Source organism: Odocoileus virginianus, chromosome 10 (assembly GCF_023699985.2).
Source record: "Odocoileus virginianus isolate 20LAN1187 ecotype Illinois chromosome 10, Ovbor_1.2, whole genome shotgun sequence".
NCBI classification, from domain to species: Eukaryota; Metazoa; Chordata; class Mammalia; order Artiodactyla; family Cervidae; genus Odocoileus; species Odocoileus virginianus.
In genome coordinates this window covers 28,108,176-28,168,012 of record NC_069683.1, presented here as the reverse complement: position 1 = coordinate 28,168,012, position 59,837 = coordinate 28,108,176, and the positions used below count along the sequence as shown (strand labels likewise).

Sequence of the window (59,837 nt, the reverse complement as noted above, 5' to 3'; positions counted from 1 at the left end):
GCCCAATTCACAAAGTCTACTTCTCATGAAGACCTTAGGTCTCTTTGGGCAAGAACTTATCCTAAAAAAAGCAAGGAGTTAGGCAATTGAGTCCAGCAACAGAATCGTCAGAATCAAACAGAAGTGAGTCAAAGTTCAATCTGTACTAGGTTGATCACTCACATTTGCTTCCTGGCCTCACTGCAGCCCTGTCCCTACCCATTGGTTCATGCTTAGTAATTTATGAAGGGGGATGGTGGTGAGGAGTAATCAGCAAATTATAGAAGAGCTGCTTCGCTAAAAACTCTGCAAGTCAAAAAGGCATGCATGCTTAGTTGCTCAGTCATGTCTGACTCTTTGTGACCCATGGATTGCAGCCCACCAGGCTCCTCTGTCTGTGGGATTTCCCAGGAAACCCATTCCCTTCTCCAGGGGATCTTCCCAACCCAGGGATCAAACCTGGGTCTCCTGTAATGCAAGCAGACTCTTTACCAGCTAAAACACCAGGGAAGCCCCTTCAAAAGGCATTAAGAGTACCTACTGAAAACTCATGTAGCACAATGTTGGGAGAGAAGTGTTCTCTCCTCTGCACAATTCATATAATGGATTCTGTAGACTGGGGACTCAGGAAGAGTTAGCATCACCTGGCATCTCACAACCCAGTGAGTGAGAATCACTCTTTGGGCCTCCTAGAAATTAAAAGATGCATTTCTCAAGGAGCTAGGGTCCTTTATTAACAAGTGGAGGCAATAGCTTGCAAAACTACATACAAACTTGAATTATAGATTATCAGAACTGAAAGGGACTGTGGATATCACTTAATCTGCTGGTTCTCCAACTGTGACCCAAAGACATACTCAAGGACCCAGGGGGAGGAGTGCTACAGACAAAATATAAGTGTACGGTAGCCTCTTAGAGGTTAACTTGATGCAAGAGGGTTTTCAATAAGAATAAGAGGATTGTTGTTGTTGTTCAGTAGCCAAGTCGTGTCCTACTCTGTGACCCCATGAACTACAGCACACCAGGCTTCCCTGTCCTTCACTCTGCAGATGAATGAATCAGTCTAGGTCCAGAAGCTAATAGAAGAAGAGCTAACATGAGAATCGTGCATTCCTGGCCTCCTATGTGCTTTCACCAGGGACTATAACTGATATTTTGTGATGTGGAAGCTGTGAGCAAATTACCCAGAATGGAAAGAATTCAGGGGTCATGGTGTATGTTTTTTCTCTATATTCGTACTCCTGGGAGAGAGGCAGAATGGATCTGCCTTTTGGATGCAATTAGGTGACTCTAAATAAATATGTTCTTTTTAGAGTCTGGTTTTCATTATTTTTATATCCTCAGGCTCACAAGTCAGCTGAGGCAGAGATGTGGACAGAAAGGCCTAATGGAAGGAATATGTTTACTTCTAATTTAGAATAAGAACAACCACACCCCCAAGATCAAAATCCATGGAAACTTCCACTGCCCTGCAGCAATGTATAAGAAAACATTCTAAGAGATATTTAGCATGCTCCTGAGAAAGTATTCCATACCCATACAGTGGCTATGGGTGGTGGGAGGATGTTCCATTTTATATCTTTGTCATGGAGATTCATGTCGCTCATAGAAAAGTCTTGAAGAGCTCTGCAAAAGATGTCTCCTTACCCTTAACCAGTGTTTTGCAGACTTGCTTGTGGATGGAAACTTTTATTCACGGAGTATCTATTATTACTGTACAGAGAACACTTGGGAAATGCTGAGGTGAAGACTACTCACTGGGAAGAGAGGAGGTCTGGATTGTGGTCCTGGCTCCGCTGTTAACTTGCATTTTTCATCTTCTTTGGACTTTAGTTTCCTCAGCTGCAAAAGGAGAGTGTTGCAATCAATAATCTAGAGAGTAAAAAGGACTACCATGTATTGCACATGTACTCTGTGCCAGGCACTGACATGCCACCAGGGTCCTTAGAGGGGCCTCATGCTTGGTAAAATCTGCTATCATCATCTTGAAATTCTTTCTTCATTCATTTATCCGTTTATTTGGCTACATCAGGTCTTAGTTGTGGCATGTTCATTAAATCATGCGGAAGCTTTTGCTGCAGTGCAGGCTCTCTGGTTGTGTCACATGGGCTCAGCAGTTGCAGCGCACAAGCTCCAGAGCACACGGGCTTCAGGAGTTGCAGCATGTAGGGCCAGCTGCTCCTCTACATGTGGGGTCCCAGTTCCCTGACCAGGGATCAAACCTGCATCCCCTGCATTGGGAGGCAGACTCTTAACCTTGGACCACCAGGAAGTCCTTTGAAATTCTAAATTTTTAAACAAGGGGTTTTGCATTTTCATTTTGCACTGGCTCTCATTAAAAATGTAGCAAATTTTGTAGCTTGTTCTGTGTGCATGTATATATGTGTATGAGACAGATTATATCTCTCATCTTTACATCAGTCTAATATATGTGTATTAGTATTTGTCATATACAGATATGGAAACTGAGAATGAATGAGGTGAAATAAATTGCTCAAGATCACATAGGGAGTGAAGAGCAGCACTAGGATTCCAAGCAAGTCCACTGGGCTCTAAAGATTTTTCTCTTCTCACAAGACCAGCTATCAGGGCAGATATTCTATAATTCTAAGATTCTTTTGTTCTTCAAGCTACTACTAGATCTATCTTACTGTTCAAATAACAGAATAACCATATTGATACCACTCACTGTCTAAGTGACTATCTGGCTAAATGAATTAGTGAGAAATGGACTAGATGTCTGTGAATGCTTGGCTAGATGATGGGGAATGTGTGACTATAGAAGCTAGATAGAAGCGGAGTCCAGCAAACCTGATTCTGCCATTTACTAACCATGTGACCTGGGGTTGACCCAGTTAAGTTTTCTTGGTTTCAGCCTACCTCATCGGTATAGTGTGAGGGTTAAATGTAATATCAGGGGTCCTCCAGGATTTAATGCCTAATAAGCTGAGGTGGAGGTGATATAATAATAATAGAAACAAAGTGGATAATAAATGTAATGCAGTTGAATCATCCTGAAACCACCCCCACCACCTTGATCTGTTAAAAAATTGTCTTCCACGAAACCAGTTCCTGGTGCCAAAAAGGTTGGGGACTGCTGTGCAACAATGCATTGCCTAACACACAATAGTCTCTCCAAACATTATTCCTATTCTTTTATTAACCTACCCAGGCTAGATTTACTATTGTGATATCAGAGCTCCATGATATGTGGGAGACCAGGGTTCGATCCCTGGGTTGGGAAGATCCCCTGGAGAAGGAAATACCCACTCCAGTATTCTTGCCTGGAGAATCCCATGGACAGAGGAGCCTGGTGGGCTATTGTCCATGAGGTCACAAAGAGTTGGACATGACTGTGTGACCAACACACATTAAAGTTCCAAATATTGGAACCTATTTAACTTGTTCAATAGCAAATGCAAAGACATTAGATGTAGTTACTTTCTTTCTGAATTGAATTAAATTTTACTTTTTGTAATTCAAATCAAATTTAACTTCAGCCTCACCTACCAGGTTGGTGGGACATTCAGTATCAGAACTTTTATGGGGATTAAAAAAAAAAACAAACACCCGCAGGGCTTACCCAATCTAGAAAACCTGGGGAACTATCTTCGGTCCATTGAAGTTGTGGCTCATTTTTCCAAGTCAGATGTATCTCGCCCAGTTGCTCGAAGCATCTGATTGTTCTGTTCTAAACCAAGTCACCAAGAACTCCTGTATGGCTCCCAAAGCCATGGCTTAGTGTTCATTCCCCAGGTGTGCTTGTAGTCACCTCTGCCAGAGACACTGGAAGAGAGCCAGGTTCATGTCCCCTCCATCCTCCTGCCTGTGTAGACCCCAAGCTTGCTCCCCTTTAATCTTCAGAGCTTTCCTCCACCCAGACAACCCAGCTGTGTCCCTTTAAGAATGTATATGTTGGAAACTAGTGAATCAAGCAAACGAGAAGCAGACTCACAGATTTAGAGAGCAAACTCGTGGCTACCAGCGGGGAGAAGGAAGGGGGAAGGGTAATATAGGAGTCAGGGGAAAAAGTTTTTATGAGATTACGTGAAATTATGTGTGTGGAACTTGTGGAAATTGTAAAAAGCACTACAGACTTTAAATAATTTATTCAATTAAAAAAAGAACACATTAAAAAAATGTATATATTGGAAATAGAGACCTCTAAATAGAGACCCTCCCTCCCCATTCCTCAGAGAAAGCCTCCCAGCCTACAAAGGACTAACTGTCCTTCCATAAGGGATATAGAGAAAAAATTTTTAAATCTTTTCACTAAGTCCACACAGGAAAAAAAAAATCATTGATTTAATTAACTAATCATTAATTCATGCACAATGTTCTCAAACTTTTTCATGTTCTGTGAAGACTCCCGTGACACCTTTCTCCCTTGGCCACTATGATTCATGTGTAATCCTGTGTGTCTTTACTGTAAACTGAGGAAGCAGGATGGGGAAGGGGGTGTGACAGGACTAGACAGGTTATGTTGCTGATTCTCTCCATTTCTGGATAAGTACTACAACAGTCAACTGTTTGGAATTCCATATTTCTGAACTTTGGAACCCCATGGGAACAATGAGAGCAGTGGGTGGGAAAAACATAGGTTTTGGAAGCTTTGATTTATGGGAACATATTTATATGTAATGGTATAGATGGTGACAGGGTATTGGAACAGGCTAGGACACTGATGTGCATGGCATAGATAAAAGAGAAGGAAGCATTGGACTAGCAGTTTCCCCCCTAGTGTAGACAGTTAGGTGGTGTCTGCTAAGTCAAGGGCAAAATTAGAATTTTGCTCTATAGTAGTAAGCCATTTAGCAGCAGCAGCAGCAGTAGCAGAGCTATAGAAGTGTAGTGCTGGGCCCTCTAGTGGCCAGTTCTTATTCAGGGACCTTAACTTGCCTTTTCCTACACTGCCAGTCTCTTACCAACTGCTTTGTCTTCAATTTGGATTTGCTAGAACCACTAACTGTCTCCATCTATATTCTATCATCTCAGTTCTTTGGAACAGGCTCAGTGCCAGGGAAGAGTTCTTGAGGGAGAGATCAATTCCCTGGGAAATAGACTAAGGTGGAGAGTGGCTTGCAGGTCTTTTGGAGAGTGCTCTTGGGAGACACATCAATGAGGAAGTGAGGAAGCCAGAGTGGGCAGAAGGAGAAGATAACCCATATCGTGGTTGCAACTGAAACCTCAGCTGATCCTCTTTGGAGTTCTGAAGCTGAGTTGGCTCCTCAGAGTTGTCCCAAACTGATACAGTGGAACCAGATCTTTGTATCCTTGCATCAGCCTGTCACTGGTCATGAGTTGCTCCCCAGGAGGGGTCATAGCCTTGGATGAAATAGTTCCCTGTGCCAAGGAAAATGCACAGTGAGGGCTGCAGCTGTGAGCTGTCAGGAGCCCATGTTCTCAGCAGCTGGATGATGGGTGCATTGGCCCCAAAGATCTGGGCAGAGCACCACTATCTCCACTCCTGGGAGTTTGCAATTTAGGGGGTTCCTGAGTACTGTGTCTGTTTCTTTCTTTTGTCAGTGACCCCTGATGAGGGAGGAGAAGTTCAGAAACAGATGTCATGAGACACAGATTCTAGCACAGTCTCCTGCTGCATGACCTTAAGTATGTTACCTAAAGTATCCTGGCCTCAGGGCTAGTCATATTCAATATGGTTCACAACAATCCTTACCATTCATATTTTAGAAGGTGTTCTCACATCCATGGAATCCACCAGACCAAACTCTCTAAACCAAATGAAAGAATGGAGATGGAAATGTCTTGAAAGTTTGGATGCATCATACACATACACATGTGTGAGATGTAGCACAATACTCATAATCATGATGATTCTTTTCACTAATATTTATGGAGAACACACTTTGTGCCAAGCCTTAGCCTAGTTGATGAGGGTAGAAAGATGCATTAGACCTGGTCCCTGCTTTCACCTTTGCAGTGTTTCTGGGTGGGGAAAAGACATGCCTGGAGAGTATAATGTGGTAAAAATTATCAAAGAATTGTAAGCAGGGCCATAACATGAGTGGAAGAAGCCTTGACCTGTGCAGAGGAAGGGAGTTCAAAGTAGAACTTAATAGAAACAGAAGAGTTTTATAGATAGAAAACCTGAAGTGGGTAAGCTAATCCTTGCCCACAAAGAGTCTGTGCCTTTCACATTTGCTGTATTCTTTTGCCAAACACATTGCCTAACATCTTGGTACTTAATATATTTCCTGAATGAATGAATGATAAACCAAGAGCAGAAGTAAGCCTGTAGCTGTCCAATAGAGATCTTTTGAAATGTACTTAAATAATCTCATCCTCTCTCCAACTGAGGGAGGGTCACCAATGATTCACGTTAGACCTTTTCATGAGATTTAACCTCCAAGCAGATTCTGTGGCTGGTCTCTTCTCTTGTCCCCAGTGTTGAGTCAGCGCTGGAGGGACTGAAGGACTCTCACCCAAAAGCTGTCCCAGTTGGCTTATTAATCCCCATAAGCACTCTGACAGTGCCCTCTTTGTACTTTGAATCATCTTGCTTGGATGTAGAAGGAGTTAGGTGAGGACAAGATCCTGGCTGCTCTCTACTAGAGCCAGGAAGGGGAGCAGAGAGGCCAGCCACAGAATCTGCTGGGAGATTAGGAATGTTTATTCTAAAAATCCTATGGGCAGAGGAGCCTGGCAGGCTATAGTCCACGGGGTCGCAAGAGTCAGACACAACTAAGCAGCTAAATCACCACCACAAGTCTCAAGAAAAGATCTAATGTCACTTTCAAAGGGACCAGCTATAGTGGGGAAAACATGGGCTTTGAATTCAGGCAGGTCTGTGTTAAAATCTAGACAGCACTACATAACAATTAGGTGAATAGTAAACAAGCTATTTCACCTCTGAACTTCTGTTACTTAATCTATAAAATGGGTTAAAAAAATAATCACCTCGAGAGTTTCCCAGCACAGTGCCTGGCAGATATAGGCTGCTCATCAAATATTAGTTTTTCTTTCCATTTTCTTTCCTGTTGCCTAAATTTCTCTCTTTCCTGCTCCCAGACCTGGTTCTCTGTCACAGTTTAATCACAGATAGGTTCTCTGATTTCATCCAGGCAGATCATGTTCTTGGTTTCTTAGTGGCACCTGAAAGAGGATTCTTTATCCTACACAAAGCTGGCTGAAAGCCTTACTTTTTCTATTTCCCCTTTGCCTAAACAAATATCTTGGTTATTACCACTCCAATGCCAGTAGAGACCAGACTCACCAATGCAAAAGTCACACTCCCAGGACATGCTTAGTTAGACCTACAAGGCTCCCACCTGGGCCCCTCAGAAAACATGATCGAATCAGAGTAAACAACATTTCTTCCTTCTTGGCAGGACTGAACGTTTTCTTTCTTTTTTCCTTCTACACGGCATGTGGAACTTCCTGGGCCAGGGATTGAACCCATGCCCCCTGAAGTGGGAGCACAGTCTTAACTCTTCAACTATCAGGGAAGTCCAGGACTATACCTTTTTTGATCATGACCTGTCCTGGGGAAAGTGAGGAGGATGGAGTAAAGAACACTAGCTGTCCACAAAATCCATTCTTTCTTCCACAGTAATTGAGGTTTGACTGGGACGTGACTGCCCAGACAGGAACATCACTTGCCAGCTCCCCTTGCAGCCAGTTTTGTCTATGTTACCGAACCCTTGTCAAGAGATGTGAGCAGATGGGATACGGGCAGCTTTGGCCTTGCTGGCTTAAGAGTAAATCTCTGGCCCTTGAATTCTGTTCTTTCTCTCTCCTCACTAACTGTAAGTGCTTCTACAGAGTAAACTTGGAAGCTACATGCTGAGAATGGCAGGCATCATCCCAAGTCCCTAAATGACCGTAGTGAGGACAGCCATCCACCTACTTGGAATGCTGCCTTGGACCATACACACTAGAGCTTCTAATCAAATCCTGTCTCCAGGAAACCTCTCATGAATATGTCTCTCTCCCTCTTCTTGATCATCACATTTAATATCTTTTCCCTACATTTTCTGATACTTAACTCTATTGTTTCCCACTTGGTTCTTTTTGGTGTTATCCTGTTTTGTTCTTCATTCAGTGCGTGCTTCTTGGCTGTTAAACCAGAAGGAGATCCCAAGATGCCACTGTCTGCTTCTGCTTCCATTTCCCCACCAACACAGCTGCTGTGGATGCTGACGGAACCCCCATGCAGCGCCAGCTGCCATGAGTGTTGGCTGCCATCAGCTCAGAGCTGCCCTTTCTCCAGGGTTTGGGTCTCAGACAGATGTAAGCACCTGTGGGAGGTTACATGCCCCCTCTATCATCCAGCAGTCAATGACGAGTGACATGGGGTAGAAACAGTCACAAAAGATGAGACTGATCCTGTGATGAAAATTAAGCTTTGCACCTTCCTGAGGAACTAGGCTGTTGCAAATCTCCAACCAAGCCAACTGCTCTAGGCTGCAATTGCTCACAGGTACCACTCTTCTCCAGAGACCTGATCTCAGCTGATGGAACCTCCTTGTAACCCTCCTCTCATCCCCCTCCCCACCAGGGTGGCTCACAGCCAGTGACTGACTGACATGAGGCATAACACCCCGCCCCTCTTGCCTCAAGTGGGTGTAATTCTGCCATGTGGTTTATGCTCCAGTTCCTGTGGATCAGGCCCGGGCTAGATGTGACCTGACACACACTGTGTTTGTCTTGTTCCCTTTCTTTTCTACTTCACTCTTTCCATTGCCTGTTTACCCCCAAAAGTGCTTCCGCAGAAAATCCTTGTCTCAGACTCTGCTTCTAGGGAACCCAACTTTAGTCTACTGGTGTCAATATTCTGCTGTCATCTTCCCAAAGCATTTTCCCATTCATCTCTGAGGACTGTTCAGACCCATGCTCTGGGCTGGGTATGCTATGGTGCTGAAAATGGGCTGAGGGGCTGAATGAACAAATGGGCTCTATTGAAGTAGCTGTAATACCTACTATATAGGGATGTTCTGCATGCTGAGTCGCTAAATCATGACCAAATCTTTGTGATCCCATAGACTGTAGCCCACCAGGCTCCTCTGAACATGGGATTCTCCTGGCAAGAATACTGGAGTGGGTTGCCATTTCCCCTCCTCCAGGGGATCTTCCTGACTCACGGATCGAACCCATGTTTCTTGCATCTCCTGCATTGGCAGGCAGATTCTTCACCACTGTGCCACCTGGGAAGCCCCACAAATATTATGAAGGTTTTAACAGCTAAATGAGTTAATGTCTTTAAAATGTTTAGGCCACAGTCAGTATCCTAAGTCCTAAGTTCTCTTAAGTATTAGGGCAGGGATTTCTTTGATCTTCGTTTCCTTATGTATTTCAAGTGTGCCTAGATGAGTCCATGGCACATAGTAGCCACTATGTGATTATCCAAGTTTTGCTTTGAAGGCTGGAGGTGATGTGCTGGGATCTGGCCAGCAGGGAGCAGAACGAGTACAGTCAAAAAGACCACATGGGCTGAAGGAGGTAGTGGGATAGCTAGTGAGAGAGAGCTGTGGGGAGGGCCAGGGTGTACCTACATCATAAAATATTAGAATGCTTAAATTATACCTCAAAGTCCTAGATTTCTAGGTTTACTCCAATCGTGGGTGTGCACAGTGAGGTTTATTGAGCTCCTACTTTGTAAATCCACACAATTAAGTAGTTCCAGGCCCCAAGATCCCTGGAATTGCCCTAGTGTCTATAGCTTCTCTTTTGAACTGGTGACTACCTCATATTCCTCTCAGTAAATCCTCTATTGTGCTTATGCTAATGCACATTGGATTTATGTAACTTGCATTCAAAAGCATTTGTATTAGTTTATTATTAAGCCCTGTGAGTTATAAGGACTGTGTGAAGGGGCATGTGTATGTGCTCAGTTGTGTCCAACTCTTTGCAACCCAATGGACTCAGCCTGTCAAGCTCCTCTGTCCATGGGATTTTCCAGGCAAGAGTACCAGAGTGGGTTGCCATTTCCTTCTCCAGGGGTGTGAAGGGGAGTCTCCCCCATCGATGGGGACACTGAACTCCCAAGGCAGCCACTCTGGGCTGCTTCCTGCTCCATCCAACATCCATCTGACCTTGCTCTTTTCAGGGGGGTGGTCTCGCCACATTTCTGCCTCCAAGCTTCCTTGTTTTGTTCCTTTCATTCACTCTGTTCACTGAGATCTGTCCTGTTTCAAAGTCCAGTTCAAATCCTACCTTTCTGTGGCTCCTCTGCTGCTGCTGCTAAGTCGCTTCAGTCGTGTCTGACTCTGTGTGACCCCATAGACGGCAGCCCACCAGGCTCCCCTGTCCCTGGGATTCTCCAGGCAAGAACACTGGAGTGGGTTGCCATTTCCTTCTCCAATGCATGAAAGTGAAAAGTGAAAGTGAAGTTGCTCAGTCGTATCTGACTCTTTGCGACCCCATGGACTGCAGCCCACCAGGCTCCTCCATCCATGGGATTTTCCAGGCAAGAGTACTGGAGTGGGGTGCCATCGCCTTCTCCATGTGGCTCTTCTACATCTACTCAATCTCATTTGCCAAAATCCATGATGGATCTAGATAGCATCCACCACTTGATTTTCATTCTCATACTTAATGGGATTCTGTATGTTATTTGGGCGTTTGGACTGGATGGTCACCAAAGTCCCATCCAGCTGTAGACTTCCAAGTCTGTTGTACACTCTTACATCACATCTTCTTAATCAGGTCTCCACCTTCTCCCTCGAGAAGATATGAGGAAAGGCTTGAGCACATGAATTCGCACGGAATCAACATAACTAACTGCTCAAGGGAGCAGAGATGTTCTGTGATCCTCCATTCAAGGAACACATAGGTATTTATTTTTTCAAAGTGGAAGTAGCTCCCTCCCCCACCCCTGACCTTATCATATAAGAAACATACTTATGGTCAAATAAATCAAATATTACATAAAATTTTAAAGTAGAAAGGGAAAATCATCCATAATCCTCCTCTTCAGTGATAAATGCTATTAAAATATTCTTTCAAAGTGTTTGCTATACACAAATATGTATGCTTTGACAGGGCTTTCTGGAGACCCCATAGAGATCCCTTAAAAACAGAAATGAAACAGAAGAGTGGAAGGTTCCAGTCTGGGATTTGTAGCTTGCCACATTTGATGTATTCAGCTGAACCACGTGAAACTACTAATATTCAGCTGTTTTTTTTTTTATCTACAAGCACAGCAGTTTTATATGGTTCAAATCAATGTACATGAAACCTAGAATGTCAGATCTGATCGAGCTCTTAGAGACTTTCAACTATTTCAATTTTCCTTCTATTTCACGGTTCTGAAGAAGGACAAGAGTCAGAAAAGTATCTAGCCAGATCATATACCACACTGGTAGCAGAATCAGGGCTGGTTCTCTTTCCACTGAATCAGGTACCTGCTTCTTTTAGTATGATATCTTCCAGGTATAATAATAATTTTCTAGAAGCAAGATTTCAACTTGGTATCAGAAAATTTCCCACAGAATTCAACCAAAATGTTAGAAGCTGCCTTAGAGGTAGTGAAGTCCCCAGGACTGGCGATGGGACTGGGAAGGACAGGGGGACATGGCTGGAAGGGTACATGAACCATGGAGCTAATGAGGCTTGACATTTAGGGTTCTGTACTCGCATGGCTCCTTCTTAAGGTCTTAGGAGAGGACCTAACAATGTATTAATATGCCAATATGTTTTTGGAATATTTGCAAAAATAAGATATTTGAAAATTATTTTTCTTAAGGAGGACCCCCTAGAATTATGTAAATTTCAGGCCTAGATCCACTCTTAGGTAGCACAGAGTTTTGCAAAGCACTAGGCGAAGAGACCAGAGATCCTGGGTTCCAGTCATGGCACCACTCTGGCCCAAATGGGCAGAAGAACATTTGCTCTGCTTCCCTCACAGGGGGGTAACATCACAAATGTTGAATGGGCTGAAAAACATAAAATGTGAACAACTATGAAAAAGCAGCATAATTTAGATTTCCTATCTGTGATATGGGATAATATCACCGCCTCTCATGGCTGTTGAAGATAATACATCAAAAAACTGTGTCCTCGGGGTATTTTCCTATCTCATTTCCCTTTGCTATGACTTCCTCTTCTCCTTCCTCGAGCCCCTAGCCCCCAACACTCTGGCCACTAGGCCACTCATTTTTTTTTTTTCCATTTATTTTTATTAGTTGGAGGCTAATTACTTTACATCATTGCAGTGGTTTTTGTCATACATTGAAATGAATTAGCCATGGATTTACATGTATTCCCCATCCCGGTCCCCCCTCCCACCTCCCTCTCCACCCGATCCCTCTGGGTCTTCCCAGTGCACCAGGCCCGAGCACTTGTCTCATGCACCCAACCTGGGCTGGTGATCTGTTTCACCCTAGATAATATACATGTTTCGATGCTGTTCTCTTGAAACATCCCACCCTCACCTTCTCCCAGAGTCCACAAGTCTGTTCTATACATCTGAGTCTCTTTTTCTGTTTTGCATATAGTGTTATCGTTACCATCTGCTATGTCTATGTATTTGTTCACATGGCTCCCACTGGCTAGAACGGCTATCTTTGCTGGGAAAAGTCCTTTATCCACAAGGCCCAGGTCTGCCAGATCTCCTCCCACCCTGACAATGAACTCCTTTAGCACTGTTTCTTGTTAACCTTACAGATAAGGACACAGAGGCTGGATATGGCCCACAGCTGAGTTCTGGAGTCCCCAGAAGATAATCCTCAGGTATCTTGATCTTCTGCCATCCCTGGCTTCTTAGCATCAGAGCATAGACACACGGTTCTTGATGTACACGTGATAGGGGTCACTGCGCTTGTCCACTTTGCGGGAGCGGGTGTATCCGAGGATGAGACTGCCCACAGTGGCAGCAAAGAGGAACATGACGAAGAGGATGTACATGTAGGAGTTATCATTGCGGCCAGGCGGGCTGGCCCGCTTCTCCTCAGTCAGGTTGTCTGGCCCTGGCCGGCAGAGCAAGTTGCTGTGAAGAGTGGCATTTAAAGCCTTCAGCACAGCGTGCAGGCTCTCATACCAGGTCTCAGTCCCATTGATGGTCTCCATAGCAACAGGGATTGAGGTGGAGGAAGAATCGGAGAATGCTCTGGCAGTGACAGAAAAGAGAGAAGATGGTTTCTGTTACTTAAAGCCTGAGTGACCCTACCATTTCTTCAGACCCCAGCTAAAATCCCTGCCTCACAGTTTATTCTAACTACTTGTTTACCTATCTTCTCCACTAGACTGCAAGCCCGAGGAAGTTAGGGACTGTGTCTGTTTGGTTTTTTTATTGTTTAAAAATAAATTATTTATTTGATTCTGCTGGGCCTTCGTTGTGGCATGTGGGATCTTTAGTTGTGGCATGTGAACTCATAGTTGCAGCTTGTGGGATCTAGTTCCCTAGATTGAACCCACGCCCCTTGCATTGGGAGCATGGACTCTTAGCCACTGGACCACCAGGGAAGTCCCGCTGTGTCTGTTTTATCCACTGCTATATATGAGCACTCGTGACAGCACTCAGTAGGTGCTCAATAAATACCTGCGGAAGGAAGTTTTCCTTGAGCATTATAACCATGCTGATCTATCCTTTTCTGGGGATTCTACAAGTCACTGAGCTTTAGGCCAGAAGGACCTTAGGAATTATTTAACGTTATAATTCTTTCCATTTTACACACAAGGAACCTGAGGCCCAGAGAGACCAGGTGGCTTGTCCATGATCACAGAGAATATTGGAGGTAGAGCCGAGGCAGAGCCCTGCCCTTTGATGACCAGCTCAGAGCTCCTCTAGGCTCCATGCCAGCTCTGGGCAGGACCACGTAGCACAGTGAGAAGACATGCCTCAGAACTCTACCACAGCTCCGTTCTTTTTTATGCTCCACAGACACCATGCAGAAGATGTTTGGGGATGGTTTAGATTTCCCCCTACCTCGAGAAGCAGACACTGGGTCTTTTGACCGCTAAAGCATCCTAGGTCCCACTCTAGGTATTCATAGCTACTGAGCAGAAATTCTGTCAGAAAAGAGGTGGCTGGGGAAGCAGGGAGGGGCTGAAACCATTGCAGACACTGGGCCTGAGGGGAGTGGAGTGAAAGGAGCACTCAGTCTGGTTTGGGGTTTTACCTATCTCAGAGAAAAAAGACATTGGCCACCTCCACTACTCTGCCTTCCAAAACAAGATCACTGTGTGTGTACATGGCACATAATGGGTGATAATAGATGTTCCTTTTCCTTATTCTCAGATATCTTTAGTTTACAGCTTAGAAAAACTGCCAAAGACAGCCTTGCATTCTAGTCTCTGGAAAAACACATGTCATTCCTTTTAAACAAGGCTCCACACTCACTTCCTTCAGGAAGCCTTTGTGCACTCCCACCATAATCCACAAGCTTTATCATCACAGCCTTCCCTTTGCCCTAGCACATACATATGAGGCAATGAGAGGCTGTCCTCTTGTTACTGACAAGGGTTATCAGCAGCCACATGCTCCTGGTCAGCAAGGCTATGGTCTCTCCCACCATAGTTGAGTCCAGTTGAGAGGACTACCTTAGCTCTCCTTCCCTTGGTGGTCTTCAGTAAAAATGGCCACTTTGGAATTTTCACATGCCAAGCATTCAGGGTTCACCGAACTGAGTGAACCAATCAAAGTTAACACACTTGAATATTAACCATAAGGTCTTTTCCCCAGAAAAGTTGACAGTTAGCTATGTTCATAATAAATATTCGTGAACAATGCTATGAATGTAGACGTTGGGAGGAAGAATCTAAGTAGTACAGCAATAACCCAGGACTGGCCCACACTTGGTGCAAGGCGTTTGGGGCCCTCTGCCATCTAGAACTTGGACAAACTTGTCTGGATGGAGGAGGGGAAGAGTTAAGATCTGGGAGGCATAGGTTCTTATGTACTATCCCACTTATCAGGCAAGAAATTTGTGCCTTCCTCTTTCTTCATATGGGCTAATGGAAAGCAGAAGCAGCACAATGAAATCAATGGCTCAATGAATCATCTGGCCAGTCATCACTAAAGGGGCTCACTATTGGGAGCCTCATCCTGGGATCTCCAGGAGGCCAGTCCCTATACTCCGGGCACATCGCCAGTTCTTAATGTGGGAGACAACCTAGGAGCTACTGGGGCTTAAAGGAAGAAGGGGTGAATTCTGATCAGTGCTTGGAGAGTGTTCACAGCAATGGAAGAATTTGAGCTGGACCTTGAAGAATATTTTGGAAGTAGAGGAGGCAAGGGGAAGAATGAGAGGGATAGAGGCATGATAACAAGAAAGCATGTTTTGAAGAAAGGAAAGTAGCAAAAAGAGTGTAATATGCCTGGAAGGATAAGATATGGGATGGAGATGCTGGTCCAAACCAGATCAGTGAGGGCCTTGAGTACCAGACTGCAGAGTTGGAACTATATCGTGTAAGTGGAGAAGAACCACAGAATGACATTTTAAAGGTGGGGTTAAATGATCAGATCTGTACTTGGAAAGGACTCTCTGGCTGCCATGTGGAGTGCGGGAGTGAAAGGGGCAAGAATGGAGGCAAGGAGCCATGTGACAAGTGAAATAATCTAGGTTCAAGATGCTGAGACCTGAGCTGAGTTGGAGGGGATGACAAGGTGGGGGCAGGGACAGATGGAGGATGTGAGGGGCACTTGAGGGAGGGGATAGCTAGTGTAATGGTTGCAGGAAGAAGGGGCCTCAGATAGTTTTATAGGCAGACAGCAGACAGATGGCATAAATGCTAGAAGAATTCACTTTGAGTAAAATAAGTTTCTTGCCCTGTTTGCGCTGCAGTTTCCTCATCTATCAAAAAAGATTATCACCAGGAATTGTGGTTCAATGGGTAGAGTTTCAGTTTTGCAAGATGAAAAGATCTAGAGATCTGTTGCAAAACAATGAATGCTACTGAGATGTGCCATTAAAAATGGTTGAGATGCTAACACTTACATTGCTTTTTTTAAAACCATATTAAAAATTTCATTAATTAGAAAGAAGAAGAAGATTATTATCTCTTCTCTGCCCCCTCTTCAAGCTTGCTTGAGCATATACATTTATTATGGTGAAGAGGATTTTTAAAACACATTTTAGTTAAAAAAAAAGACTATGGCTTTCATTAAAATGAAAATCTACTTGTTGTTTTTATGAAGTAAATACGTATACATGATGAAAAACAGAAGCAGTATGCACAATGAAAATGCAGTCTCTCTGTTCCCAGTGGCCCAGGTTTCCTTCCCAGAGCAGATACTGTCACCACTTCTCTTAGATATCCTTGTGAGGGGGTTTGGACAGGGCAGGTGGAGGGCCACCTCCCCCGGGAAGGCTCACGGAACAGCAAGCAAATTCACTGGCTCCTTGTCAGCTCCAGGAATCTCCCTGTGGGTGTCCCAAGGCTCCTTAGCTGCTCAGCCTCTTCAGGACATCCCTGGACACATCTGAGGTCTCAGCGTGTGTAAGGGGCAGCACACTGACTGGAACCGCCCACCCTGGCCAGGCACCATAGTAACCATTTGCATGAGTTGTTTTAGGACAGGAGATCCTGGTAAGGAACACGGAACTAACAAGCCTCCACCAACGGGAAGAGTTCAGGAAAGGTCAAAAGAAGACACCACCTGTCCGACCACCTCCCAGAATCCTTCTCTCTGGCATCCATGTTGGCTGAACAAGACATGCACCACCAGGAAGGGTTCTGAGTCAGAATGATTGGCTAAGGACAACCCGGAAACTAATCCCATCACCATAAAACCCAAGACTGCGAGCCATGTGACAGAGCTGTTCTCCTGGGTTCCCTGACCCTCCAGGTGCCCTTTCCCAATAAAATCTCTTGCTTTGTCAGCAGATGTATCTCCTCGGACAATTCATTTCTGAGTGTTAGACAAGAGCCCAGTTTCGGGTCCTGGAAGGGGTCCCCTTTCCTGCAACACATGGACTTTGGAAGCTGGTAAGGCCCAGACCTGGTGGGGCTGGGAGACAGAAAAGGAAGGAACTAGACACACAGGAAAAAAAACCCTCAGAACCAGGGTGGATCGCCTAAGGCCAAGCCCCAAGAATTGTGCAGTAACTTTACTGTGGATGATAACTCCCTCCCACTTCCCCTCCCCTTCCTGCAGCAGCAGGATCAGGCCAGCCTAGGATTGTAGTTAAGGGAACTGTGCCATGGCCAAGGGACCCCCGATTGCTGTCCCCCAACACCAGGTTCACAATGTCTCAACTGGGTGACTTCATGAGAAACCTCAGTTCAATACGAGCTGCTGCTCAGGGATCAGCTAAGAGTGCAGTCTAAAACATCCCCTTATGGGACTTCCCTGGTCCAGTGTTTAAAAATCCACCCTGCAATGCAAGGGATGTGGGTTTGATCCCTGGTTAGGGAACTAAGATCCCACATGCCTCAGAGCAGCTAAGCCCACTTGATGCGACAACTGAGCCTGTGTGCCACAACTAGAGCGTCCAGGTGCCACAGTGAAAGAGCCTCTATGACACAAAAGAGATCCCTAGTGCCACAGTGAAGACCTGATGCAGTCTAATAAATAAATCAAAACATTCCCTTTCCCCCAGAGTACTGACACCTCGTCAGGAGTGTTTAAAAGGCTGAAAGCGCCTGAGACCCAAGGAAATGATGTGAGTGGCAGAATGGCAGCCAGAATTGGGTTGCTGTTTTACATAGGAAAAAATCATGTTACCAATCTGCCTAAGTGGATAGACTGGATATAAACACAGGCATGACATCAACACTGTAGGATAGCTTTGTTGTGAAGATTAAAGGAGAAAATGAGGGAGTGCATGGCACTAGACACTCCACAGATGTGGTGGTGGTTTTATTTGTGCAGAGCAGAGGCTGGCAGGGCCTTCAGAGTCCATCTAGTCTAACCTTCTTCATTTTACAGTGAAAGAAATGAAAATCAAAGAGCTGTCTTGGTTCAGCTGCTACCTGTATGACTTTGGGTATGTGACTTCCCTTTTCTGGGCCCCAGCTCCTGTGTGTATCTGTAAAATGAAGGGATTTTACTGTGTGATCCTGTAAGGTCTCAGTCAGCTTTAACATCCCATGACGATACCATAAAACCACACTGTGAGATTTGGGAGACTGGGTAGGCTGGTGGGAGAGAATTTAGGGGGTTCTCTAGAGTCCCGCAGATGACAAGATAGAGAAGACTGCAGACTTCTTCCTCCAAGATTAAGATTCTTCAGAGTCCCAGGACTGTTACATTTAATATTCCAGCCCAGATAAACTGAAGGCCAAATCTGTTGACTTGTTCATTTTTCCTCTTTATAGCTCACCTGCCAGTGAGATCTAGCCTGAGAAAGACAGACTCTGTGTTAGAAAGTGGGGTTAGGGGGAAAGCATGGAGGACAGGGTGGGCTCTGAGGTGGGGTTCAGTGAAGAAAGTAAAGGTTCACAAAACCATTCATTCCTCAGACTTTCTTCCAGCTTCTCTCTGGACAAACTGGTTGGATATTTGTGGTTCTGATGGAGGGCACAAAAGAGTCATAGTTGCCTGTCTTTAGAAGCTAAGTTGAAGTGGGAGGGAGGGCCTGTGTGCAAGGGCATCCTGTGGCTTCAGGAGAGGCAGAGAGCTCTTAAAGGGACAGCTTGGTTCTCTGTGACCTGCCTCCGGGTCCCAAGGCAGGGATTGGCAACTGGCAACATGGGGCATTCCGTTCCCCTCTCTGAGCTCCTTGGCTCCCCTCTTCAAAATAATCTCTGATTATGAAGCTGTTCAGACAGAGCTTCTGCCCTGAAAGTCCTTGACTGAAGCAGGAAATAATCAAGAAGGAAGATGAACAGTGACTGAAAAGAGATTCTAAAGACCATTTAGAATCTAGATCCTCAGTCAGTCCTTCCATTTTGTAGCTGAGAAAACTAAAGGTCAGACAGGGGAAGTGACTTGTCCAAAATGACATGGTTGGTAAATGGCAGAGCTCGGATGAGAACCCACATCTTTGGGGGTGCTGTGTAGGTGCTCTTTCCACTACAAATGGCAATGTCTTCTGGCATCTGAGTTGTATTTCCCACCAAACACAGGCTCCTCGTGTCCTGGGGCATCATATCCTATAAGTCCACCACTACTGCTTTTTCCTGCATTACAGACTCTCATGAGTCTTTTCTTTTTGGTCATACCACCTGGCATGTGGGATCTTAGTAACCCTACTGGGGATAGAACCTGCACCCCCTGCAATAAAGCGTGGAGTCTTAACCACTGGACCACAAGAGAAGTCCCTCTCACCAGTCGTAACTGAGGGTCCAATCAAGGCAGAAGTTGGTGACTTTGGGAGAAGTTAACCCTCTCTGGCGGCCCAGATGGTAAAGAATCTGTCTGCAACGGAGGAGACCAAGGTTCGATCCCTGGGTCGGAAAGATCCCCTGGAGAAGGGAATAACTACCCACCCCAGTATTCTTGCCTGGAGAATTCCATGGACAGAGGAGCCTGGCGGGCTTCAGTCCATGAGGTCACAAAGAGTCAGACACGACTGAGCGACTAACACTTAATCTTCCTTTACAGTCTTTCCCATGGTCCTTTCTGCTCCAGATGTACTTCTGCTCCCCCATACAAACCAAGTGCACCCTCTTCCTCCACACCCTGGTGCTACTCTTTCCTGCACATTAACAGGTTTACCCAAAGCTGACCTCTTTCTTGGGAGTGAGGCAAAAAGCTGTGACCTGAAGGATAAACTGGGTATCTTAGTGAGGTTTTCTTTCAGGTTTCTCTGGGCAGAAGTAAAACTCCACTGTTGGTTTTTTGGTTTCCCTACTGCTCTGTTTCAGCTACCCTTCAAGAATGTCTGAAGTGCTTGGAAGTGTGGTAGAAAGGCAGGAGAAAGGGGTCACATAAAGCAGGTAGGGAATCCAAGGATAACTCCCGGGACTGCAAATTTTGCCTCTGGCCCGCCTGGTGGTCTTGTCACCACCATGGGCTGGCGTGAAAGGAAGCTTAACATATAGTTAGACGGAAACAAAGAAATAGAATCTGAGCTGGAAGGGAACTTAACAATCATGTCACTGGTATAACCCCCTCATTCAACCAGTGGGAAAAACCATATACTCTCCCCCAAACCCCCGCCCCCGAGAGGAAGTCACTTGCTCAAGGTCTCACAGCCTAGGAACTGGGACCAAAAACAGTTATTGCCGTATCTTTTCACTATAAATTCTGTTACCATAAGACAGTTTAACCTCTGCTGATTATCATTCAAGCTCCTTTAGATATGACCCTGCCTCCAGCCTCATCTCACCATGTCTCTCCCTATTGCCCATGCCCCATGATACTGAGCTACAGGCCATTCTCCAAACATTCCTTGCATTTTGCCCTCTCTTGCTTTTGCTCATGCTGCTTGCTGAGGCAGAAATGCCCATCCTCTTTTTATCTGCCTGGCGAACTCCTACACATCCTTCAAGACCCAGCTCCAATGTCACCTTGGTAGACCCTCTCCTGAGACATCCTCTTCTCCACTCCCTAGCCAGTTAAGTCTCTTCCTCTTGTCTGTTCCTGAAGGGCTTTGCATAAAATCCTAATAGAGCACTATACTGTACTGACATTGGGTGTGTATATCTATATAAATATAAACAGATAGAGATACATATGCTAAACTGTGAGCTGGGAGGGGTGAGAGGAGGGACCTGTGCATCAAAGTTTCTTTATAGTAGGCACTCAAGAACAGAGGGATAAATATCTCTTCTTATTAGACTAGTCCCTCCTGCACACACAAATACGCATTCATGAAAGCACTTACAAAGCAACTTCAAGGGCAGGCCGAAACAGATTCCTTTTGGTCATGGGCAGGGGAAGCTCAAAGAAAAGACACCATTTTGGTCAGGTGGGGAAGTGAGGTCGGGGAGGAAGCATTCTCAGCCACCTTTGGAAGCACAGATTTCCCTGCACCTGAACCCTATTCAATCCAAAGGGCAAACATTATTGGCCTGGAACACCAGCAGCGGCTTTGCAACCCTCTTCCCTGTGTACCTACCCGGGGTGTGGCTACACACACCCACCTGCTGCACACACACAGTCCAAATCCCAGTCTCCCAGCCTCTAATCTTGCCTTTCAAGTGTGCCTTTCATGGTTCCAATCCCGGCTGACCTTGAGCACTGCATTTATTTCCTCTGAATCTCATCTATGAGATGGGTATAGTTACCCACCCCCCAACTTGCCTCACATGGCAATTTGGAGAGACACCATGGGGGGAAAGCTTTTTAGAAACTGCAGGGACTTCCCTGGTGGTCCGGTGGCTAAGACTAAATACTTTCAATGCCGGTGGCCCCAGATGGATACCTGATAGGGGAACTGGATCCCATATGTCAAAACTAAGAGTTCCCACTTGCTGCAACTAAGACCTGGTACAGTCAAATAAATAAATATTTAGAAAACAAAAAAAGAAATTGCAACATATCATATAAACATTAGAATTACTGGGCAGCCGGTCACTGTTTCCTTTTCTGTTTCTCTATCTACCTCCCCCACCCTGCCCCCCAGTATTACCAAGAACAGCCAACTCTATGTCTCCTCTCCCCTCCCTTCCTCCTCTTACCCTCAGAGGAAGCCAGGAGGTTCTTTATTATTCTTGATTCCCAGATACACTTACCTCTTTCAGAAATAAAGAGTAACTTTCTTGTTTCTCATCCTTTCTGATCAGCCCTGTAATCTCTCTCCATTTAGGGGTACTATTCTGTAGTCCTGCTGGTGATAGAGAACACAATGGAATTGAAGTCAAGAGACCTGTCCTGTTTTGCAGGTGTGTCTAGCCGTGTGTCTTGGTTAAGTCATTTCTTCACTCTGGACCTCATTCTCCCCATCAGTAAGATGGGCTTTCTTGTCTTGCTACCCTCTTAGTAGGAATTTGGAGCGTTCACCTATTCAGTTTATAGGTAAAATGTGTTTTGCAAAGTGTGGAGTGAGAAAGGAATGAAGGTTGTTTGTTATTATCTCAAGGAATCAAGAAAATCTGAAAGCAGTTTCCTTGCCTCCAGTATGGCTCTCCCCCACTTAGAGCCAACAACTGGTTGGATACCAGAAGATAAGGAGCAGCTGACACATCTACAATGCAGCTTGTAGCTGAAGGGGCTTCCCTGGTGACTCAGTGGTAAAGAGCCTGGCTGGCACTGCAGGAGACACAGGTTCAATCCCTGCTTAGGGAAGATTCCCCTGGAGAAGGATATTCTTCACTCCAGTATTCTTGCCCGGAAAATCCCACTCAGAGGAGCCTGGCAGGCTCCAGTCCAAGAGGTCGCAAAAAAGTTGGACACGACTTAGTGACTGAACAACAGCAACAACTTGCTGAAGTGGAGTCAGCCCTGAGCTAGGAGTGAGGAGAATTGAGTTCTACTTCTGTCTGTGACCCTGGGCAAGCCATCTCCTCTTGGACCTCAATTTTCTCATAGGCAAACTGTTGATAAGTGGGAAGAGGGGATATCAGGCGATACTGCTCCATGAATCCTCACACAAGGGTCTAAACTCCTGTACTTTCTACACCAGAGACTCCCGGGTCCAGTCCCTCTTCCCCACAGGCCAAGTGGAGTACATGGGCAACGGGACCGGGCGGCTCACCTTACAGGTGGTGACCCAAGAAGAGAAGGCACAAAGCATAGAGCAGGTAGGTGGGAGATGGGCACAGCTTCACACGACCCGTAAACTAGAAGGCAAGTCTCCAGACTCCCAGCCTAGACCTATGTTACTAGCGGTAGAATATGGCTAAGGGGGCCCCCAAGGCTTTTCCCGGGACTGGGGCACCTAGGACGAGAGACACAATGAAGTGGCGAGCTGGCAAGTCCACCCGTAGAGCAAGCGGCTCCCGCCGGGCGAGAAGACGCGCGTGTGCGCTCGCGGCGGAGCCGCAGGTGTTCGCTCGCACATCTGTGGATGTGGAAGGAGCTTTGGTGCCGCCCTCCCCGGGCCTGTGGGTGCTGACCCCAAACCCCAGGTTTCCGGGCAAGGCGTGCCAGGGGCCCAGCCTCGCCACGTGCGCCCCGGGATCCCTGTGGCTGGGTCCTAGAGAGGAGGGGTCTGTACCCGAGCCGCCCCCAAGGTCGGGTCGCCGGCCTCCAGGGAGGCGGTCGGATCGCTCATTTCTATCCCTGGCGTCTGCTGGGCCTTCCCGACCTGGCGAGAGCGTCTTACCTGCCCATCTGTAAGGCTCCCAGGAGCGCAGTCTGTTGGACTCTACGCCCTGGGCTCGCGGGTGCCCCGCACTGCGCCCCAAGGCACTCCTCCAGCCCCTCGGCTCGCAGTCCGCGCCGAGCACTGCCTGCGCCCCCTCGGCTTCGCGCTCCGACCCGCGCTCTGCTGCCTTTTCCCTTCCCCCGGGCGTCCCCACCCCCAGCCCCGCCCGGCCCCTAACCCACCCACTTCTCCTCCCCAAGCTGGCTTTGGGCACCTCCGCCCAGCTGCTTGGCCTCACAGCTCTGTGGGTTCCGACCCTTCCGTCCCCTGCAGCGCCTGCTTCCTGGACCAGAGACCGACTGTTTTCTTGCTTCACGTCAGCTTGCCGGGTCTGAGGAGGCAGAGAGCCCGGTGGTGGTGGAATCCGACTTTACTCCTCCGTGATTGTGTGGCGGTGGACAAGTCACTGCTCCTCACTGAGCCGCGACTTCCTCGGAGTAAAATGGGTACAATTCTTGCATGCATTCTTCACAGGGTGATGGTTAGCATCAGAGATCTAAGAATCCAAAATACTAAACCCAGATGGTCACTGGAGAATCATCTGATTCTAACACAAACCCTCTTTTCCAGACAGGATACAGTTTGGGGAAGGGGTCCAGCTTAGGAAAGGGTGAGCCCAGGCTCACCAAGGAAGTCGCTGGTGGAGCTCAGACTCAAGATGCACTAGGCCACTCTCTCCCCTTAACCAGTGTCTCCAAGTCTCAGCAGTCCCTCACATACGCAGACAACTGGTGTCCAGACACATCTCACTGCTACCTGTCCCACACACCATATGCTTTCTGGCCATTAGACCCTCACTCAAGCTATTGCTTCCTTACTGCAGACACTGCAGGTTCCAAAGAAATGAAGCAGCCAGGGGCAATTGGGAAATGAGAGCCAGGAGGCCAAGGCCATGGAGTGGATGGTGGGAGCAGACTCTCAGGGACTCTGTGGGGAGTCCGCATCAGAGACCTCTTTGCCAGCCTATGGCCTTGGGATAGCTATTAACAAACTGAGGTCAGCTCTGACTCCTGTGCAAAGAAAACTCTGTCCTAGGACATCTGAGGCATATACCCTCAATCACAGAACCTCAGATTCTATCTAAGAAGTGCTATCATTCAAAAAAGGCCTATCCCATGGAGGGAATGTTGTAGAAAATTGTACAAAATATACATCAAAACACCATACTTCTGTAGTTTCATATTTTGACCCAGATACTTCTTTTTCTCAGTCTGTATATCATCTCTCGGAGAAATCCCTTAGCAGGCAGTCTCAGATTTCAGCCTACTTAAGAATCACCCCGGCCCTTATTTTAAGTGAAGTAGACTTTTGGGTTCCACTTCAGAGTTTCTGATTCAGGAGATCTGGAATAGAGCCCAGAAATTAGTTGTTTTTCTTTTTCTTTTTTTTAAGAAAGCTTCCGGAAAGATTGTGATGCAAGTGGTTCTTGAGACCAGCCTTGAGGAAACAAGCCCTGCCTCAGTAAGCCTTCCTTCCCACATCCTGCCAAGGCCTTGCATCTAATCTATAGGACTATTTATTACAGTTATCAAAAGTAACTATTTGTCTACCTCATCTACTAGGCTGTGAGTTCTTTGAAAACAGGGACTGTTTCTTGTCCTAATAAAATTTTGGAATCACAGCCTTAGAATCATCCTATGTGTTTTTTTAGCTGGGGAGCACATACAGAATCCCTGTGAATCACACATACATATTAAAACCTTCCTGGTAAACCTACACCAATAGTTTCCCCTATGAATGATTTTTTTAAAAGTAAGTATATACTACAGTTCAGCATTTGAGAGACTTCTGTATCTATTATTACAAAGGTACTAAGAAATACATTTGTTTTTTTCTTCTGGTTCTCTAAAACTTTTAATGTATTTGTTTGTTTGTTTTGGCTGCACTGGGTCTTGTTGATGTCGCAGGCTTTCTCTAGTTGCAATGTGAGGGTTTCTCATTGTGGTGGCTACTCTTGTTGCAGAGCATGGGCTCTAGGCACATGGGCTTCAGTAGTTGCCTTGTGTGGGCCCTGTAGGTATGGTGCATGGGCTTTGTTGCTCTGAGGTATGTGGGAATCTTCCCAGACCGGGGATCAGACCCACCTCCCCTGCATTGGCAGGTGGATTCTTAATCAGTGGACCACAAGGGAAGTCCCTGAGAAATACATTTGGATACTTGAAAAGAAGCAAGACTGGAAATGTAGTTTTATGTTACAAAATTTAGAAGACCTCAGTTACCAAACAACTAAAAATACACAACAGATAAATAGGAATTTCTTAACATCATGGTCTCTAACAATGCAAAAATTAGGTATTAAGGCATCTTTTACTCCCATCTATCTGCAGCAAAGAGAAATATTTTAAATAGGAACCAGCACTTCTATTCAAATACTTTCCGATGCATTTGGCAGATTTGTTTTTATATTCTCCTGTTCAACATTCCATTGAAAGTTCTCATAATTGAACATTGTGACCCAAACCAAGAGAAAAGTATCAATATAAACAAACTCATTTATTAAAAAGGAGCAGTTTGCCCTTGAAAAGAAAAAGGAACTACAAAGAGAATATTATGTATAAAGTACAAATACTAGTGTTTAAATTTCTCTGAAGCAATTTATGCTTCAGTAATTAAGAGAAAGAAGTGATAAAGACTTTATTAAGATGAGGAGCCTATTAATATGCATCATGCTGTGGGCTAATTGTTCACTCATTATTCTGTTCCACTGGGATGAGAGTTTGAAAAGAGCTTTATATTTCTCTAGAAAAAATTACATCCACTAGACTAAGATCACATAAGTTAACACTGATTATTATTCCCTATATCTGTCATTTACAAAGCTCAAATGGCTTCATAAAGTATACAATCAGTAACATTTTTACCTTTTATTAAGGCAAGTTTGTGAAAATAATTTAATACAACCAGATAGCCACGTGACTTTCAGCTTAAAACATTTTTAATGTGAGAAATAGACCAACAAAATCTGTTTTCTAAAAAGACACTTCAGTCCTAGAAAAGAGTAACAAAAGATTTTGAAAGCAGTTTATTTTTTAAAGGATACTCTTCCCATGTCTCAAATTCCAAGTGCCGTTCATCATCTGCAGAGCCAGTTTTGTTTGACTCAGTTCAGTTCAGTTCAGTCACTCAGTCGTGTTCAGCAATTTGTGACCCCATGAACTGCAGCTCGCCTGGCCTCCCTGTCCATCACCAGCTCCCAGAGCTTACTCAAACTCATGTCCATTGAGTCGGTGATGCCATCCAATCATCTCATCCTCTGTCGTCCCCTTCTCCTCCCACCTTCAATCTTTCCCAGCATCAGGGTCTTTTCCAAGGAGTCAGTTCTTCCCTTCAGGTGGCCAAAGTATTGGAATTTCAGCTTTAGCATCAGTCCTTCCAATGAATATTCAGGACTGATTTCCCTTAGGATGGACTGGTTGGATCTCCTTGCTGTCCAAGGGACTCTCAAGAGTCTTCTCCAACACCACAGTTCAAAAGCATCATTTCTTCTGTGCTCAGCTTTCTTTATAGTCCAACTCTCACATCCATACATGACTACTGGGAAAACCATAGCTTTGACTAGACAGACCTTTGTTGGCAAAATAATGTCTCTGCTTTTTCATATGCTGTCTAGGTTGGTCATAACTTTTCTTCCTATATCAATCCAATTCCATCCTTGAGGAAGTTCTCCTTCATAGTTTGTTTTATCTGCTAACTTATGTTTCTGGAATTCTGTTTTTTATTCACTATTTTTTTTTTAAATTGAGGTATACTTGATTTATAATGTTGTGCTAATTTCAGCTGTATACCAAAGTGACTTAGTTATGCACATATGTATATTCTTTTTTATATTCTTTTCCATTATAGTTTATCCCAAGAGATTGGATGCAGTTCCCTCTGGGCTTTTGAAAGTCGTTCTTTTCTTTATCTTTTTTCCTCACTTGATGGGCTGTGTTAGGATTTTCAACCAAGATGTTATTGCTTTTGGATGTGGTAGAATTAATGGGGAAGGTGATTCTCCATAAACTGCTCTTTATTATTGTTGGTGTATTCAAACATGTAGTTCACGGTGGTCCTGAGATTAACATTCACTGCTTCCTGTAACTTGGCTGATAAATTCTGCTTTATACCTGATGATATGGTATTAAAAGATGCGTTCATAAATATGACTGGAGGTGTTTGAGGATTTGTTTTGTCCAATAAACCTCTGTGAAAAAGGCTTTGGAATCACCATTTTCTACTATCCTGTACTGAAATGAAACTGAACTTAATTCCTGGAAACTTTTCATCTCCTTCATAAATAGCACATGGTGCCTCCAATTCCATCTCCTGGTCTTTCCTGGCACTCAGCATGCTGGTTGCAGGGTACCTCCCTTGGACTACATTCAAGACAACAAGAGAAAATGAGGGCAGTGGCTCCGAGGCTCTTAGCTGTGGGAGGCACACCCTTCACTGGGCAGAGAGTCACGCACATGCCCCCAGCCCTTGGGGTGTGTGAAACTGGTGGCTGGGGAATGGGCCAGACTTAATTTTTGACAACAGATTGATCAGCTTCTCTTGCACACCTCTAGTGACTAGGAGCTCATTGCCTCCAAGGGACCTGAGCTCTGAGTGTTAGGATATTTTCACATTTTAACAAATACTGCCTTCTAAGGACCCTTCGGTCCTTGTGCCCAATGGAGACATCAAGTACATGCTTTGTTCCTTTTTTCAGTTCTTCAAAACTTTAGGTCTATCTTCCACTTCCTTTGGAGTGAGGATGGGGCAGGAACCCTGTAAGGGAAAGCAGCTGGCCAAAGGGCCAATGGAAAGTGGGCTAGACTACCTCATTTCCCCATCTGTGACTTTCAGTCTTACGATGAGGCTTGGATGACCCAATGTGTAACATGCCAACAGTATGATGCCCATGCTTAATAAATGGCAGCTTCCATTATTATTAGATGAGAAAAGGAAGAATGAAACAGAAGTCCTATTCTGGACAAATCTGAGGACTTTCAGGGAACTCTCTAATCCAGAGAGGTTGGGGACAAGGCCTGGACCTTAAAACAGGGAGGGTGAGGGAGTGGAGTGGGCCACCTGAAGACTCATCTAGAGATACACCTCCTTCAAGTCTTTGTTTAAATACCACCTTCCTAGCAAGGCCTTCCCTGACCACCTATTTACAAATTCTAGTCCCTCTTTCCTGCCTTGCTTTCTAATAACACCTAACATCATCTCATCTATCAACACTTAACTTTAAAAAATAGGGATTTTCGTGGTGGTCCAGTGGTTAAGAAGCCATGCTTCCACTGCAGGGGGCACAGGTTTGATCCTGCATGTGGCCAAAAAATAAAAAATTTATATATATACATACATACACACACACACACAAACACATATATATTTATATGTATGTTGTTGTTCAGTCACTAAGTCATGTCCAATGCTTTGTGACCCCATGGATTGCAGCATATCAGGCTTCCCTGTCCTTCACCATCTTCTGAAATCTTCTAAAACTCATGTCCATAGACTCGGTGATGCCAGCCAACCATCTCATCCTCTGTTGTCCCCCTCTCCTTCTGCCCTCAGTCTTTCCCAGCATCAGGGTATTTTCCAATGAGTTGGCTCTTCGTATCAGGTAGCCAAAATACCAGACCTTCTGCTTTAGCATCGGTCCTTCCAATGAATATTCGGGGTTTATTTCCTTTAGGATTGACTGGTTTGATCTTCTGACAGTTCAAGAGACTCTCAAGAGTCTTCTCCAACACCACAATTTGAAAGCATCAATTCGTTGGCGTTCAGCCTTCATGGTCCAGCTCTCACATCCATACATGACTACTGGAAAAACTATAGCTTTGACTACACGGACCTCTGTCAGGCAAAGTGATGTCTCTGCTTTTTAACACGCTGTCTAGGTCTGTCATAGCTTTTCTTTCAAGGAGCAAGCGTCTTTTAATTTCATGGCTGCAGTCACTGTCTGCAGTGACTTTGGAGCCCCAGAAAATAAAGTCTGTCACTGTTTCCACTTTTCCCCTATCTATTTGCCATAAAGTGATGGGATATATATGGCTACTGTTGTTCTTGCTGCATCCCTCAAGTGAAGGTCACAGCTCCTGTCAGTCAGTCCTATCTCAGTATTCTTTTCTTCTCTGAATTCCTGTTATCACCTCCTTCCTGCTCCCCTTCAGGCCTTGAGTGGTAGTGATGTCCAAATGTTTCAAGATCCAGGGTACTTCAAAACATTTTGTGGTTTCCCTACTCCCTGCCCACCTGTTTGAATAGGACCTCCTCAAATTACTGACACAAAAAGGCCATCTGCTTCCTGCCGGACCTGGCTCATGTAGAAGGCCATTCTCCTACAGCCCCCTGCACTTCCCTTGAACACAGCACTTATAATTGCCTACTTTATTACTGACTCCACACATAGAGTATAAGCTCCTCAAGGGTACTAAGCTAACACGGAGTCTGCACAGAGTAGACCTTACTGAGAACTTGTTGATAAATGAATGAATAAAAGTAATGAAGAGAAAGATCACTCAGAGTTATGTTATCAGGGAAAGCTTCCAGGAAGGGATAGAACCTGAGAGGAGCTGATGCTCTTTCAACCTCTTGACCAGACCTCTCTCCTCTGAATGCTAGACTCTTATATGTAACTACCTACTTGAAGTCTCTGTTTGGATAACATTTTGGGACTGGAACTTGTGACTTCTTCCTTGGCTCCCTTGAGTCTTCTATCTCTTGGTCAATGGAACCATCATCCATGCAGTGCCCTGTTTGTTTTGTTCATAGGACTCAACCCAGTTTTCTATTTATCTATGTACCGATTTGACTTCACTGATGGCTCAGACAGTAAATAATCTGCCTGCAGTGCTGGAGACCTGGGTTCAATCCCTGGATCAGGAAGATCCCCTGGAGAAGGAAATGGCAACCCACCCTAGTATTCTTGCCTGAGAATCCCATGGACAGAGGAGCCTGGGGGACTATAGTCCATGGGGTCGCAAAGAGTCAAACACAACTGAGTGACTTCATCATTTTCACTTTTGTGTACTGATTTGGGGTCTGCCTTTCCTGCTAGATTGTAGCAGGATTGTAAGCACTTACAATGTAAGTGCTTAGATTGTAAGCACTGTAAGAACACAGACCAGGTATGTCTTTTTCACCATGGAATACCCAGGATATAACTCAGTGTCTATCTAGGAGGTGGGGGACAAGCATTGGGAAGGAGGATGAACATGGACAATATCCGTCAACAGTCTCAGAAGCCTGGGTTACCAAGGAAAATACAGCATGAATCACAGAGGAAGTTTAACCGTCACATCAAGTTATTTTATTCCATTACTCATCAGGAGCCTGTGTCTGTGCTTCCGCAATCTTGTCTCACCTTGGCCTGTCAGTTTAACCTGCAGAACACTTGTCTTCTCATTCTTTTTCTCTTCCCCTATATATATATATAGCTGCACCAGGTCTTAGATTCAGCAAGCAGGATCTTTAGTTGCAGTGTGTTGGATCTAGTTCCCTGACCAGGGGTTGAACCTGGGCCCCCTGCTTTGGGACTGTGGAGTCTTAGCCATTAGACCACCAGGGAAGTCCCTGTCTTCTCCTTCTGAGCTTAACCATTCTCCTGCCTCTGCAGGCAGCAAAAAGCAGTGAAAAGAGCTCTGGAGGAGGTGGAGCAAGGTGCGGTGTCAGGAGACTGAACATCTCAGTGGCCTCTTCTCTTCACTTCACCCTCACACAAGCTAGGTCCTGGACAGCAAGGTAGAACAGTGGTGAAGAACACAGCTTCTGGGGTCCAGTGGAGCTGGGTTTGAATCCTAGCCTTGCCAGTTTTTAATCAGCTGTAAGGGTACCCTCTGAGTCTTAGTTTCCCTAATCTGTAGAATGGGTATAAAAACAACTGCATCTTACAGTTGTGTGGATTACAGTAAGGTATTATATTTAAAGCACTTCACCTGGTACCTGGCACATAGAAAGTGTTTCATTAAGAATAACTATTGGGAATTTCCTGGCAGTCCAGTGGTTAGGAATCCTTGCTCTCATTGCCAAAGGCATAGGATCAATCCCTGGTCAAGGAACTAAGATCCTGCAAGTCATGCAACATGGGCAAAATTTTTTTAAAAAATTAAAAGAGCACGTGTGCTCATGGTTGTGTAAATATGGACTTTTGAATGGTTTAAACAATAAGGGCTATGTGAATGCAGAAGAATGTGGGTTCAGTGAGGACCAAAGTTTATAGAGGAGGTAGGTGTATCAATTAGGAATCTTAGCTGTAATAGACAGAAAACCCAGTGCAAACTGACTTAAGTAGGAAAGGGAATTTATCAGCTCATAAGTGGTAAAGAATCTGCCTGCCAGTGCAGGAGATGCAGGGGACATTGATTTAATCCCTGGGTCAGGAAGATCCACTGGAGGAGGAAATGGCAACCCACTCCAGCATTCTTGCTTGAAAAATCCCACGTACAGAAGAGACTGGCAGCCTGCAATCCATGGGACCGCAAAGAGTTGGACATGACTGAGCACATGGCACAAAATTTTAATATCCTGACAAGTGTAGCTTCAGGCATAGCTGGATACAGAAGCTCAGATGATGTTTTCAGGAATCGGTCTTTTTGCATCTTTGGGCTCTGCTTTTGTCACTGATGCTCCGTGTTCAGGAAGGATCCCATTTTGTTGTAACAAGATGGTCTGCCTGCTGTTCCATGTATACACTATATTCTGTGAATAAAGTCAGTAGAAAGAAATGCTTTCCCCTACAATAGGAGTGCTGTTTATTGTATGGTCTTTGAAGTCCAGACTTAAAGTTCAACTAACTGCATGAACTTGGGCGAATCTTCATCTGAGCCAATTTCTTCTTCTCAAAACACAGTCAGCAATACAACCTTGTGGGTTTATTATTTGCTGTGATGATTAAGTAATGGCTGGAAACCTAGTGCTTAGTATAGCGCTGTGCCCATGTGGGTTGAGCTAAAGGGGTGAAATTGAGCTGAATAACAGGAACTCCTTGCCGGCACCCAACATCTCACAGGGCATAGCATGCTCCTAGTCCAGTCTCTGCAAATCAGGGCTGTGTATAAGTCAGCATTCTGGCAGGAGTCAGATGGCACCCTGCAGCTAGATACTCTGAAGAGAGCATGAAGGCGGATTTAGGAAATTGACAGGGAATGGAAGCAGGTCTGGTAGCAACAGTGAGGAGGGAAAGCATTGCTAGGTTTGGAGAGCCAGGGTGGTATGGGTTTACTGGAACCCAAGGAGGGTAGCCAGGGTAGGACTGTGATGTCATGTAGGAACCCCCCCGCCTCCGTTCCCTCCATTCCGTCTCTTCCCACCCTATGGCACCTCTTTATGCACCAACCCAGATGGAAACTCAAGAGCAAGGAGGTGAGGCCCTTGATAGGTGAAGAAGTGTGTGAGCATTTGGCGGGGCAAGTGGGATGAGCAAGCAGGGGCAGTGGCAACAGTCAGGGTGGGATCCTCCCATTCCTTTTCAGTCTCCTCTGGGCAATGGGTGAAAGATAAGGTGAAGAAAGTGAAGAAAAGGGTGAAGAAACCCTGACCGGCTCCCTCCTCTGTCCACGGGATTTCCCAGGCAAGAATACTGGAGTGCCTTGCTATTTCCCACCCCAGGGATGAATCTGTGCTAATGTCTATCCCCAGACTCTTTAGTTACCAGATCTAGGATACTGTTTTTCATTGAGTTAGAGCTAGATTTTTCTCTTACTTACAACCTAGGAGTCACTTGAGCCTTTTCTTCCCCTGTTCCCTGTTAAGATTACTCACTTCTGTGTTCCACAGTACCCATGCAAACTTCTCTCATGGTCCTTATAACTGGTTGCTGTGAACTTTCTTTACTGGTGTGTCTCCTCCACAAAGCTGTGAGCGCCTTGAAGACAGGAGTCATGTCTGATGTGTCTTCAAGTCCTCAGTCCCCAGTGACACTGCTTGAAGACAGTAACCAAGTCTGATATATCTCCATGTCCCCAGTAACACACCATGCACTGGCCAGACCACACCAGGGGTGTTATCTTCAAGCAACACAGGTTAAGGGCATGTTAGCCAAGTGGAGCCTGTTGAGATGAGGGCAGTGGGGTAGAGTCTGGAGGTCACATTTTATGAAGAGCAGAAAAATCAGAAATGTGTAATGAGAAGATGAGACTGCTCTTAGGATAGAGCTCATCTGCTGACTCAACAGGCATTACTGGGCATCTGCATGTGAGGCCTTGGGCTGGTCCTGAGGGGCCATGGGTGATACAGCTATAGTCCCTGCCTGGGGAGCTCACAGTCTGGACAGGCTCAGACTTGGAAACAAGTAACGGGGGTGCCGGGTGAGGCTGGAGAAGGGCTCTCAGAAGAGGACTTGCAGGAGGGCAGAATTATGACGCTTGGGGGAAGGTTTCAGTTTGGAATGAGGAAACTTTCTAACAATTAGAACTATAAAGAATGCTCTACATCTGGGGCTGTGTGAGTGGGGCTGGGATGACCGCTTCATAGAATAGACACTGACGTCCTCTGTCAACAGAAGGACTGAAGGGGAGTCTACAGGGAATTCCTCATAATTACAAGTCATTGAACCACTGTTTCCTTTCACATGCTAGGATACAAAGACAAAACAAAACAAAGAACAGTCTTTGGCTTAAAAAAGCTCACAGTTTAGGTAAATTGAAAAAACGTAACACTGTAGCCTTACACTAGTGTCTCTTGAATTTGAATGATGTATGAACCCCCTTTTTAAAGGAAGTACTCAGTGCTAATAATCTAAATATGTTTCAAATTTAAACTCAGTTTAAACTTCAAGGCAGCTGTAAAAGCTACTCTTTCATACAGTGTTTAAGTACACATTTTAATGAAAATGGACAAAACAATAAGCTAATAAAATGCTAATATTGATAACACTAATGCTACAGGTCATATTGAGTTCTTCTGAAGCTGCCAGTTCTATAGACATATTCCTACTGGTAAATGAAGAAGGAATGATAGAATCGGGGGTTGGGAAGATCTCCTGGAGGAGGGAAAGGCTACCCACTTCAGTATTCTGGCCTGGAGAATTCCATGGACTGTAAAGTCCATGGGGTCTCAAAGTGTCAGACACAACTGAGCGACTTTCACTTTCACTAAAATAATAGATCTAGGGTCTAGCCATCACAGAAAAGAGGGAAAAAAAATTAAACCCCAAAACAGATCCTGTGTGTCACTTGATGTAAAAACACACCATCACCTATGAAGTAGGCTTGCTAAAAAAAGAAAAAAAAAATCATATCTGAATCAGAGTAAATATCAGGATCTACTTTTTAATCTTCAGGAAATACAGGAGGAAAAGATTTTCAAAAGGGAGGAGGAACCTATAGGTGAAAGGAGACTTAAGAGACATTTATGAGCCTTATGAACCAAATTCAGTGTGCAGACTTTCTTTTTTTTTTTTTTTTTCATTTATTTTTATTAGTTGGAGGCTAATTACTTTACATCATTGCAGTGGTTTTTGTCATACATTGAAATGAATTAGCCATGGATTTACATGTATTCCCCATCCCGGTCCCCCATCCCACCTCAGACTTTGTTTCAATTCTGGTTTGAACAAATCACCTATAGGAAGAGGGAGGGGTGAAGAGAGAGAAATATGAGTATTAATTGAATATTTGTTGATATTGAAGATATATTTTTATATGTGTTAATATATTGTGGTTATATTTTGAGTCCTATCTTTTGAGAATACATACTGAAATATTTATTCATGAAATAATATGATATCTGTGATTTGCTTCACAATAATCCAGGTACAGGGCAGGAAATGGGCCCAGGTTTAGATAAGCTACGACTGGTCATGAGTTGATTGTTTTACCTGAATTATGGGTACATGGGATTCACTGCTGTACATTGGAAAGATTTTATGATAAAAAGCTTCAATGATGAAAAACTCTAAGATGCTAAAACAGTTAAAATTCAAATACAACAGGCATTATACATTGCTGATAGGGATATAAATTAGCAAGTTTTATGGAAGGCAATATGACAATATCTAATAAAAATGCACATATCCTTTGACTCAGAAAATCACTTCTAGAAATGCAAACTCTGTGCTCACCACATGTGTTACAAACTGCAGATATACAAACAGACACACATCCACTTATTTTTATTTGGCTGCACCAGGTCTTAGTTGTGGCACATGGCATCTCTGATCTTCATTGTGGCATGCGAGATCTTTTCTGTGGCATGTGGGAGCTAGTTCCCTAACTAGGGATCAAACCCAGGCCTCCTGCATTGGGAGCTCAGAGTCTTAGCCATTGGACCACCAAGGAAGTCCTGGATTCTCACTGTAGCTTTAGTTGTAAAAGAAAGAATTAGTGATAATCTAAAAGGAGATCAGTCCTGGGTGTTCATTGGAAGGACTGATGCTGAAGCTGAAACTCCAATACTCTGGCCACCTCATGTGAAGAGTTGATTCATTGGAAAAGACCCTGATGCTGGGAGGGATTGGGGGCAGAAGGAGAAGGGGACGACAGAGGATGAGATTGTTGGATGGCATCACTGACTCAATGGACATGAGTTTGGGTAAACTCCAGGAGTTGGTGATGGACAGGGAGGCCTGATGTGCTGTGATTCATGGGGTCGCAAAGAGTCGGACATGACTGAGTGACTGAACTGAACTGAAACATCGTTAATGGGGGATTAGATAAATAAGTCATGATAAATCCACTGAATGGAATACTCCATGGTCATTTTTAAAATGAGGATGTTCTTTATATACTGACCTGATGCAATCTCCAAAGTACAGGGATGTGTGTATAATATGCTACCAGGTGAAAATGCATGTATGCCTAGATATGTATAAAATACATGTGAAGAATAAAAATGAGACATTTACCTTCATTTAAGCCTCTAGGAAAGGGCCTGGGTTTACAGGGAAAAGGGATAGGAGTAAGACTTACAATTCAGTAGTAGCATTTTGTACCTTTTACTTATCTGGCTGCCCATGCAGCATGTGGGAATCTCAGTTCCCTGACCAGGGATCAAATCCGTGCCCCCTGCATTGAGAACTTGGAGCCTTAACCACTGAACCACAAGGAAAGCCTACTTGTACCTTTTAAACTTTATTCCATGTGCATGCATTCCTGATATATTTTTTAGAAGATTTGTTTTAAAAGAAATAAAAATAAGATTAAGACATTAAAAATATAAAAACTATCTGGCAATGTGGGAAAATGCTTGGTTTAAAAGAGTATACAAAATTTTATCCACATAACATTTTATAATAATAGAATTATAAGGCAGAATAATGGGCTAGAATAATAAAAGATGTCGGCTTATGATCCAGTACTGGAAACACACATAAATGGAAAGGATGTTTTTTAGGTGGGAGTGAAATTTTTCTTATTTTTTTAAAACTGTATAGTTATTATAATATGGTGTGATAATATGTAAATTACAATTTAGTGAAAAAAAATCACATTTTGATTGTAAATATCTTATTTCCATAAAGGTTTTCAGAAAGAGGCTTTTTTCATGAAGCGAGGTGCACCTGGTCACGCTGCCAGAGCAGGTCCTGTTTGGTTTCCTGCCAGCCTCGCTGAGGAACAAGATGCTGGAAAAGTCACTGCAGTTGGTCACGTCCTCGCACTTAACACTCGTTTACCAGACCCTGGACAGTTTGTTTATTTGTGAGGAAAAGACTCTGAATAAACAAGAAGAGACTTTTTGGAGGTGGGAAAGCCAGGGTGTTAACTACCCTCCTTCGTATGCTGAGCTTCCTTCCTTGAGGAAGGGCCCCGGTGGGAAACCGGAGGTGGGCTCTGACCAGGAAGGAAGGAGAGTCAGGAACCCGCAGCAGTGGCCTGACCCAGTTCCACAGGCCCGGCGACCTCCTTGGCTCTCCCTGCTCACCCTTCAGAGAGAGCTGTGTGAGAGCGCAAAGACCCAGCTGAGGAGCCAGGGACTGACTCTGCCCCTAAGTGCACGACCTCGTAGAAGTCACTTAGCCTCCCAAGCCAGTTTTTTCATCTGTAAAATAAACCTGTCTTGCTTTGCAGCCAGAAGAGTGAATGAGATCGGCGTATTGTCTCATTCCGGGTCCCGTGCTACATCTCTGCCTAGACTGCGTCTCGGTCTCCTTGGCCTGCACCTCACACTTATCAGCCCTCTGCCCTCCCCTTCTCTCTTTGGGCTTCCAGACATAAACTGTCACTCATGATAGCTGTGCTCCGGATCCACAGACCCAACTGGGCCTCTTCACATGCCTCGTCCACAAGTATCTCAACCTTGATTCATCAAAAACTAAACTCGTTATCATCCTCTCCAAACTTGGTCATCATCCAGTGTTCTCTGTTCCAGCATTACCTCTAGCACCCGGAAACCTGGGGATTTTCCTTGACTCTACTCCAAAATACACGGGTAACAGCAGCAGAAGCCATCTTCTACCATATGGCCCGGGAAACAGAGGAAGCTGGACTGGAGTGACAGAATGAAGCGAAAACACCAGGAAGCACGGCAGAGAACAGAAGAGACCATGTGGGTTCCTAAGGACGACAAGTTCTGGTTTTGCTCAGCAGCCAGCTGCAGCTCCACTCTTGAATTTTTAAAATTTACCATCTTAACTATTTATTCATTTATTTATGATTGCTCTGGGTCTCCATCGCTGTGCAAGGGATTTCTCTAGTTGCAGCGAGCAGGCTTCTCATGGTGCTGGCTTCTCTTGTTGTGGAATACGGGCTCTAAAGGGTGAGGGCTTCACTAGTCGTGGCACAAATGAACACTTGGGTGGCTCACCTCCAGTACACGTCAATCAACAGCAGGGAGCAACTGCCATCTTGAATGTCGTTGGTTACTGTTTTACAGAGCCAGACAAGAACTGAGGTTGCCTGACTTCTTATTCAAGGCTCTTTCTACCTTAACTGCCTGTGGTGGCCAGTCTCCAAGATGACCCTTAATGATCTACACCTCCTATCACCTTTGTGTAGTCCCTTCCATACTGAATAAATAGGGCTCACATATTAGGAGACTGCAGAAATGACTGTGTGACTTCCAATGCTGGGTCATAAAAGACACTGTGGCTTCTACCTTGTCTCTTTCTGGCATCAATTGCTCTGGGGAAAGCCAGTTGCCATGCCATAAGAATATTCAAGCAGCCTTAAAAAGTGAAACCATCCCCAAGAAAAAGAAATGCAAAAAGGCAAAATGGTTGTCTGAGGGGGGCTTAGAAATAGCTGAGAAAAGAAGAGAAGAAAAAGGCAAAGGAGAAAAGGAAAGATATACCCATCTAAATGCAGAGTTTCAAAGATTATCAAGCCTGGAGAAGGAAATGGCAACCCACTCCAGTATTCTTGCCCAGAGAATCCCATGGACGGAGGAGCCTGGTGGGCTACAGTCCACGGGGTCGCAAAGTCCACATATCGCAAAGTCGGATACGATTGAGCAACTTCACATTCACTTTCACTTTCAACCCTCAGCTGAGAAGACTTTCAGCTCTTGTGTTTGTTATTGATTGTTTTCTTGAGTTCTCAAAGACCTGTGACCATATTTTTTTTTAAGTTGTCTGTTTTCTAATTGCATCACTTTACACACTGTTGCCTAAAATACATGGTATTTAGAATGCCTTCTTAATTATTTTGAGTAGCCATTGCCTGTATTTTCTTAGCACCTCGTTGGTTTTCTTATGTGAACTCATCTGACAGGGAAATGCAGATTTTTTGTTTGCCCGCTCTGCATACTGGACCATCTGAGTCAGTGTTCTAACTAATCCCTGATGGTCTCTAAGCTACTGTTCTACCAGACTCAGTAGTTATGTGCTTCAGAAATTTTTTGGTAGAATTGGTCCTATTAGAAGACCCTTGGTGTCACCTTTGTTATCTTAAAAGCTGGTCCCTTCGCTGAGGCTCTTAATTTTTTGAAAACTTGATTCTATTTCAGCTGAAAATTGGCAAGGCTATTTAAAAAATTGAGGGAAGCCATTTAAGAAATTGAAAAGTAATCACAAACAACATTGGGTAGTTGTGATTTTCAGTTCTGTATCAGTTGAATTTTTGTTCTCTTTTCCCTGTGTACGTGGTGATTCTATTTTTCTCCAATAAAATTTTTTATTAAAAAAAAACAAAAAACAAAGATTATCAAGGAGAGATAAGAAAGCCTTCCTCAGTGACCAATGTAAACAAATAGAGGAAAACAATAGAATGGGAAAGACAAGAGATCTCTTCAATAAAATTAGATACCAAGGGAATATTTCATACAAAGACAGGCACAATAAAGGACAGAAATGGTATGGACCTAACAGAAGCAGAAGATATTAAGAAGAGGTGGTAAAAATACACAGAAAAACTATACAAAAGAGATCTTAATGACCCAGTTAACGACGATGGTGTGATCACTCACCTACAGCCAGACATCTTGGAGTGCAAAGTCAAGTAGGCCTTAGGAAGCATCACTATGAACAAAGGTAGTGGAGGTGATGAAATTCCAGCTGACCTGTTTCAAATCCTAAAAGATGATGCTGTTAAAGTGCTTCACTCAATATGCCAGCAAATTTGGAAAACTCAGCAGTGGCCATACGACTGCAAAAGGTCAGTTTTCATTCCAATCCCAAAGAGAGGCAATGCCAAAGAATGTTCAAACTACTGCACAATTGCACTCATCTCACACACTAGCAAAATAATGCTCAAAATTCTCCAAGCCAGGCTTCAAGAGTATGTGAACCATGAACTTCCAGATATTCAAGCTGGATTTAGAAAGGGCAGAGGAACCAGAGGTCAAATTGCCAACATCTGTTGGATCATAGAAAAACAAGAGAATTCCAGAAGAACATCTACATCTGCTTCATTGACAATGCTAAAGCCTTTGACTGTGTGGATCACAACAAACTGTGGGAAATTCTTAAAGAGATGGGGATACCAGATCACCTTACCTGCCTCCTAAGAAACCTGCATGGAGGTCAAGAAGCAACAGTTAGAACATGGAACAATGGACTGATTCCAAATTGGGAAAGGAGTACATCAAAGCTACATATAGTTACCCTGCTTATTTAACTTCTATGCAGAGGACATCATGAGAAATGCCGGGCTGGATGAAGCACAAAATGGAATCAAGATAGCCAGGAGAAATATCAAAAACCTCAGATATGCACATGACACCCCCCCTTATGGCAGAAAGTGAAGAGGAACTAAGAGTCTTAAAGTTCAACATTCAAAAAATGAAGATCATGGCATCTGGTTCCATCACTTCATGGCAAATAGATGGGGAAACAATGGAAACATGGAGAGACTTTATTTTTTTGGGCTCCAAAATCACTGCAGATGGTGACTGCAGCCATGAAATTAAAAGACACTTGTTCCTTGGAAGAAAAGCTATGACCAACCTAGACAGCCTATTAAAAAGCAGAGACATTGCCAGCAAACGTCCGTCTGGTCAAAGCTATGGTTTTCCCAGTAGCATGTATGGATGTGAGAGCTGGACCATGAAGAAAGTTGAGTGCCAAAGAATTGATACTTTTGAACTGTGGTATTGGAGGAGAATCTTGAGAGTCCCTTGGAATGCAAAGAGATGAAACCAATCAGTCCTAAAGAAAATCAATCCTAGATATTTATTGGAAGGACTGATGCTGAAACTAAAGCTCCAATACTTTGGCCATCTGATGCAAAGATCTGACTCCTTGGAAAAGACCCTGATGCTGGGAAAGATTGAAGGCAGGAGAAGGGAGCAATAGAGGCCAAGATGGTTGGATGGCATCATCGACTCAATGGACATGAGTTTGAGCAAGCTCTGGAAGTTGGTGATGGACAGGGAAGCCTGGTGTGCTGCAGTCCACGGGGTTGCAAAGAATCAGATACTACTGAGCGACTGAACAACAACATAGAGTGAAGAGGAATTAAGACCTCCTGGTAATAACCAGTACTAACCAAGCATGTGAGTCAATCATCTTGGAAGCTGATTCCACAGCCTTAGTCTTCAGATGAGAGCTGCCCTGCCTAACATCTGTTCTTTTTTTTTTTTTTAATCTTTTAGCTGAGCCGTGCAGCATGTGGGATCTTAGGTCCCCAGCCAGGGGTTGAACCTGTGGCCCCTGCATTGGCAGCACGGAGTCTTAACCACTGAAGAACCAGGGAAGTCCCCCAACACCTGACATCTTGATTGCATCTCAGAAGAGACCTTGACCCAGAACCACTCAGCTAAGCGTCTTCCAAATATCCAAACCACAGTATTTGAGATAATACATGTTTATTCTTTTAAGTCATTAAGCTTTGGGGTGACCTGTTATAGATAATTAACATACAACCTTTATAGAGATCTAATATTTTTTTTAAAAAACCTTCTATTTTTGGCATTTGTACAGGGTCAGAAATTATTATTCTCTTTCCCCTAGCCTTTAGCCTAGCTCAGGTCACCTAACTAAAAAAGCCATCAGGCTTGAGGAATCCAACCCAGGAAGACAGAATCCCATATTACTCTTTAAAGAAGCCTTTCCCTTTCCCTGTTATGCAGAAAGCTCCCAGGTCTCCTAAGAATGTGAAAAATTCACATTACATCACCTTCACCTGGATGATCCTGAAAAATGATTCTTACAAAAAGCAAAGGAACTGGAGCCCAGACTTCCCCCAATTAAATACAGTATTGAGGAAATATTTGAGAAATGACACCCTATGATACCTGAGTTTTTCTGAGCTGAGAAATGGGTGTCGATAGTAGTGCTAATGCCTTATATTCATATAGTATACTTTTCACAATGTTTTCATATTTATATCTTAGGTAGGTTGGGAAGATATAAATAAACCATATACATATGGAACCAAGGGCCCAGAGCTCATGATCTGCCCACAGTCTCATGATGTGTGAATGACAGGGCCAGTTCTAGAATCTGGGTTCCAGTGACTCCAAGTCTGGTGCGGTGCTTTCCAAGGTAAGACCTCCAGGGTGAGATAATATAAACGCCTTTCAGCTGGGGCTGTCTTCTGAGGTCAATGTGCACTTGTAGGTCTCTTTAAAGGCCTCAAGGAAACGTGGTATTACTTCATCCACAGTGACATGCCTCTGGAGCTCCTCACTCAGGGAAGTGACGCCTGTCCCAACCAGCCCACAGGGCACAATGTGCTCAAACCACGTGAGGTTCGTAGAACAGTTCAGCGCCAGACCGTGGGACGTAACGTGCCTTCCACAGCGGACACCTGCAAGGCAAATCAACAGGTCTTAGAATAGACACCCTCGCTCCCCAGGCTTCATGATGGTCCTCAGTGAGATGAAGAAACTGGACTAGACCACTGATTTTCCAATTCTGTTTCTAGAGCACCCAAAAGGTTGTCCACAGATCAGGGGAGGGAGACAAAATGAGAGGAGATGCCTGTGGCTCCACAGTGGCTGCACTTACTATGGACATTACAGAAAGGTCCTTTAACAAAGATTCCACTGTTTTAAAAAAAAAAAAGTATGAAAAAATTTTCACCCTTATTGTCCAGATATTGTGAAGTAACCTGGCAACTCACTTCTCGTTGTCTCTCCATTTCTAAAAATGAGAGTGTTGAACCACGTGACCTCCGACGTGACCTTCTGGTTCTGAAGATACCAGTGAGGAGAGCCTTAGAAACTCTTGAAGGCAGTGGGCAGACGATTCAAAGCCCGCGCCAGTGACACCCCGCCCACCCGGAGCTCTGCCCTCACCACCATTGGTCCGGCCCCGCCAAGCCCCGCCCCGAGGCGCTCACCGATCGCGCAGATCTTGCGCTCGCCCAGCCAAACGCCGGTGTAGGGTGGGGGCCGCGCGCGGGCGCCCGGCAGGCCCTGGAGCTCGCACAGGCGCACGGCGCACGCCTCCAGCGCCGCCACGTGGGTGCGCAGGCGCAGGCCGAGGGGTCGTAAATCGAGTACCGGGTGGCACAGTAGCTGGCCCGGGCCGTGGAAGGTGGCTAGGCCGCCCCGGCCGAGGGGGCGCACCTCGGCACCCAAGGCCCGCAGTCGCGCTGTCTCCTCGGACGTCAGGCCTCCGCGCAACCCGGTGGTATACACGGGTCCCGCGGGCTCGCAGAGCAGAAGCGCACCCGCCTCGGGCCCTGGCTCGGCCTGCAGCCGCCGCAGCCAGCGCTGCTGCAACGCCAGCAACTCAGCGTAGGGCACCTGACTCAGCCACACCAGCCGTACAGCCGGTAGCAGCATTTCGCCAGCCGCGGCGTCTGCGGGGCCCCGCCTCCTTTCTGGGCCTAGGGGCGGGGACTCGGAGCCTCCGCCCCTAAATGCTTGTTACTGGCTGTTGAGTGTTTTGATACCTAACGTAAGCTCAGTTCAATTCAGTCGCTGAGTCGTGTCTGACCCTTTGCGACCCCATGGGCAGCAGCGAGCCAGGCTTCTCTGTCCATCACCAACTCCAGAAAATTGCTCAAACTCGTGTCCATCGAGTCCGTGATGCCATCCAACCACCTCATCCTCTGTTGTCCCCTTCTCCTGCCTTCAATCTTTCCCAGCATCAGCTTCAGCTGAAACTTTCAGTCCTTCCGATGAATATTTAGGACTGATTTCCTTTAGCGTGGACTGGTTGGATCTCCTTGCAGTCCAGGGGACTCTTAAGAGTCTTCTCCAACACCACAGTTCAAAAGTTGATTTTTCATTGATTATCTCTAGTAATTTTCTGGTAAAGTCTTCAGGGTTTTCTATGTAGAGGATCATGTCATCTGCAAACAGTGAGAGTTTCACTTCTTCTTTTCCTGTCTGGATTCCTTTTATTTCTTTTTCTGCTCTGATTGCTGTGGCCAAAACTTCCAAAACTATGTTGAATAGTAGTGGTGAGAGTGGGCACCCTTGTCTTGTTCCTGATTTTAGGGGAAATGCTTTCAATTTTTCACCATTGAGGATAATGTTTGCTGTGGGTTTGTCATATATAGCTTTTATTATGTTGAGGTATGTTCCTTCTATTCTTGCTTTCTGGAGAGTTTTTATCATAAATGGATGTTGAATTTTGTCAAAGGCTTTTTATGCATCTCCTGAGATAATCATATGGTTTTTATCTTTCAATTTGTTAATGTGGTGTATTACATTGATTGATTTGTGAATATTAAAGAATCCTTGCATTCCTGGGATAAAGCCCACTTGGTCATGATGTATGATTTTTTTTAATATGTTATTGGATTCTGTTTGCTAGAATTTTGTTAAGGATTTTTGCATCTATGTTCATCAGTGATATTGGCCTGTAGTTTTCGTTTTTTTGTGGCATCTTTGTCTGGTTTTGGAATTAGGGTGATGGTGGCCTCATAGAATGAGTTTGGAAGTTTACCTTCTTCTGCAATTTTCTGGAAGAGTTTGAGTAAGATAGGTGTTAGCTCGTCTCTAAATTTTTGGTAGAATTTAGCTGTGAAGCCATCTGGTCCTGGGCTTTTGTTTGCTGGAAGATTTCTGATTACAATTTCGATTTCCTTGCTTGTGATGGGTCTGTTAAGATCTTCTATTTCTTCCTGGTTCAGTTTTGGAAAGTTATACTTTTCTGAGAATTTGTCCATTTCTTCCAAGTTGTCCGTTTTATTGGCATAGAACTGCTGGTAGTAGTCTCTTATAATCCTTTGTATTTCAGTGTTGTCTGTTGTGATCTCTCCATTTTCATTTCTAATTTTGTTGATTTGGTTCTTCTCCCTTTGTTTCTTAATGAGACTTGCTAACGGTTTGTCAATTTTGTTTATCTTTTCAAAAAACCAGATTTTAGCTTTGTTGATTTTTGCTATGGTCTCTTTTGTTTCTTTTGCATTATTTCTGCCCTAATTTTTAAGATTTCTTTCCTTCTACTAACCCTGGGGTTCTTCATTTCTTCCTTCTCTAGTTGCTTTAGGTGTAGAGTTAGGTTATTTATTTGACTTTATTCTTGTTTCTTGAGGTAAGCCTGTAATGCTATGACCCTTCCCCTTAGCACTGCTTTTACAGTGTCCCATAGGTTTTGGGTTGTTGTGTTTTCATTTTCATTCATTTCTATGCATATTTTTATTTCTTTTTTGATTTCTTCTATGATTTGTTGGTTATTCAGAAGCATGTTATTTAGCCTCCATATGTTTGAATTTTTAATAGTTTTTTCCCCTGTAATTGAGATCTAATCTTATTGCATTGTGGTCAGAAAAGATGACGGGAATGATTTCAATTTTTTTGAATTTACCAAGGCTAGATTTATGGCCCAGGATGTGATCTATTGTGGAAAAGGTTCTGTGTGCACTTGAGAAAAAGGTGAAATTGATTGTTTTGGGGTGAAATGTCCTATAGATATCAATTAGATCTAGCTGGTCCATTGTGTCATTTAAAGTTTGTTTCCTTGTTAATTTTCTGTTTAGTTGATCTATCCATAGGTGTGAGTGGGGTATTAAAGTCTCCCACTATTATTGTGTTATTGTTAATTTCTCCTTTCATACTCGTTAGCATTTGCCTTACATATTGCGGTGCTCCTATGTTGGGTGCATATATACTTATAATTGTTATATCTTCTTGGATTGATCCTTTGATCATTATGTAGTGTCCTTCTTTGTCCCTTTTCACAGGCTTTATTTTAAAGTCTATTTTATCTGATATGAATATTGCGACTCCTGCTTTCTTTTGGTCTCCGTTTGCGTGAAATATTTTTTTCCAGACCATCACTTTTAGTCTGTATGTGTCCCTTGTTTTGAGGTGGGTCTCTTGTAGACAGCATATATAGGGGTCTTGCTTTTGTATCCATTCAGCCAGTCTTTGTCTTTTGGTTGGGGCATTCAAGCCATTTACATTTAAGGTAATTATTGATAGGTACGGTCCCATCGCCATTTACTTTGTTGTTTTGGGTTCGTGTTTATACAAACTTTCTGTGTTTCCTGTCTAGAGAAGATCCTTTAGCATTTGTTGAAGAGCTGGTTTGGTGGTGCTGAATTCTCTCAGCTTTTGCTTGTCTGTAAAGCTTTTGAATTCTCCTTCATATCTGAATGAGATCCTTGCTGGGTACAGTAATCTGGGTTGTAGTTCATTCTTCTTTAAATGTGTGGTAGAATTCTCTGTGAAACCATTTGGAAATTTCTTTGGGGGAGTTTTAAAACTACAACTTCTATTATCTCAATAGCTATAGAGCTATTCAAATTATCTATTTCATATTGGGTGAGTTGCAGTAGTTTGTGTTTTTCAAGGAATTAGTCCCTTTTATCTAAGTTGTCAAATTTGTGTGTGTAGAGTTGTTTGTGGTATTCACTTAGTGATCCTTTTTATGTTTACATGGTCTATAGTGTATCTTCTCTCTGATTTGTGAGTCTTGCTAGATGTTGTTAATTTTATTACTTTTTCCAAAGAGTCAGCTCTTTGTTTTATTGTTTCTATTGTTTTTATGTTTTCAATTTCATTTATTTCTGCTCTTATCTTTATTATTTCCTTCCTTCTGCTTGCTTTATTTGGTTCTTTTCTTGTGTATTCTCAGTGGGAGCTTAAATAATTGATTTGAGATTATTTTCCTCTTTTTTACTGTATGAATTCAGTGCTAAATTTAGTGCTAAACTTTTCCCTCTCGGTGTGACTTTAGCTGTATCCTACAAAGTTGGATATGATCTATGTTCGCTTTCATTCAGTTCAACATATTTTTAAAAATTTCCCTGAGACTTCTTCAACCCATGGATTACTTTGAAGTATGTTGTATTCCTGTTATCTTTCTGGTTTCTAATTTGATTCCATTGTGGATGGAATGATCCTAGTTCTTTTTTTGTTTGTTTGTTTGTTTTTTTTCATTTATTTTTATTAGTTGGAGGCTAATTACTTTACATCATTGCAGTGGTTTTTGTCATACATTGAAATGAATTAGCCATGGATTTACATGTATTCCCCATCCCCGTCCCCCTGATCCTAGTTCTTAAAAAAAAAAAAATTTAAGGTCCAGCATGTGGTCTATCTTGGTATATGTTCTGTGGGCAATTTAAAAGGATGTGTATTCTGCTGTTGTTGGGTGCAGTGGCCTATAAATGTTATTTAGAATCTGTTAGTCAGTGGTGCTGGTGCGTTCTTCTATATCCTTGCTGATTTTCTGTCTAGTTATTCTGTCAAGTGTTCAGAGAAAGGTACTTTAGTCTCCAACTTACCTAATTGTGGACTTACCTATTTCTTCCTTAAGTTTAATCAGTTTTTGCTTCATGCTTTTTAGCTCTGTTGTTTATTGCATATCCGTTTATGATTTCTATATATTCTTGATGAATTGACCTTTTTTATCACTTTATAAAGTAATTGTTTCTGATAATTTTTTCTCTCTGAAGTTTATATTATTCTAGCCACTCCCGCTTTCCTTTAATTTTGCATGTTTTATCTTTCCATCCTTTTGCTTTTAATCTGCCTTTATTGTTTTATTTAAAGTGAGTTTAGGGACTCCCCTAGTGGGCCAGTGGCTAAGACTCTGTGCTCTCATTGCAGGGGGACTGGGTTCAATCTCTGGTCAAGGAATTAGATCTCACATACCACAACTAAGGGTTTGCATGCCACAACTAAATCCTACAGGCTACAACAAAGATCAAAGATATTGTATGCTGCAACTAAGACTCAGTGCAGCCAAATAAATATTTTTAAAAATAGTAAAGTGAGTTTGTTATAGACAGCATATAGTTGGGTTATGCTTTTTTCCCATTAAACCAATCTCTGTCTTTTAATTGGTCTATTTAGGTCATTTAGGTTAAGGTAATTATTGAGTTTCCCAGGTGGCTTGGTGGAAAAGACTGCCTGTCAACACAGGAGACCCAGGTTCAATCCCTGGATCAGGGAGATCCCCTGGAGAAGGGTATGGCAACCCACTCCAGTATTCTTGCCTGAAAAATCCCATGGACAGAGGAGCCTGGTGGGCTACGTAGTCTATAGGATCACAAAGAGTGGGACATGACTGAGCACACAGCATGTGATTACTGACATATTAAGGCTTAAGTCTGACCCTTTATTTTGTTTGTTCTCTCTGTTTATTATTTGTCTGTTTTCTTTTTCTTGTGTTTCTGTGCTCAACATCATTAGTCATCAGGGAAATGTAAATTAAAACCACAATGAAAAGTTGTTATGCCATCACCAGAATGGCTAAAATTAAGAAGACTAAAGACAGCAAGTGTTGGCAAGGTTGTAACCAGAACTCTCACATGTTGCTTGTGATAGTGTAAAATGGCATAAACACTTGTAATAAAAGTCTGGCATTTTTTGTGAAATTAAATATACACCTATCCCATGACCCAGTTTTATTCCTAAGAATTTACCCATGATAAATGAAAACATTTATACCACAAAAAGATTTGTACAGCAAAGTCCATGGCAACTTTATTTATAATATTCCCAAATTGGGAACAGCCCAGGTGTCTACCTGTAAGAGAACTGATACAGTATGATATATTCATACAATGAAATACTGCTCAGCAGTTAAAATGGGCAAGATGTCCAAGGATGATGGAGCCACTAACCAACAGAGGGAACCCAGGGTGATGTGATCTTTCTTGGTTCCAGCCCCACTCCTAGACAAGAAAGTGGCCCCTCAAGAAGTGTGTAGCCAGGTTCCATATGCAATTTGTGAAGCTAAGGGAGTACAGGCACTTAAACATTAACTATCAACTAATCCTTATGTAGGGGATTTGTTGCTGTTCAGTCACTAGGTCATGTCCAACTCTTTGAGACTCCATGGACTGCAGCATGCCAGGCTCTTCTGTCCTCCACTATCTCCTGGAGTTTGCTCAAATTCATGTCCATTGAGTCAGTGATGCTATCTAACCATCTCATCCTCTGCCACCTCCTCCTGCTGCCTTCAATCTTACCCAGTACCAGGGTCTTTTCCAATGAATCGGCTCTTTGCATTAGGTAGTCAAAATGCTGAACCTTCAGCTTTAGCATTGGCCTTTCCAAAGAATATTCAGGGTTGATTTCCTTTAGGATTGACTGGTTTGATCGCTTGGCAATCCACGGGACTCTCAATAGTCCAGCACCACAATTCAAAAGCATCAGTTCTTCGTTGCTCAGTCTTCTTCATGGTCCAACTCTCACAACCGTACTGGAAAAACCATAACTTTGACTATATAGACCTAATCTACAATTAATTTTTGTGTATGGGACTAGTCCACAGAGGTTGGGAAGGAAGAAGTGAGAATTGGAGCTGGGACAAGGAATAACAACTAAAATCAGGCTCTGGGCCAAGAAATTAAGAAAGAGACCAGATAGTATGGACAGACATATACAATGGTAGGTTTCAGAACAGATTACAAAAGTCATTGTGAGTCATCAATGGCAGTGCTGTTTAAAAGCAAACATAACATTTAGATAGCTCCAGGCTATCAGAGGTTGGATTACTTAAGGCCCTGTCCCAGAGTAGCTGTAGTCAATAAATAAATATGTGATGGGGAAAGTAACTCAAATGACCTGGTTCCTATAAAAGATGAACTCAGTGCTTTAGCCTGAGAAAGGTCCTGGCATGAATTGGAAGGAGCTAGGCTGGGAAGTTGGGGATCTGAGTTCATGTCCTGTGTCTATCACTGTTGATTTGAGAACATGAGCTCCTTTGTGGTAGGTAATGTACAGTTTGATCACTGGATCCCACCTAGCCTAGTACCTGGTGTCAAGTAAGTTCTTAGGCTGTCACTATTTGTAGAATGAATGAACGGCTCATTAAATGGATGAATAACTAGCTGTATGTCCTTTAACAGTGACCTTTACCAGCAATCTTGACCATAAAGGGAAACATTGGGTCTCAGTTTAGTTTAGTCACTCATTTGTGTCCAACTCTTTGAGACCCCATGGACTGCAGCATGCTAGGATTCCCTGTCCATCACAAACTCACAGTTTGCTCAAACTCATGTCCATCAAGTTGGTGATGCCATCCAACCATCTCATCCTCTGTCATCCCCTTCTCCTGCCTTCAATCTTTCCCAGAATCAGGGTCCTTTCCAATGAGTCATTCTTCCAATCAAGTGGCCAAAGTATTGGAGTTTCAGCTTCAGCATCAGTCCTTCCAATGAATATTCAGAACTGATTTCCCTTAGGATGGACTGGTTGAATCTTCTCCAACACCACACTTCAAAAGCATCAATTATTTGGCACACAGCCTTCTTTTTGGTTCAACTCTCACATCCATACATGACTGTTGGAAAAACCATAGCTTTGAGTAGATGGACATTTGTTGGCAAAGTAATGTCTCTGCTTTTTAATATACTGTCTAGGTTGGTCATAGCTTTTCTTCCAAGGAGCAAGTGTCTTTTAATTTCATGTCTGCAGTCAACATCTGCAGTGATTTTGGAGCCCAGGAAAATGAAGTCTGCCACTATTTCCATTGTTTCCCCATCTATTTGCCATGAGTGATGGGACCAGATGCCTTGATCTTAGTTTTCTGAATGTTGAGTTTTAAGCCAACATTTTCACCCTCCTCTTTGACTTCAGCAAGAGGTTCTTTAGTTTCTCTTCACTTTCTGCCATTAGGGTGGTGTCACCTGCATATCTGAGGCTACTGACATTTCTCCCAACAATCTTGACTCCAGTTTGGGCTTCATCCAGCCCACCATTTTGCATGATGCCCTCTGCATAGAAGTTAAATAAGCAGAGTGACAATATACAACTTTGATGTACTCCTTTCCCAATTTGGAACCAGGCCATTGTACATGTCCAGTTCTAACTGGTGCTTCTTGACCTGCATACAGATTTCTCAAGAGGCAGGTCAGGTGGTCTGGTACTCCCATCTCTTGAAGAATTTTCCACATTTATCATGATCCACAGAGTCAAAAGCATTGGTGTAGTCAATAAAGCGGAAGTAGATTTTTTTTCTGGAACTCTCTTGCTTTTTTGATGATCCAACGAATGCTGGCAATTTGATCTCTTGTTCCTCTGTCTTTTTTGAATACAGCTTGAAAATCTGGAAGTTCATGGTTCATGAACTGTTGAAGCCTGGCTTGGAGAATTTTGAGCATTACTTTGCTAGTGTGTGAGATGAATGCAAATGTGCAGTAGTTTGAACATTCTTTGGCATTGCCTTTCTTTGCAAATGAAATGAAAACTGACCTTTTCCAGTCCTGTGGCTACTCCTGAGTTTTCCAATTTTGCTGGCATATTGAGTGCAGCAATTTAACAGCATCATCGTTGAGGATTTAAAATAACTCAGCTGGAATTCCATCACCTCCACTAGCTTTGTTCGTAGTGATACTCCCTAAGGCCCACTTGACTTCACACTCCAGGATGTCTGGCTCTAGGTGAGTGATCACACCATCATGGTTATCTGGGTCATTAAGATCATTTTTGTATAGTTCTTCTGTGCATTCTTGCCACCTTTTCTTAATATCTTCTGCTTCTGTTAGGTCCATACCGTTTCTGTCCTTCAGTGTCTAGGAATCTCCAGCAGAGGCTTGGGTCAACACTGGCCTGCTGCAGGATCAGGGGCACTGAATACAACAGTGCAAAGCACAAGTCCTTTTGAAGGAGGTCAGGATTGTCTTCATTACCCCTACCGTAATTTGGCCTCAGGCCAAACAATAGGAAGGGAACACAACCCCGCCCATCAACGGAAAATTGGATTAAAGATTTACCGAGCATGGCCCTTTTCATTATAGGGGACAGGAATGAAAAAGTAGGAAGTCAAGAAATACCTGGAGTAACAGGCAAATTTGGCCTTGGAGTACAGAATGAAGCAGGGCAAAGGCTAATAAGAGTTTTGCCAAGAGAACGTACTGGTCATAACAAACAGTCTCTTCCAACAACACAAGAGACAGCTCTACACATGGACATCACCAGATGGTCAATACCGATATCAGATTGATTATATTCTTTGCAGCCAAGGATGGAGAAGTTCTATACAACCAGCAAAAACAAGACCAGGAGCTGACCGTGGCTCAGATCATGAACTCCTTATTGCCAAATTCAGACTTAAACTGAAGAAAGTGGGGAAAACCACTAGACCATTCAGGTCTAATCCCATACAATAATACAGTGGAAGTGAGAAATAGATTCAAGGGATTAGACCTGATAGACAGAGTGCCTGAAGATCTATCCATGGAGGTTCGTGACATTGTCTAGGAGACAGGGATCAAGACCATCCCAAAGAAAAAGAAATGCAAAAAAGCAAAATGGCTGTCTGAGGAAGCCTTACAAATAGCTGTGAAAAGAAGAGAAGCAAAAAGCAAAGGAGAAAAGGAAAGATAAACCCATTTGAATGCAGAGTTTCAAAGAATAGCAAGGAGAGATAAGAAAGCCTTCCTCTGTGATGTGTGCAAAGAAATAGAGGAAAACAATAGAATGGGAAAGACTAGATATCTCTTCAATAAAATTAGAGGTACCAAGGGAACATTTCATGCAAAGATGGGCACAATAAAGGACAGAAATGGTATGGATCTAACAGAAGCAGAAGGTATTAAGAAGAGGTGGCAAGAATATAAAGAAGAATTATACAAAAAAGATCTTCATGACCCAGATAACCACAATGGCATGATCACTCACCTAGGCCAGACATCCCATAATGCAAAGTCAAGTGGGCCTAAGGAAGCATCACTACGAACAAAGTTAATGGAGGTGATGGAATTCCAGTTGAGCTATTTCAAATCCTAAAAGATGATGCTGTGAAAGTGCTGCACTCAACATGCCAGAAAACTTGGAAAACTCAGCAGTGGTCACAGGACTGGAAAAGGTCAGTTTTCATTCCAATCCCAAAGAAAGGCAATGCCAAAGAATGCTCAAACTACCACACAATTGCACTCATCTCACATGCTAATAAAGTAATGCTCAAAATTCTCCAAGCCAGACTTCAACAGTACGTGAACTGTGAACTTCCAGATGTTCAAGCTGGATTTAGAAAAGGCAGAGGAACCAGAGATCAAATTGCCAACATCTGATGGATCATCGAAAAAGCAAGTGTTCTAGAAAAACATCTATCTCTGTTTTATTGACTATGCCAGAGCCTTTGACTGTGTGGATTGCAATAAACTGTGGAAAATTCTTCAAGAGAAGGGAATACCAGACCACCTGACCTTCCTCCCTAGATTGTAAGCAGGTCAGGAAGCAACAGTTAGAAATGGACATGGAACAACAGACTGATTTCAAATTGGGAATGGACTAGTCAAGGCTGTATATTGTCACCCTGCTTATATAATTTATATGCAGAATACATCATGTGAAATGCTGGGCTAGATGAAGCACAAGCTGGAATCAAGGTTGCAGGGAGAAATATCAATAACCTCAGATATGCAGATGACACCACCCTTATGGCAGAAAGTGAGGAAGAACTAAAGAGCCTCTTGATGAAAGTGAAAGAGGAGAGTGAAAAGTTGGCTTAAAGCTCAACATTCAGAAAACTAAGATCAGGGAATCCAGTCCCATCACTTTATGGCAAATAGATGGGGAAACAATGGAAACAGTGAGAGACTTCATTTTCTTGGGCTCCAAAATCACTGCAGATGGTGACTGCTACCATGAAATTAAAATACGCTTACTCCTTGGAAGGAAAGTTATGACCAAACTAGAGAGTATATTAAAAAGCAGAGACATTGCTTTGCCGACAAAGGTCCATCTAGTCAAAGCTATGGTTTTTCTAGTAGTCATGTATGGATGTGAGTGTTGGACTATAAAGAAAGCAGAGTGCTGAAGAATTGATGCTTTTGAAGTGTTGTGTTGGAGAAGACTTGAGAGTCCCTTGGACTGCAAGGAGATCGAACCAGTCCATCCTAAAAGAAATCAGTCCCGAATATTCATTGGAAGGACTGATGTTGAAGCTGAAACTCCAATACTTTGACCACCTGATGTGAACAGCTGCCTCATTTGTAAAGACCCTGATGCTAGGAAAGCTTGAAGGTGGGAGGAGAAGGGGACGACAGAGGATGAGATGGTTGGATGGGATCACCGACTCAATGGGCCCGAGTTTGAGTAAAGTCCGGGAGTTGGTGATGGACACGGAGGTCTGGTGTGCTGCAGTCCATGGGGTCGCAAAGAGTCAGGCATGACTGAGTGACTGAAATGAACTAAACTGATGTAACTTATTATGCATTCCCATAATATTTTACCATAATACATAAAACTCACGATGTGTATTTTTTAATCTAAAATATTGTTCCAAGAATTTTGTTGACAATTTCAGTTGCTACTGAAAAGTTTCTCTAAATGGATATTAATAAGGTAAAAAAAATGTTTAAACACTGACTCAACAAAGTTTATCTAGTTTTAGGCCTTATTGTCAATTAAGCAAAATTATTTGAAAATGTTGATGACAATGCATAATTACTGATTCTGTGAAGTGAAAGGAAGAAAAATTTTTATGAATTATGTTATCATCCATGAGCTGTGTATTTCTTTTTATTGAATTTTACTGTCCACCAATAGGACACCATTAAATTCAGTCATCTTTGACTTTTTGTCAACATTCAATCATTGCTCAAAAATCTATAGCTTTTGAGCAAAAGAATCCTGACATTTCTATTGTTCTGGAATAAGCTTACAATGATGATATAAATTAGATGGGTGATTGCCTGGAGTGGAACAGAGGGAAAATTGACTGTCAGTGAGCATAAGGCAACTTTCTGAGGTAATGGGTATATTCTACATTCATGAGTGATTAGGGTGGTTACATAATATATTTGTCAAAGCTCCTCAAACCATACCGTTATAATGTGTGCATTTTATTTTGTGTAAAAAAATGCCTTGATATAGTTAAGAAGACTTTGCATCTTAATAAGTAACTGATTTAACATGATTTATAACTTTGAAATATTTAGACTTACAGTGTGTGCGTCCCATTGTGTTTTTGGCCTGGACTCCAGGGATATTGCCTTGGTTTCCAGTGAGAGTACCTGGGCAGATGGTGGTGCTGTTAATGAGATGAGGAAAGCACAGGAGGGTTAGGTTTGGTGGGGGCAGGGTTGCATACAACTGGTACTGGCCACCCCATCACGAAAAGCACTGCTGCTCGGAGGCCCTTTGCTGTCCCACTGGCTGGCCTTCCCTCTGGGACCCTCAGACCCTCCCACTCTCCAGTATCTAAAGAGTTAATACCTGGTACAGTGATGGCCTTCAAGATACTGATCCCAAACCTTGGGGACCTGTGGGGGCTTGTGCCCTAAATATTTTAGTATCACTGCTCTTGGGATTGAGCAAGGAAGCATGTAAATCAGAGTTCATTTGGGGAAATATAGAGATGACTATAAGATATCCAAGTGTAAAGGAGTTCACTGGTGGCCTAGTGGTTAATAATCTGCCTTCCGGCATAGAGGACTTGGATTTGATTCCTGGTTGAAGATCTGGGATGCCACGTGCCGCAGGGAACTAAGCCCTTGTGCCGCAACTAGACAGCCCGTGGGCCAAAACTAGGGGGAAGCCTGAGTGCTACAACTAAGATCTGACGCAGCCAAGAAAAAAAAAAAAAGATGTCCAAGTGGAAATATCAGCACAATATTATGTAAATGGATAGAAGTTGAAAACAGAGTTCTGGGCTGCTGATGGAAATTGTTGGCTCCCTCTTGCCAACAGACTTGAGTCCACACTCCCTTGTGTTTATCATCCAGTTCTCACCTATCTTTCCAGGTCCACCTCCCAGCCAGGACCCCTGTCACCGTGCTGCTTCCTGATCCCTCTGTGTTCTAGGACATTCTATTCCTGGACCCCTGCCTGGAATACCCGGGCTCATCTTTCCACTGGCCGCCCTCCTCCTCATCTCTCAGGGCTCAGCTGACATGTCTCCTCCTCCGGAGGCCTCCTTGCTCCTTGTCTACCCTCCATGGCCCTCCACGTAGAGGAGAGCACACTGCCTTTTGCACTTCTGTTTAGATCCCTGCCTTCTGTATTAGGAAGTCAGCTCCTCCAGGTCAGGATGGGGTCTGGTGGCTCTCTGGACCCAGTAGATGTGATGAAATCTTCCAGGAAATAATGAAGGAACGGATGGTGACACAGAGTCCCAGCTGTCGGCACCACAGCCGTACTCACTGTGAAACCTCTGCACATGTTGAACCACGCATGTAGACAGACAAAACTTGCTCTTCTTTAAGGAATAGGCTCTTAAAAGGCAAAGACCACTTTTTCCACATCACACCTCACTCTCTCATAGATTGAGAAGGAGCCCACCAAAGAATGGAAGAGCCTGGTCAGATGAAATTGACTCTCAGTCTGGACTTTCATGAGCTGAGTGACCTTGGGGTAAGTTACTTAACTTCTCTAAGCCTCAGGTTTCCCAGTTGTTAAGAATGGAGATATCAATACCTACCTCATAAGGTGGATATGAGGAATGAATGAAATAGTTTATATAAAAGTGTTCGGTGGTTACCAGAGGCTGGGAGCAGGGGGCCTGGTAATTATTATTAGTGGGTACAGAGGTTTAGTTTGGGATGATGGAAATGTTTTGGAAATGGATCGTGGTGATGCCACCATGTAAATGCAATAATGCCACTGAACTGTATACTTTTAAAAAATGGCTAAAAAGGTACATTTTATATTATATATATAATAAAAATAAACAAATAAATGATATCCTGAGTAAAAAAAGTCAGACACACACACACAAAGCAGGTCCCTCGTACCTAGTAGGTGATCTGTGTGTCTGAGTTTCTTTCTTCCCTGCTTCTGGATTTCTCTGCACCTGGGTTCCGGGCCTTGGCCAAGAGGCAGGATGAAGGAATGAGAAACCGGTGTCAAGGGAGGAAGTGATTAAATGTTGAACGAGGATCTGGTGGTTGTGGGGTCAAAGCCAGGATGGCTCGCTGGGAAGGCCAGGCATGAGGAGGCGGGCTGCCTCCCTGCCTGGAAGGAAGAGGATGTCCGGAGGTCAGGGATGACACTAGTGTTTGTGGCCATGGGAGAGAAGTGAGATAGCTAAATTAAGGAGGAAAGCTGGGTGGGAATCTCAGGATGTCCATACTGGCCTATGTGGCAAAAATAAATGCTTTTCTAAGTGAATACATACATGAACAAAAGAGTACAGATTTTTTTTTTTTTTTAAGCCTTCAAATCCACCTTATTGCTCCACTTTACCAAGGACAAGGGCAGCATAATAAGCTGAGAAAGGAACAAAGAGATTTCTAGATTCTGGCTGCTATGGGGAAATTACAAATGAGGTCTGACACTGTCTTTGTTTCTTTTTCATTATGAAAAATACCTTGCCTGACATGGGCACCTTGCCACCATTGGGAGAACCGTGAGAATCCAGTTTGTTCCCAAAACACTGTCACAGGGAGGTGAGGTCACAAGGGTCACAATTTTTCCCCAGGGCAGTCCAAACCAAAAATAAGTAAATGAAAAAATGGTAAATAAATAATGTCCCCAGAAACACTGAAATAGGAATCAGAGCACATGGTTTCTGGCCTGATGCTTTCACATCCTAGCTGGGTACCTGGGCAAGTCATTTCCACTTTCTGTACTTCAGCTATAGTGCACTTCTATCTTTAATATTCAATGAGTCTAGGATATACTTTCAAAAAAATTTTTTTAAATTATTTGATTGTGCTGGGTTTTTCCGTTGTAGCGTGTAGGATCTAGTTCCCTGTGCAGGGAAGTATGGACCAGAAATGGATCAGACTGCTCTGAGCTTGCAGTCTAAGGGATAGAAAGGATGACGTGGCAGCAAGGCAAAAGGGTAAATAAACCATCATACCAGCAGGGGCTATGATCCTGGGGACTGTGTGTAGGCAGTGTGGTAGAGAGGCAGAGTAGGCAAGTTTCACACAGCTTGCAGAGGCCAGGTAGGGCTTCCAGAGGAAGAATCCACTTACGGGACAAGTAGAAGGTCACCAGGCAAATAAAGGGGGAAGCAGCAGAATAGCAAATGCACAAATGTATGACCAATCCCAGGAGATGAGTGTTCTGCCTTATAGTTCTTCAAGAAAAGACATCCTAGAGTTTTGGAAATGATTAGATCAGAGCCTCAGATCTGAGTCTGTGGACCCCCTTGAGCCCAATAGATGTATTTTTAGGAGCCTGAGATGTGTCTCTGAGATTTTCTAAATGTTATATTTCATTTTGGCAGTGATCCAGACAAGTTAAAACAAACGTGTTCTGAATTGGCTGAAAGACCCCCACCTGCCTTGTCATTTTGGCATTCACTTTATATTTGTGATCGCTCTAATACCCAATTGAGCTACGTGAATTGTAGCCTGACCAGGAAAATAGGGAGGTGGACTTACTGGAAATGATGTTTCTGTGCAAAGTGAAAGTCACATGGGGGCTTGGTGAGCTGTCAAGATAAAGATTTTCCAGGAGTTTGACCAGGGAAGCATGATGGTAGATGCCATAGTAACACAGTGCAATGGGTGCCAGGCACAAAAGAACTGTGCCACAGTCAGGTTTCAAATAGCAGTTTAATTTCGCCAAACAACATCTTCAGTCACATTAAGTTGAAGTGCATATTTGAATTTTGTAAGTTTTATAGTTTTATTTTCTACATGTCTTTGTTTAGAGTTGTAGAAGAGCCATAAGCATAGGCATATATACTGTGTTGTGCTTATAAATATGTAAGTGGTATTAAAATAATTTAAGTCAACTTTGGGGTGAGTCTGTGAGAAGTTTAAACAGAGGCCCACCCATTCATTATTTGAATTTGAGAAACATTCTGTTAGCTCCTTAGTGTACGTTCTCATCCTTAAGGATTTTATTTGAGTCTAGTGGGAGTCTTTCCTGCTGCCACCTAAGATCAGAATGACCTCCAAGAAGATGAACCAACAACCTATTATTGTGTAGTTCCAAGATAAGGTGCTCAGGGCTTCTAGGAGGCAACTGCATCTTCCAGGGTCAGGCACATCTGACATTTCCTTTACCATTTTCTGCTGCCCTCGATATGTATACCTTCTGCTGCAGCCATGCATCAAGGTTGATACCTTTGTGGTGACTACTGAGTAATCTGGGTAAAGTCTTTAACTTCTCCAAGCTTCAGGTCAGGCTAATAAAACTTTACCCCTCAGGGCTGTTGTGAGGATTAATTGGTCAGGTGCTTGGAATACAGTTAACAGTTATTCTAATAGCCACCATTAATGCTAAACACATTTCCTGCATTATCTCGTCTAATCTTGCCGACCAGTCTACATGGAGATTTTTTTTTAAATATATATTTATTTGGCTGCCCTGGGTCTTATCTGTGGCTTACTGGATCTTCAATCTTCCTTGCAACATGCGGGAAATTTAGTTGTAACCTGTAGGATCTAGTTCCCTGACCAGAGATTGAACCCAGGCACTCTGCATTGGGAACATGGAGTTTTAGCCACTGGACCACCAGGAAAGTCCCTGCATAGACATAGTTTATCTCAATCTTATAGGTCAAGAAACAGGCTAACGGAGGTGAAGGGAATTTGCTCAAACAGCAGAACTGGGGTTCAAATTTAACTCTCAGACTTGCAAATTGCCTTAGTTTATGACCATTGCCCCAAATACTCACACCCTGCCAACTCCACCTATGTTAATCCTGCTTGCTGGTTGAAAAATTCTTACTGAAGTTAAATTCTCCTCCTGTGTGCTCCTACCTTTAGCTTGGCCTCACGAATTGTAGGAATTTAATCTAGTTTTGTGTTATACAGGGTCAGTTTACCCAGGACACACCCGTTGAGGGTGGGAGATGGGGACAGATTATCTGAAGCCTGGGAACAATCGAACATTCTCTGGCTCCGAGCCCTGACCTAGTGAAGTCACCTAGACCCAGAGCCCCTTCCCAGAAAACCTTCACCACTCCTTTCCCTTGGCTGAGTTCCCAGGGGCTCACTTGGTGTTTGTTATACTGAATGGAATTGAATGGAGCCAGGAGACTTGGGCTTGCGTCCCTGACCTGTGACTACAGTGTCTAATCTGGGCAAACTCTCACATTTTATGTAATGAGGGTAGGGGTATGTGTGTGGGAAATGAGTGCTTGGGGAAGTCCTATCTAGCTTCAACATTCTATAGCTGCTGAAGTTGTTTAGCTGGAGTATCAGCATGAGACCT

At 43.7% G+C, this 59,837-nt stretch overlaps 2 protein-coding genes and 1 long non-coding RNA gene across 4 annotated transcripts; 1 reads left to right on the top strand and 2 right to left on the bottom strand.

Moving 5' to 3' along the window:
• Positions 1-12,414: 12,414 nt before the first annotated feature.
• Positions 12,415-23,208, bottom strand: KCNE3 (potassium voltage-gated channel subfamily E regulatory subunit 3). Of its 2 annotated transcripts, none has more exons than XM_020879856.2 (3): positions 23,034-23,208; positions 21,502-21,596; positions 12,415-13,045 (listed from the first exon to the last, which is right to left on the bottom strand). In XM_020879856.2, exon 3 carries the CDS (start codon positions 13,003-13,005, stop codon positions 12,706-12,708), a length of 300 nt encoding a protein of 99 aa, XP_020735515.1. In that variant the 5' UTR covers positions 13,006-13,045; positions 21,502-21,596; positions 23,034-23,208; the 3' UTR covers positions 12,415-12,705. The 2 variants fall into 2 exon arrangements, with proteins under 2 accessions (XP_020735515.1, XP_020735514.1); XM_020879855.2 differs by having other exon boundaries at positions 21,502-21,593.
• A 9,115-nt stretch (positions 23,209-32,323) lies between these two features.
• LOC139037118 (uncharacterized) lies at positions 32,324-41,547 on the top strand. Its single transcript, XR_011489937.1, has 2 exons — positions 32,324-32,408; positions 36,505-41,547. It is a non-coding gene; the product is annotated as an uncharacterized lncRNA (long non-coding RNA).
• LIPT2 (lipoyl(octanoyl) transferase 2) lies at positions 41,209-43,278 on the bottom strand. Its single transcript, XM_020879857.2, has 2 exons — positions 42,704-43,278; positions 41,209-42,169 (listed from the first exon to the last, which is right to left on the bottom strand). The coding sequence occupies exons 1-2, from the start codon at positions 43,149-43,151 to the stop codon at positions 41,940-41,942; spliced, it is 678 nt and encodes a 225-aa protein (XP_020735516.2). The 5' UTR covers positions 43,152-43,278; the 3' UTR covers positions 41,209-41,939.
• Positions 43,279-59,837: the final 16,559 nt, after the last annotated feature.

Bases quoted from the DNA above. Each gene is read 5' to 3' on its own strand.
- KCNE3 (XM_020879856.2), bottom strand. From the start codon at position 13,005: ATGGAGACCATCAATGGGACTGAGACCTGGTATGAGAGCCTGCACGCT.
- LIPT2 (XM_020879857.2), bottom strand. From the start codon at position 43,151: ATGCTGCTACCGGCTGTACGGCTGGTGTGGCTGAGTCAGGTGCCCTAC. The intron at 42,170-42,703 runs GTGAGCGCCTCG...TTTGCCTTGCAG, and splicing joins GCGCAAGATCTGCGCGATCG to GTGTCCGCTGTGGAAGGCAC.